Source organism: Vicia villosa, unplaced genomic scaffold (genome assembly GCF_029867415.1).
Source record: "Vicia villosa cultivar HV-30 ecotype Madison, WI unplaced genomic scaffold, Vvil1.0 ctg.000253F_1_1, whole genome shotgun sequence".
Lineage (NCBI taxonomy): Eukaryota > Viridiplantae > Streptophyta > Magnoliopsida > Fabales > Fabaceae > Vicia > Vicia villosa.
In genome coordinates, this window is record NW_026705106.1 from 1,022,497 (window position 1) to 1,094,585 (window position 72,089).

The window sequence follows — 72,089 nt, forward strand, 5'->3', positions numbered from 1 at the left end:
GCTCCTCCTCAGGCACACATCGTCGTATCAACCCATCTACTCCTCTCTTGTATAGGTATGGGTCGTCGCATAGATAGAACCTGCAATCATGAACAAACTTTTTCTTACGGTTAGAATCAAAATCGTCAGGTATTATACCGCCAACAAGGTAGTTTGCGTAATCAGCAAACCAAGGCACTCCAATAACAGCTAGGATGTGTTCATCAGCAAACTCATCCTTTATTGGACGCCGCTCTTCTGTCTCCTCAATGGGTGACATCCGCGAAAGATGATCTGCAACAGTGTTCTCACACCCTTTCTTGTCGCGAATCTCTACATCGAACTCTTGGAGAAGTAAAATCCATCTCAGGAGTCTGGGTTTCGAATCCTGCTTGGCAAAGAGATATTTTAAAGCAGCATGGTCAGTGTAAACAATCACTTTCGAACCCAATAGATATTGCCTGAATTTATCAAAGGCATACACAACAGCTAGCAACTCCTTCTCGGTAGTCGCATAATTGATTTGTGCAGGGTTCAAAACGTGACTGGCATAATAAATGACATGAAGCAATTTTTCTCTCCGCTGTCCAAGTACAGCCCCCACTGCAATGTCGCTAGCATCGCACATGATCTCAAAGGGTAGAGACCAATCAGGGGCAATCACAATGGGTGCCGACACTAGTTTATTTTTCAGTGTCTCAAATGCATCGGCACACTCTTTATCAAATACAAAAGTCTTATCTTTAACCAACAAAGTGGTCAGAGGTTTGGCTATCTTTGAAAAATCCCTTATGAACCTACGGTAGAATCCCGCATGGCCTAGGAAACTCCGAATACCTTTCTCATTCACAGGTGGTGGTAATTTTGAGATAACCTCCACCTTAGCTTGATCAACTTCGATTCCCCTGTGGGAAATCTTGTGACCAAGAACAATGCCTTCTCGTACCATAAAATGGCACTTCTCCCAGTTTAGGATCAGATTACTTTCTTGACATCGCTGTAAAACAAGTGAAAGGTTAGCCAAACAGTTATCAAATGATGAACCAAAAACAGAGAAGTCATCCATGAAGACTTCCATATGCTTCTCAAGCATATCAGCAAAAATGGAAGTCATGCATCTTTGAAATGTCGCTGGGGCATTACACAACCCGAACGGCATCCTTCTATAAGCGAAGATACCGTATGGGCAAGTAAAGGCCGTCTTCTCTTGATCCTCTGGTGCAACCGCAATTTGGTTGTATCCAGAGTACCCATCCAAAAAACAATAATAGTCATGCCCGCCCAATCTTTCTAACATCTGGTCAATAAATGGCAACGGAAAGTGGTCTTTCCTTGTGGCCAAATTTAGTCTTCTGTAGTCTATACACACCCGCCACCCAGTGACCGTTCTGGTAGGAATCAACTCATTCTTTTCATTAGCTATCACCGTTGTTCCTCCTTTTTTAGGTACCACATGAACAGGGCTCACCCATGAACTGTCTGATATCGGGTAGATGAGTCCTGCATCTAACAGCTTCACGACTTCCTTTCTCACTACCTCCTTCATAACTGGGTTCAATCTCCTTTGAGGCTGCACCACCGGTTTGTGATCTTCTTCCATGAGAATTTTGTGCATGCACATCGTAGGACTTATTCCTTTGAGGTCTTCAATTTTCCAACCAATAGCTCCCTTGAACTTTTTCAGAACTTCAATTAACTTGTCCTCTTGTATATTTTTCAAACTAGAGCTAATGATGGCGGGACATTTCTCTTCAGAATCAAGGAAAACATATTTAAGATTCTCCGGAAGCTGTTTCAATTCTGAACTTTTTGGCTTGTCTTCATTACAACCCAATGCTATTGGTTGCCTTAGATCTTCCCACCTATGTGTTCGAGAACCTTTAAAGATAGGTTGAGTTTCAGACATTGATACCACCTCTAAGTCATTATCATTGGCTTCTTCATTTTCCCCAAAAATTGACATGCTCAAAACTCTTTCGAGAGGTAATTGCGATACACTCTCCACATGATCACTTTCTACCACTTGTTCGAGCACTTGTATATTGCTACTAGTGCCAATATCCTCTTTATGCTTCATGGTACTATGAACATTGATTTTTAACTCTTCATCATAAACCTTCAAAGTAAGAGTACCCCCATCCATATCTATCATGACTCTCCCCGTTTCCAAGAATGGTCGTCCCAGAATTATCGGCATCTCTTCATCTTCTGGCATTTCAAGAATTACAAAATCTACCGGAAACACAAACTTATCCACTTTCACAAGGACGTCTTGGACTACTCCGTAAGGTCGCTTGACCGAATGATCCGCAAATTGGAGAGTCATCCGAGTGTCTTGGACTGCACCAATTCCCAACTTTTTGTAGATGGATAAAGGCATGAGACTGATACTTGCCCCCAGATCAATTAGAGCTCTCTTGAAAGATCTATCTCCAATAGTGCAAGGGATGGTTACTGCTCCTCTATCCTTCTTTTTCACTGGAATCTTCAGACCCTGCAAAATAGCACTACAGGTTTTTGTTAGAATAATGGGATGGTCGGCAATGGTTCGCTTTTTAGAGATGATATCCTTCATGAATTTGGCATAGGTGGGCATTTGCTCAAGTGCCTCCAACAACGGAATATTCAGCTCCAGCTTTTTGAATAATTCCAGGAACTTCTCAAAATTCTTTTCTTGCTGCCCCTTTTTCTTGTTTCTTTGAGGGTAAGGCAGCTTGATTTCTGGTGTTGGTGTTAACACTTTTTCTTTCGTAACTGGTGTTGGTGTTACCACTTCTTCTTCCACTTCCTCATTCTCTCTTATGTCCAGCTCCACTTCAAGCAATTGATCCTCACTCTCCGAATTCTTTTCCACTACTTCACATGGTTTCCCTCTTCGTGTAGTGACGACATTGATTTTTTGATTGTCTTTAGGATTAGTCACAGTTGCGCTTGGGAGGGCTCCCGGTGCTTGCGGAATTGCAAGGTGTTGAGCAATTTGACTCATTTGCACTTCAAGGTTCTTGATTGAGGCTTCGGTGTTCCTTAAATTGCTTCGTGTCTCTTCTTGGAATTGGGAGCTTTGAGCGGCCATCTTTTCAATGGCGATTTCCCAATCCGCCTTTCTTGGTCCCTGTGGTTGGTATTGTTGTTGAGGTTGCTGGTATGGTTGTTGTTACGGACGATATTGTTGCCCTTGTGGTTGATATTGTTGAGTCTGAGGTTGATATGGTTGTTGGCCTTGAACCGGCTTCTGGACGTTTCCTTGCTGGTCTTTCCATGAGAAGTTCGGATGATTTTTCCACCCCGGATTATATGTGTTGGCATAAGGATTATTCTGCCTCAACATATGAATCTGCTCAACCTGTTCTTGAGTTGCCACACAATGCATAGCAAAGTGCGGTCCACCACATATTTCACAAAGAACCGCTTTAACTGGTTCCACCTGTGCCACTGTCTGATTTCCAATATTCATCTTTTTTAACCTTCTCTCTACCTCTGCAGCAATCTGATCCTCCATCTTAACAACCTGCTCTAGAAACTTCAAATCAATTTTGCCCTCCGGTTGGCTCATGGTTCGATCATACAATTCAAGATGCTCATTAGCAGCAATTGCCTCTATGATCCTTTTCATAACAGTGGCTGTAGCAAAATTGGTTGAACCACCAGCAGCGGTATCAATAAGCTGCTTTGTCTTAAGTCGCAAACCATTCACGAAATTCTGCATCTGCTCGGTAGCGTCCATGTTATGAGTAGGACATGCAGTCAAAAACCTTTTGAACCTCTTGTATGCATCCCCCAATGATTCCCCCTCTTTTTGTTTGAAATTTACGATATCATATCTTTTTCGGATGAACACCGAAGCAGGAAAATATTCATTGAGGAATGCTGTTTCCATCTCTTGCCATGTCGTGATACTTGCAGCCGGAAGTGAGTAAAACCACTCTTCTGCGTCATCAGTAAGTGTAAACGGGAACATAACAAGTCTCTTGGCCTCCTCTGAATGACCTTCGATCTTCAACGAAGTTGTCGTAGTGAGAAATCTCTGAAGATGCTTATTTGCATCCTCGTTTATTCTTCCGGAGAACGGCTTGCTCTCTAACTGGCGAATGGTGGATGGATGCAATTGAAAATGTGCCACATTCACGGGTTGATTAACAATAGTCATCCGGTTGGGATGAGCATTTGCCCCTCCATAGTCCCCTAACAATCTCTCCGCAGGAGGTTGATTTCCAGCCATGTTAACTGGTTCCTGATCTACCTCCCTGTCAAAGTCAGAGTCGCTGTGCTCCGAATGCACAGACACTTCGTCGTCGCTTTCCTGATGTGGAACACTAAGACTTGCACTTGGTACTGCCAGTCTTTCAATTCTCGCCTTGCAGCGTCTCTCGTGCAGAGCTCTTTCTGGTTCTGTGTCAAAGGAAAATTTAGCTGAGGTCTGACCTCGCATAAACAGTTAGACAACAGTTAGAACAGATACAAAACTGCAATGAAATTAAAATAACAGATAAAAATAAAATTTTGGTCGCAGAGCAACAAAATTTCAATTGACTTAAAGTTCGGCTTATAGTTTGGCAGTCCCCGGCAACGGCGCCAAAAACTTGATCGGAAAATAGCAAGTGTACTATTTTTTTACCGATGTAGTTATTAAAGTGGAGGTTTATCCAAGTATCGATCACAAGGACTGCGGATAAAATATAAGCCAGGACTAAATTTCAATTGAACAAAAAGCTATGGTTGGTTTTTTGATTGGTTTGATAAAACTGAATAACTGTTTATAATTAAAAACGATAAGTAAATGATGATTTGGTACACAAATGAGAAGACATGCTAGGTTGATGTATAAATCTTACGTAACTCCTTGAGAACACCGTTGTTCACGAAAAGATGTGACTACAATTGGGTATCAATTCTATAAAATGGTTTTCCCTAATTCCTTAGTGGAGAACTTCTTAATACTTAAAAGTCAATTTCAATTCCTCAATAATTGAATTTAGTAATAAGACATTATGCATCGTAATCTAGAATGAATGATCACTATAGAGAAATCCTTATTCCTAAGCGATTTACCGGTAATGTTTTGATTCAAAATGCATTAGGGTGGTGTGTCACGCCTAACCCTAATCATAGATCAACAAAATATTTTCCAATATTATGAAGCATGAAAAACTTTGAATCATAAACTCAATTTATAAAAACATCAAATTCATCACAACGGTTTTAACAAGTCATTACATGAAAAGATTTAGGGACATCACCCTAGCATAGTATAGTTTAGCTACTCATAGTGTTTAAGAAAATAACAAGAGTAAATGTAGTCATTACAAGAAATTATCGGTCGATATGATCTCCAATCGCGAGTGCTCTTGAAGATCTCTTCCAAATCCCTTGATTGCTCTTTCTCTGTAATTCTCTATCCTCAATGATCCAAGATGCCCCCTTCCTTCTTCCTGTTAGGTTTTAGTAGTGTTGGCTCTCATCCCCCGTATCCAAAAGGTCCAAAATACCCTTAATGAGTTCAAGGCTTTCAAAATATCAAAATTTGGAGATCTGCCGGCGCCTGCCAACACGGACCGTGTGCAGGAACACGGGTGCCCGTGTTGGTCAAATGCTCCTTTGTCAAAAATTCACTTTCTGCTCATCTTTTCACACGGACCGTGTGCAGGAACACGGGTGCCCGTGTGAAACCTCTGCCTAGCCTTCAAGATGGCTTTTCCATCCACTTTTTGACACGGGCCGTGTGCATGCACACGGGTGCCCGTGTTGACCTCAACTTTGGCTCTTTTGGCTTCTTTCTCCGCTCGTGCTCGCCATAAGTTTCTACCTCTCCCGTGCATCAACCTGGCCACACACAAACTAACAACCAACGCATAAAACGGCACTTGAATAATATTCAAAACACACTAACATGCAACAATCATCACACAATCGAAAAACAAGAAACTTACTTGAAAAACATATGACAATGCCACTTAGTATTACCAAGATTGCGAATTTCGGTCGGAAAAAGATGAGGAAACTTACTAGAAATGGTGACCGATCACAACCCCACACTTATCTCATTGCTTGTCCTCAAGTGATGTATCGAGGCAAAACAGAGGTCACCAACGAGATTCTTTTCTCCACAACACAACCAGGTGTTTCGCAAGATTCCTTCACCTAGCAATCGAGTTTCTGGTTTTCTTCTTCAAACTATCAACTGCATTCTCACTTTCGAGCACGCTTTCACCTGCAAGCTTTTCACACTTTCACCAAATCTCTCCGGGTTAAAGTGTCTACACTCACAGTATCAAGGCATGCATATTACTTTCAACTTTGCATGAATTCTCAAATCACTACACACACAGATTACACACACTTCATGAGGTCTTAGGGCTGTAACGAGGCTTGGGTTTGGTGGGTAAACAAGAAACGGGATAACAAACGGTTTGGTGCTCGGCATTTATATTGGATTAACTTCTCTACTCATACTGATTTGAATCGTAGAAATGGGGTTTGAACCTTATTTGGTCTTTCTCAAAAGTGGGCACAGGTTAAAAATTTTTTTTTTCTTCTAGCTTTGAAAATTTTTTATAAGACCTCTCTCTTTTTTTTTATTTTTCACAAGATTCATATTCATCTTTTCTCTTTTTTTTCTTTTGAGAGATCAAAATTTTCTTTCTTTGCCCCTTTTCTCTTTTTTTTTTCAATGGTTTACAACCCCACACTTAGATTCTTGAGTGACCTTCACGTGATTACTATAAATGCCGAGCGAAAAATGAACTATGGGAATGCGGGTGGAAAGAAAAAAAATAACTAACAACAATGAACAAAACACACATTACGGCTCAAAATGGGAACAAATGATATAATGCATACGGGATGGCTAGAAAGGCTCGGGGTTTACAAAAAAAACTTGCCTCAGTGTGCGCTTCCGTAGTGTGCTTGTGTTATGAGAACGTACGCAAAATCAAAGTGAATAGTGCTATACCTGACTGGACTCTCATGTGGAGTTATGAATTTGGCTCTGACATCTCACCGGGTCGGTTAAGCTTGCATGCTTCAATGTGCTCTTGGTGTCCTGCAATTTCCTTTCATCTAAAGTATACCATACTCCTCTCTTGGTTCAGTGTCGACTTCTTGCGTCCTACCTTCTTCTCTTTGATTGTGTCAACTTCCGTGGTGCCTGCGGAGATCAAGTGTGGAATGTGTTGTTCAACCACTAACTGTTAGTTCGCTTCCTTCCGACTTGTATCCTTCATCTGGTAACACTATGCTGGCACTGCACCCATAAACTTAGAAGAAACACACTTAAAGATAAAAGAAATAGAAATAAAACATAAACACACTAAACAAACTATTCTATGAATTCAAAAACGGAAAGCAAAACAATAAAATAAAATAGAACCTCCCCCACACTTGAACGAAACATTGTCCTCAATGTTTTAATTCTAGTGTGACGGAGATTACCAAGCTCACTGATAAGGCGGTGGAGGAGGAGGATCCTGAGGAAACTGCAACATGAGGCGTCGCATCATTTCTTGGACATCATCCACCACAGCTCCTTGTCTGAACAACTCAACACCCTGTCGTGTTTGCTCGGTGCGGAGAGCGCCAATCTCCGTTTGTACCCACCCCCATTGATCCTGAGTCATGGAAGATGATCCAACAGTGTGCTGGAAAAACTGCTGAGGAGGCGGGATAGGTCGATCTTGGGCGGGGAGGTCATCCTCCATGTCGTCACCTGCAAAATTATGGTCATGTGGAGGGCTTTCACCCATAAACTCACCTGTCGCTACATACAACCAGTTAGCACGATTTGCAATAGAAACAGAATCAGGTGCAGGTAGTGCCATAACATGCTGTCCATGGACAGTTAGTGAGAAGTACCCAGGCTTTACTACAATCATCCTCTGATTTACAAGAGTTTACAAATCAATTTTCTTACCCGGTAATGAAGGTTCATCATTCAACAAGTGCCATAATCCAAGTGCTCAGCCAATTGAGAGATCATTCCCCCAACTGAAATCTCTCCGCAAGAAGCATAACCAACTTGCTTCAGGTGGTTAGCGGCAAAGGCAGCGACATTCACCCGACTCACCTCAATCATGTTATGCAACAAAAATAGCTCTCTTTTCGCACAGACCCCTGTACTATCTCCCCTCCCAAACAAGGTGAAAGCCAAACCTTTCTGAGCATAACGGAAACAAGGGTTATGAATCCCCGAGGCCTTAGCCTTGCTTGGATTGTACCCAGCTGCACCTGTGATGGCTTCCCAGAATTCACAAGCAGGAAAAGTTTCAGGGGGGCGCCCGGTCCAGAGGACGGTAATTTCAGTGCCTCCCCTACCTCTTCCACAGACAACAAGTGCTTATGTCCAAACATATAAAACTCCAGATCACCAAAATACTCCATTTCGGAGCCATTCCATTTGTGTCTCAATTTGAATTCTACAGTGCTCAGGAATTCCAGAGTTAGGCCCTCATAAGTCGGTGCCTCAAACAACATAAAAGGCAACATTCCGATGTTGTGAAACATCCGGTAGACTTCATCTTTGAGGCCTAACTTGGTAAGAGTGTAATCACAGATATATCTAGTCGGGAGCAATTTACGCTGCACTAAAATATCATACCTTGCTTTGTGTTCAGGAAGTGCAAACGTAATGCCATGGGCATTCTCTTCTTGGTTCCCGCTACGACCGGTTGCGCGACTAGGGGCGCGACGGACCCGCTGCCTCGGTTGGGAGGGTTCGGCAAAATCATCCCGAACATTGCGGCGTTGGTTTTCTTTCGGGGAGGCATTATAATAGCTCTGCAAGAAAAATTAACAAGAAAACACAAATAACACAAGGAAAAATTCGGAAAAATAAAATTGCATAAAATCAAAAACTAAACCGATAGAAGTGAAGAGAATGGAGAGTAGAACAACTTTTGTGAAGGCACTATAGTGTTTAGATGGGTGGTTGATGGTGGTAGAGTGAGTTTAGTGAAGGTGGATGCTAGGGTTTAATGGAGGAGGAGCAAGAAAAGTTAGAGAATGAGTGGAAAGAAGAAGAAGAATGATATAATGTAGATGGGGCCCACATGGGTGGTTTAAAAAAATTTGAAAAATCTGTTCCGCATAGCCCACACGGTCCGTGTGGCTGCACACGGGTGGCCGTGTGAAAAGGCTGCCTGTTTTCATTGGGGCGTGCTGAGGGGCAACACGGGCCGTGTTGCTGCACACGGGAACCCGTGTTGCTGGTACTGAAGCTCCTTTTCAATCATTCTTTTTTTTCCTGCATTCTGTCTTCAACACGGGCCGTGTTGCTGCACACGGGTGCCCGTGTTGATGGTCTTCTATGGAACAAAAAATGGACGCTCTCCGTGCCTTGTTACTTGAGTTGCGTCTACCGGTCCAAACTCTACCACCTACAATATAAACGAAATAAAACAAAGAAAACGAAAGTTAAAGGAAACAAGCGTGGGTTGCCTCCCACGGAGCGCTTCGTTTAACGTCGCATGGCTCGACGGTCTATCGTCCTACTAAGCAAGACGAATGACATCAACCTGTCCAACTGGTTGACCTTGGAAATATGGCTTTAGTCTCTGCCCATTAACTTTGAAGATGTCTCCATTAGCTTGATTCTTAATTTCAACTGCACCGTAAGGGAACACCTTATGAACCACAAATGGTCCCGACCATTTGGACCTCAATTTTCCCGGGAATAGCTTCAAGCGGGAATTGTACAGAAGGACCAGCTGTCCTTCCCAAAATTCTTTTTTCTGGATCCTCCTATCGTGCCACTTCTTGGTCTGTTCCTTGTAAACTTTGGCATTTTCGTACGCACGATTCCGAAACTCTTCTAATTCATGCAACTGCAGAATTCTAGAATTTCCTGCTACAGATAAGTCCATATTCAAGAATTTAGTTGCCCAAAATGCCTTGTGTTCCAGCTCTAAAGGCAGGTGACATGCTTTTCCATAGACAAGCTGGTATGGTGACATCCCAATGGGCGTTTTGAACGCCGTTCGGTAAGCCCATAACGCATCATCTAGCTTTGTTGCCCAATCCTTTCGCAACGAACTCACTGTCTTCTCGAGAATTTGTTTGAGCTGTCTATTAGACACCTCTACCTGACCACTCGTTTGAGGGTGGTACGGAGTGGCTATCCGATGCTTCACATTGTACTTCTGAAGAAGCTTCTCCATAAGGTGATTGAGGAAGTGAGTTCCTTCATCACTTATCAGCGCTCTCGGTACTCCAAACCTTGAAAATATGTTTTCTCTCAAGAACTTGACTACTACCTTCGCATCATTAGTTGGTAAAGCTACCGCCTCCACCCATTTTGATACATAGTCCACTGCAACTAAGATGTAATTCTTCCCGAATGATGGTGGAAACAGACCCATGAAGTCAATTCCCCAAACATCGAATAGCTCCACCTCTAACATGAAATTCTGGGGCATTTGATTTCTTTTTGATATGTTCCCAGTACGCTGACACTTATCACATTCTTTGACCATCTCTTGGGAGTCCTTGAACAATGATGGCCAGTATAATCCTGACTGCAAGACTTTGGAGGCAGTACGATCCCCACTGAAATGCCCTCCATATTCAGAGTCATGACATGCTCTCAACACATCATTTTGCTCCTCCTCAGGCACACATCGTCGTATCAACCCATCTACTCCTCTCTTGTATAGGTATGGGTCGTCCCATAGATAGAACCTGCAATCATGAACAAACTTTTTCTTACGGTTAGAATCAAAATCGTCAGGTATTATACCGCCAACAAGGTAGTTTGCGTAATCAGCAAACCAAGGCACTCCAATAATAGCTAGGATGTGTTCATCAGCAAACTCATCCTTTATTGGACGCCGCTCTTCTGTCTCCTCAATGGGTGACATCCGCGAAAGATGATCTGCAACAGTGTTCTCACACCCTTTCTTGTCGCGAATCTCTACATCGAACTCTTGGAGAAGTAAAATCCATCTCAGGAGTCTGGGTTTCGAATCCTGCTTGGCAAAGAGATATTTTAAAGCAGCATGGTCAGTGTAAACAATCACTTTCGAACCCAATAGATATTGCCTGAATTTATCAAAGGCATACACAACAGCTAGCAACTCCTTCTCGGTAGTCGCATAATTGATCTGTGCAGGGTTCAAAACGTGACTGGCATAATAAATGACATGAAGCAATTTTTCTCTCCGCTGTCCAAGTACAGCCCCCACTGCAATGTCGCTAGCATCGCACATGATCTCAAAGGGTAGAGACCAATCAGGGGCAATCACAATGGGTTCCGACACTAGTTTATTTTTCAGTGTCTCAAATGCATCGGCACACTCTTTATCAAATACAAAAGTCTTATCTTTAACCAACAAAGTGGTCAGAGGTTTGGCTATCTTTGAAAAATCCCTTATGAACCTACGGTAGAATCCCGCATGGCCTAGGAAACTCCGAATACCTTTCTCATTCACAGGTGGTGGTAATTTTGAGATAACCTCCACCTTAGCTTGATCAACTTCGATTCCCCTGTGGGAAATCTTGTGACCAAGAACAATGCCTTCTCGTACCATAAAATGGCACTTCTCCCAGTTTAGGATCAGATTACTTTCTTGACATCGCTGCAAAACAAGTGAAAGGTTAGCCAAACAGTTATCAAATGATGAACCAAAAACAGAGAAGTCATCCATGAAGACTTCCATATGCTTCTCAAGCATATCAGCAAAAATGGAAGTCATGCATCTTTGAAATGTCGCTGGGGCATTACACAACCCGAACGGCATCCTTCTATAAGCGAAGATACCGTATGGGCAAGTAAAGGCCGTCTTCTCTTAATCCTCTGGTGCAGCCGCAATTTGGTTGTATCCAGAGTACCCATCCAAAAAACAATAATAGTCATGCCCGGCCAATCTTTCTAACATCTGGTCAATAAATGGCAACGGAAAGTGGTCTTTCCTTGTGGCCAAATTTAGTCTTCTGTAGTCTATACACACCCGCCACCCAGTGACCGTTCTAGTAGGAATCAACTCATTCTTTTCATTAGCTATCACCGTTGTTCCTCCTTTTTTAGGTACCACATGAACAGGGCTCACCCATGAACTGTCTGATATCGGGTAGATGAGTCCTGCATCTAACAGCTTCACGACTTCCTTTCTCACTACCTCCTTCATAACTGGGTTCAATCTCCTTTGAGGCTGCACCACCGGTTTGTGATCTTCTTCCATGAGAATTTTGTGCATGCACATCGTAGGACTTATTCCTTTGAGGTCTTCAATTTTCCAACCAATAGCTCCCTTGAACTTTTTCAGAACTTCAATTAACTTGTCCTCTTGTATATTTTTCAAACTAGAGCTAATGATGGCGGGACATTTCTCTTCAGAATCAAGGAAAACATATTTAAGATTCTCCGGAAGCTGTTTCAATTCTGAACTTTTTGGCTTGTCTTCATTACAACCCAATGCTATTGGTTGCCTTAGATCTTCCCACCTATGTGTTCGAGAACCTTTAAAGATAGGTTGAGTTTCAGACATTGATACCACCTCTAAGTCATTATCATTGGCTTCTTCATTTTCCCCAAAAATTGACATGCTCAAAACTCTTTCGAGAGGTAATTGCGATACACTCTCCACATGATCACTTTCTACCACTTGTTCGAGCACTTGTATATTGCTACTAGTGCCAATATCCTCTTTATGCTTCATGGTACTATGAACATTGATTTTTAACTCTTCATCATAAACCTTCAAAGTAAGAGTACCCCCATCCATATCTATCATGACTCTCCCCGTTTCCAAGAATGGTCGTCCCAGAATTATCGGCATCTCTTCATCTTCTGGCATTTCAAGAATTACAAAATCTACCGGAAACACAAACTTATCCACTTTCACAAGGACGTCTTGGACTACTCCGTAAGGTCGCTTGACCGAATGATCCGCAAATTGGAGAGTCATCCGAGTGTCTTGGATTGCACCAATTCCCAACTTTTTGTAGATGGATAAAGGCATGAGACTGATACTTGCCCCCAGATCAATTAGAGCTCTCTTGAAAGATCTATCTCCAATAGTGCAAGGGATGGTTACTGCTCCTCTATCCTTCTTTTTCACTGGAATCTTCAGACCCTGCAAAATAGCACTACAGGTTTTTGTTAGAATAATGGGATGGTCGGCAATGGTTCGCTTTTTAGAGATGATATCCTTCATGAATTTGGCATAGGTGGGCATTTGCTCAAGTGCCTCCAACAACGGAATATTCAGCTCCAGCTTTTTGAATAATTCCAGGAACTTCTCAAAATTCTTTTCTTGCTGCCCCTTTTTCTTGTTTCTTTGAGGGTAAGGCAGCTTGATTTCTGGTGTTGGTGTTAACACTTTTTCTTTCGTAACTGGTGTTGGTGTTACCACTTCTTCTTCCACTTCCTCATTCTCTCTTATGTCCAGCTCCACTTCAAGCAATTGATCCTCACTCTCCGAATTCTTTTCCACTACTTCACATGGTTTCCCTCTCCGTGTAGTGACGGCATTGATTTTTTGATTGTCTTTAGGATTAGTCACAGTTGCGCTTGGGAGGGCTCCCGGTGCTTGCGGAATTGCAAGGTGTTGAGCAATTTGACTCATTTGCACTTCAAGGTTCTTGATTGAGGCTCCGGTGTTCCTTAAATTGCTTCGTGTCTCTTCTTGGAATTGGGAGCTTTGAGCGGCCATCTTTTCAATGGCGATTTCCCAATCCGCCTTTCTTGGTCCCTGTGGTTGGTATTGTTGTTGAGGTTGCTGGTATGGTTGTTGTTGCGGACGATATTGTTGCCCCTGTGGTTGATATTGTTGAGTCTGAGGTTGATATGGTTGTTGTCCTTGAACCGGCTTCTGGACGTTTCCTTGCTGGTCTTTCCATGAGAAGTTCGGATGATTTTTCCACCCCGGATTATATGTGTTGGCATAAGGATTATTCTGCCTCAACATATGAATCTGCTCAACCTGTTCTTGAGTTGCCACACAATGCATAGCAAAGTGCGGTCCACCACATATTTCACAAAGAACCGCTTTAACTGGTTCCACCTGTGCCACTGTCTGATTTCCAATATTCATCTTTTTTAACCTTCTTTCTACCTCTGCAGCAATCTGATCCTCCATCTTAGCAACCTGCTCTGGAAACTTCAAATCAATTTTGCCCTCCGGTTGGCTCATGGTTCGATCATACAACTCAAGATGCTCATTAGCAGCAATTGCCTCTATGATCCTTTTCATAACAGTGGCTGTAGCAAAATTGGTTGAACCACCAGCAACGGTATCAATAAGCTGCTTTGTCTTAAGTCTCAAACCATTCACGAAATTCTGCATCTGCTCGGTAGCGTCCATGTTATGAGTAGGACATGCAGTCAAACACCTTTTGAACCTCTTGTATGCATCCCCCAATGATTCCCCCTCTTTTTGTTTGAAATTTACGATATCATATCTTTTTCGGATGAACACCGAAGCAGGAAAATATTCATTGAGGAATGCTGTTTCCATCTCTTGCCATGTCGTGATACTTGCAGCCGGAAGTGAGTAAAACCACTCTTCTGCGTCATCAGTAAGTGTAAACGGGAACATAACAAGTCTCTTGGCCTCCTCTGAATGACCTTCGATCTTCAACGAAGTTGTCGTAGTGAGAAATCTCTGAAGATGCTTATTTGCATCCTCGTTTATTCTTCCGGAGAACGGCTTGCTCTCTAACTGGCGAATGGTGGATGGATGCAATTGAAAATGTGCCACATTCACGGGTTGATTAACAATAGTCATCCGGTTGGGATGAGCATTTGCCCCTCCATAGTCCCCTAACAATCTCTCCGCAGGAGGTTGATTTCCAGCCATGTTAACTGGTTCCTGATCTACCTCCCTGTCAAAGTCAGAGTCGCTGTGCTTCGAATGCACAGACACTTCGTCGTCGCTTTCTTGATGTGGAACACTAAGACTTGCACTTGGTACTGCCAGTCTTTCAATTCTCGCCTTGCGGCGTCTCTCGTGCAGAGCTCTTTCTGGTTCTGTGTCAAAGGAAAATTTAGCTGAGGTCTGACCTTGCATAAACAGTTAGACAACAGTTAGAACAGATACAAAACTGCAATGAAATTAAAATAACAGATAAAAATAAAATTTTGGTCGCAGAGCAACAAAATTTCAATTGACTTAAAGTTCGGCTTATAGTTTGGCAGTCCCCGGCAACGGCGCCAAAAACTAGATCGGAAAATAGCAAGTGTACTATTTTTTTATCGATGTAGTTATTAAAGTGGAGGTTTATCCAAGTATCGATCACAAGGACTGCGGATAAAATATAAGCCAGGACTAAATTTCAATTGAACAAAAAGCTATGGTTGGTTTTTTGATTGGTTTGATAAAACTGAATAACTGTTTATAATTAAAAACAATAAGTAAATGATGATTTGGTACACAAATGAGAAGACATGCTAGGTTGATGTATAAATCTTATGTAACTCCTTGAGAACACCGTTGTTCACGAAAAGATGTGACTACAATTGGGTATCAATTCTATAAAATGGTTTTCCCTAATTCCTTAGTGGAGAACTTCTTAATACTTAAAAGTCAATTTCAATTCCTCAATAATTGAATTTAGTAATAAGACATTATGCATCGTAATCTAGAATGAATGATCACTATAGAGAAATCCTTATTCCTAAGCGATTTACCGGTAATGTTTTGATTCAAAATGCATTAGGGTGGTGTGTCACGCCTAACCCTAATCATAGATCAACAAAATATTTTCCAATATTATGAAGCATGAAAAACTTTGAATCATAAACTCAATTTATAAAAACATCAAATTCATCACAACGGTTTTAACAAGTCATTACATGAAAAGATTTAGGGACATCACCCTAGCATAGTATAGTTTAGCTACTCATAGTGTTTAAGAAAATAACAAGAGTAAATGTAGTCATTACAAGAAATTATCGGTCGATATGATCTCCAATCGCGAGTGCTCTTGAAGATCTCTTCCAAATCCCTTGATTGCTCTTTCTATGTAATTCTCTATCCTCAATGATCCAAGATGCCCCCTTCCTTCTTCCTGTTAGGTTTTAGTAGTGTTGGCTCTCATCCCCCGTATCCAAAAGGTCCAAAATACCCTTAATGAGTTCAAGGCTTTCAAAATATCAAAATTTGGAGATCTGCCCGCGCCTGCCAACACGGATCGTGTGCAGGAACACGGGTGCCCGTGTTGGTCAACTGCTCCTTTGTCAAAAATTCACTTTCTGCTCATCTTTTCACACGGACCGTGTGCAGGAACACGGGTGCCCGTGTGAAACCTCTGCCTAGCCTTCAAGATGGCTTTTCCATCCACTTTTTGACACGGGCCGTGTGCATGCACACGGGTGCCCGTGTTGACCTCAACTTTGGCTCTTTTGGCTTCTTTCTCCGCTCGTGCTCGCCATAAGTTTCTACCTCTCCCGTGCATCAACCTGGCCACACACAAACTAACAACCAACGCATAAAACGACACTTGAATAATATTCAAAACACACTAACATGCAACAATCATCACACAATCAAAAAACAAGAAACTTACTTGAAAAACATATGACAATGCCACTTAGTATTACCAAGATTGCGAATTTCGGTCGGAAAAAGATGAGGAAACTTACTAGAAATGGTGACCGATCAGAAGAATTAGGGGACTTTTTGGCCAAGGAGAATACACGATTGGAGATTGGAGAAAACAAGGGTTTGGGAGAGAAGAAGGTTTTCATGAACGGAAGCGATTGAAGATCATCTTTCATCTAAATTCTTGTAATGTCTCTATTTTATATTTTGTTTTCTTTGAACAATATGAGTAACTAAACCCTAATGCTAGGGGGTGTCCCTGATTTGATTCTGTAATGAATTTGAATTCCTGAGTTCATCAATAGATTTGTTTTCTTATTTAATTTAATTGTACAAGGTTTTTATGCTTTCTTTGTCGGACCAACAAGATTGATTTACGGTTAACAACCAGCTGGACAACGGTTGTTAAGGTTTTTGTACGATTAGACTATAGTAGATATCACCTAGGACTAGGGATACCCTATAGTTACCAGTTAAATCTTGATAACATAAAGGCTTGATTTCATCATAATTCTCTAAGGACTTAGGATTTAGGATGAATGTTCAAAGGTTTTCCCACTAAGGACTTAGGGGAAAATAATCTAAAGGGCGGTAATTAAAGGTTATGAACTTGTTAAAGAAATCAAAATTCATGGTTATTACATGGCAAGTCATACACTTTACCTTAGCATGCTCTCATATTTGTTAAAACCACTTGGTCAATTTTATGTTATTTTTATTTATTGTTAATTTAGAATTGCAAATCAAAACCCCAATGTATGTTTTTGTTTGATTGAATTAAGATTTAGAACTCTATACTGATACACAGTCCTTGAGATCGACATTCGGGGAATCTCCCCTTTATTACTACAGAGGCAAAATAGTACACTTGCTATTTTACCGATCAAGTTTTTTAGGATTTAACTCTTGCATTTTTTTTTATGTTTTTGTTATGATGTGTAAAACCATACATTGAGTTCTTCCCAAATTTGACCGAAATTTTTATTTTTCATAAGAGTTTCTGATCTAAACAGCAATCGGGAATAGTATATAGAGATGAAGGGATGGTTGGTTAAGTGCAGGAAGTTTGGAATAATGTGACAGAAAGGGGGTTTGTTGGAACACCCTTGGTTTCCTAAAAAGAGATACGAGTCTAACGTGTAGATTTGTACTATAGTGCTTGAATCCTGAGAAGTACTCCTTGAGTAGTTTATTTTGACAGTCTGGCATAATCTAGATTCACATGCATGTATGAGTAGTTGAGAATTAAATAATGTTGGCACCAAATGATGAAAAGGCGGTAAAAGGTAGCCGACCCGCTAAGTTGGGTAACCCTCACACGGTTATTTAGCCCAAAGGAGGTTGATCCCCAGCGTCGTCCAAATAAGTACAATACACAAACTGAAAAGTTTTGAAAATTTCATCGTTAATTGTTACTTATTTTGTGCCTGAAAAAAATCAGAAAGCCTTGATTAGTCTCATGCATGTGATGATCATCATAAATTTGCATTGCCTTAATTTGATTGTCCGAATGAAAGAGGAGGAAAATCGGAAAAAGACTTAAGTACAAAGCATAGTTAGAGAGGTGTCCGAAAGGGGAGCTCAGGATTTAAATGTTTTTACAGAAACTCTTCGCGTCATGTGAATGTCGGACTAACAGTCTCTTAATCAAAAGGAACAGAAATTTCACGTATGAGTACCGGTATGTTGTGATGTTCATTTTCTCTTATAATTGTCGCTTGAGGACAAGCAAAAGTTTAAGTTTGGGGGAATTTGATAAATGGTTTTTACACGTATATTTACCGTTTATTTTAGTTATCTTTGATTAATATTATTAAGAGTTATATAGCATTCTTCTTTATTTTATGCGTTGGTTGTGTATTTTAATATTTTCAGACTCAGAGGAATAAAATAGGACAAATCAGGACGAAAAAAAATGCAAAATTTGAAGTTTTGGAAAAGTTTTCAGCATGCTTCAGCAGGTGCAACACGGCCACCCGTGTCAGGCAACACTGGCCGTGTCAGCCAATACGCTGATTGATCAGTTTTCACTTAATAGTTCATAACTTGAGCTACGGGAATCGGATCGACGCGTTCTAATATTCGTTGGAAAGCTGAGAGAAAGAGCTACATTTCTATGATGAATTCAAAAGCTGATAAAGAATTCAGAAGCCTCGAAAAATTCATGAGAGTTGTGTTCTTTTTCCAAATAGCTAACCTGTAAGGGTGTTTTAGGTATTTCTGACCGACTTAAGTGACTGTTTGCTATTTAACCAAGTTTTGAAGAAGAATTAGGGGACTTTTTGGCCAAGGAGAATACACGATTGAAGATTGGAGAAAACAAGGGTTTGGGAGAGAATAAGGTTTTCAGGAACGGAAGTGATTGAAGATCATGTTTCATCTAAATTCTTGTAATGTCACTATTTTATATTTTGTTTTCTTTGAACAATATGAGTAACTAAACCCTAATGCTAGGGGGTGTCCCTGATTTGATTCTGTAATGAATTTGAATCCCTGAGTTCATCAATAGATTTGTTTTCTTATTTAATTTAATTGTACAAGATTTTTATGCTTTCTTTGTCGGACCAACAAGATTGATTTACGGTTAACAACCAGCTGGACAGCGGTTGTTAAGGTTTTTGTACGATTAGACTATAGTAGATATCACCTAGGACTAGGGATAACCTATAGTTACCGGTTAACTCTTGATAACATAAAGGCTTGATTTCATCATAATTCTCTAAGGACTTAGGATTTAAGATGAATGTTCAAAGGTTTTCCCACTAAGGACTTAGGGGAAAATAATCTAAAGGGCGGTAATTAAAGGTTATGAACTTGTTGAAGAAATCTAAATTCAAGGTTATTATAGGATAAGTCATACACTTTACCTTAGCATGCTCTCATATTTGTTAAAACCACTTAGTCAATTTTCTGTTATTTTTATTTATTGTTAATTTAGAATTGCAAATCAAAACCCCAATGTAAGTTTTTGTTTGATTGAATTAAGATTTAGAACTCTATACTGATACGCAGTCCTTGAGATTGACATTCGGGGAATTTCCCCTTTATTACTACAGAGGCAAAATAGTACACTTGCTATTTTACCGATCAAGTTTTTGGCGCCGTTGCCGGGGACTGCCAAAATATAGAGTTTTAATTTTAGTTCAATTGAAATTTTGTTGCTCGTCAACTAAAATTTTGTTTTCAGTTTTTGTTTATTTGAATTTGATTTTAGTATAAAAAAGGAAAAAAAGTCAGATTATTTTTGCTTCATGAATTCTTCTATACTTTGCTACTGACAAATTATCTGAGTTTTGTAGCTATGTATTGTTTTGATTCATTGCCACCTGTATCTCTTGCATGTTGGTCGCCTGATTCAGGAGTCACCCTGGAAGAGGCGACTAAAATTTTTAAAGCATATAAGAGAGAGGTAAGAATCCTTATGAATGAATGTAAGGAAGCTAACTTTTATCCAGATAGGTTTATTTGGAGAAAGTTAGAGTTGGAAGAAGAATATGTGGAACCAGAAGAAAAATGCATAATATCAGATGAAGAGGATGCAGTAAGAATAGAAGAATTTGAGGTAAAAAAGAAATATGGGGAAGAAGAAATAAGGAAACTTGAAGATGATCGAGTTTTGGATAAAACCACAAATTTAACAATTTGTGAAGATGTGGACATCCCACAAGAAAATCTTCAACAAAAGAGTATCCCCAAAAACTATTTTTATAACAAGGCAGATGAAAGACAAGAAATTGACAAAGTATTGGATGACATTTATGCCTTGTTCAATAAAATCAAACTAAAAAGGGGTTGGCAGCAACATCATCAGTACTTTAATTTCATGGGATTTCTACCAAACAAAAGAAAGAAAAAAGATGATGTGTTCTTTGTGTCATATATGCCACCCTAACAAGGGGAATGGACCGTCGAGCCATGCGACGTTAAACAAAGCTTTGTGGGAGGCAACCCATGCTTTTAATAACTTAGTTTTATTTTTGTGTTTGCTTGTTTTGTTTTTCAGGAAATAAAAAGGGGACCTTTCTGGTGAATGCTAGAAAGCTGCAGTTAGAGTTGCACTACCCTCTATGAGTCACCCCTCTCGGGCTTGTTCTGAAACATTGGGGCCATTGTTTAGTTCAAGTTTGGGGGAGGATTTAACTCTTGCATTTTTCTTTTTATGTTTTGTTATGATGTGTAAAACCATACATTGAGTTCTTCCCAAATTTGACCGAAATTTTTATTTTTCATAAGAGTTTCTGATCTAAAAAACAATCAGGAATAGTATATAGAGATGAAGGGATGGTTGGTTAAGTGCAGGAAGTTTGGAATAATGTGACAGAAAGGGGGTTTGTTGGAACACCCTTGGTTTCCTAAAAAGAGATACGAGTCTAACGTGTAGATTTGTACTATAGTGCTTGAATCCTGAGAAGTACTCCTTGAGTAGTTTATTTTGACAGTCTGGCATAATCTAGATTCACATGCATGTATGAGTAGTTGAGAATTAAATAATGTTGGCACCAAATGATGAAAAGGCGGTAAAAGGCAGCCGGCCCGCTAAGTTGGGTAACCCTCACACGGTTATTTAGCCCAAAGGAGGTTGATCCCCAGCGTCGTCCAAATAAGTACAATACACAAACTGAAAAGTTTTGAAAATTTCATCGTTAATTGTTACTTATTTTGTGCCTGAAAAAAATCAGAAAGCCTTGATTAGTCTCATGCATGTGATGATCATCATAAATTTGCATTGCCTTAATTTGATTGTCCGAATGAAAGAGGAGGAAAATCGGAAAAAGACTTAAGTACAAAGCATAGTTAGAGAGGTGTCTGAAAGGGGAGCTCAGGATTTAAATGTTCTTACAGAAACTCTTCGCGTCATGTGAATGTCGGACTAACAGTCTCTTGATCAAAAGGAACAGAAATCTCACGTATGAGTACCAGTATGCTGTGATGTTCATTTTCTCTTATAATTGTCGCTTGAGGACAAGCAAAAGTTTAAGTTTGAGGGAATTTGATAAGTGGTTTTTACACATATATTTATCGTTTATTTTAGTTATCTTTGATTAATATTATTAAGAGTTTTATAGCATTCTTCTTTATTTTATGCGTTGGTTGTGTGTTTTAATATTTTCAGACTCAGAGGAATAAAATAGGAAAAATCAGGACGAAAAAAAATGCAAAATTCGAAGTTTCGGAAAAGTTTTCAGCATGCTTCAGCAGGTGCAACACGGCAACCCGTGTCAGGCAACACTGGTCGTGTCAGCCAATACGCTAATTGATCAGTTTTCACTAAATAGTTCATAACTTGAGCTACGGGAATCGGATCGACGCGTTCTAATATTCGTTGGAAAGCTGAGAGAAAGAGCTACATTTCTATGATGAATTCAAAAGCTGATAAAGAAGTTAGAAGCCTCGAAAAATTCATGAGAGTTGTGTTATTTTGACAAATAGCTGACTTGTAAGGGTGTTTTAGGTATTTCCGATCGACTTAAGTGACTGTCTGCTATTTAACCAAGTTTTGAAGAAGAATTAGGGGACTTTTTGGCCAAGGATAATACACGATTGAAGATTGGAGAAAACAAGGGTTTGGGAGAGAAGAAGGTTTTCATGAACGGAAGCGATTGAAGATCATCTTTCATCTAAATTCTTGTAATGTCTCTATTTTATATTTTGTTTTCTTTGAACAATATGAGTAACTAAACCCTAATGCTAGGGGGTGTTCCTGATTTGATTCTGTAATGAATTTGAATTCCTGAGTTCATCAATAGATTTGTTTTCTTATTTAATTTAATTGTACAAGGTTTTTATGCTTTCTTTGTCGGACCAACAAGATTGATTTACGGTTAACAACCAGCTGGACAGCGGTTGTGTCATACCCAAAAATTTGCCCATCACATTTCAAGATATCTTGGCTCAAGCAGTCTCCTCAGGCTCATATGATATCCAATTGCAAGCATGTTCACTCTCCTCCTAAGCAATAAGGACCAAAACTAGGGTTTTGTTTCTTTCCAAGAAAAAACCAACTTCTGATACCTCAAGTGGACTTCATGGTCTCTCATATGATTCAAAGTATCCTCATGACAAGTATCAATCCCCAATTCAAAAGATTGCTCACTCAATGGCCCAAACGATCAATAATCGACTAGTTGACCTAAAAGCCAAACTATGGTCAAATCACAGTCAAAACTCCTGATTTTTTTGTCAACAACCTTATTTGGAAGTATCATTCATCATTTTATCAAGGATTGATCATGATTCATCAAGAAAAGATCAGAAATCAACAAAACCTAAAGTTTCTAAATTAGGGTTTTCATAGGAGAAAGTCAACTAAACTTTGACCAGCCATAACTCCTACATGGAACATCAGAAATTTCCCATCCAAAGCTCATTTTAAAGGAAATTGAATTCTCTACAAATTTGTCTCTCACATGCCAAATCTAAAAATGCTTCATTTGAGATATATGGATCAAAAGATTATACGTCCTTTTTGAAAGTCAACCGAAAGCAGTTTTTTGTCAAAGCCCATATCATCAAGATAAAATCCTCAAATGGGAAAATGTTTCCAAAGTGGATTATGAAGGGTATCTTGAGGTTTCCTAAAAGTCCTAGAACTCTCCCATATCTTAAAAATCGAAGGAGATATGCCTTGTCAAAGTTGGACAATTTTGAGGAAAAAATAGGAAGTAAAAGTGGTTCAAAATGAATTTCTTTGCAAGGAAACCCAATTTTTTTGGTCCAAGCTTGATCCCCAAGATATCCAAGGCCCCAAATCTGATCTTCACGAATTTTGCAACATTTATTTGATTTTATTTGAATTTTTAATCATTTAAAAGTGATTTTAATTCATATAAATCAAATAAAAATTGAATATTTGGTTAGAGATATGATATTAATCAATTTAAATCATCAATAAAACTTCATGATCAATATAATTTCAGACAAAATATGATTGATTGAAAAATATTGAAATTTGGCAAAATTGGAAAGATTTAAAACCAAATTTCAACCAAAGTTCAAAAGATTGATTCAAAAGGATCTTGGCTAGTTTTATTGACTTGATTTGTTCCAATATACAAGTGCAAGTATCTCAGACCTCAAGGAGAGAGAAAAAATAAGGATTGCATGCAAGAGAGAATCGTGAAACTTCACCGAAATTCAAGAGAAATCCAAAATCAGTTTGAGAGATTGGAGGAGATTCAAAGACTGTTGGAGGTTTAAACACATTCCTGGAGTGCTCCTGATCTATTCCCAATCACTATCGGAGTCTAAAGCATCCAATATCGAAGCCTATATAGCACGGTTTGCCTTTGTTTTTCTTGACTTTCGATTCTAGCATTTTATGTATCATAAACGAAATTTGACTGCACAATATTGGTCATATAATGTTCTCGTTCTGTTAATATAGTTTAATAGAAGTTTGGGTGTGTATATGATGAACCCCCATTGTTAGGGTTTCCAAAGCTTCAAATTGGGAACCATAGATGCAAGTGAAATTGGACAATATTAATGGTACCATTGAACTCAAAAGAGAATTTCGAGTCGGACCACGGTCTTATTATTTATTTATCATGTCCATTGGTCAAATTACATTTTTGCAGGAATTGGCTATGAATGATTTTGTAGCAAAACTGGGCCTGTTTCGTAGCAAAAAAAATCACAGTCTCCATGGAGAAGACGAGGCCTGGGCGCAAAAGGCTTTATGCGTTTGAATTTAGCTGGTCTTTTTTTTATATAATATATGCGTGGCATATTATTAACAAGCGAGTAATGCAGCACGAATGGCTTTGGACTGGCGCTGGCAACGAACAGAACGTGTGTTCGATCGACCAGTGCGATAGATTATTTTTATCACTAGCTTGTTTTCAGATCCAATGCAGGAGCCTCACGTGTGACTATGGTAGACCCACAACACTTCACCATTAGATCTCCCCAGCGTATGATCCGACGTTGCTGAGCACGCCTATCTACCATAGACATCCAGAGCATCACAACACCTAATCAAAGCTGAGTATTTCTTAATTTTTTTTCTTTTTTTCTTTTACTTATTTATTATATAATTGTTTATTTGTTTTCTTCTTTCTTTATTTACTTTTTTCTTTTTATTGTTAATTTATCTTTAATCAAATAATAATATTTTAACAAATATTTTTTATTTTATCGAAGACTCGTTTTTTACAATTCTATCGGTAATTGTTTTCTTATTATTTTCAATTCTTTTTACAAAAAAAAAAAACTTAATCAATTCAATAATCATGATTTTTATCCAATAGTTATTTGATTGATATGGGTTAAATCGAATTCTCGATTCTTTGAGAACCTTTAATGATTATTAGAAATAATAAGGTTATTTTATATTTCGTTCAATTAGGGTTTGTGTATTTTCAGTCAATGCACTAACGTTTCTCTTCTTCGTGTCAAATTTTTAGGGTTAATCAAAAATCCTTCAGCCACGTGCCATCAGATCAAAGAGCTAAGTTTTCTAATTTCTTTGTTTAACATCATTTTATTTTTATTTCACCTCTTGATTAAAATAGAGTTTACGTTAATAGTCAATGAATCTGTAACGCGCTAACCCTTATTTATTTTCTTTTTAATTTTCAGTGTTCGAGGAAGATCAAGGCATTCAAGATATTTAAATTAATTATTTATCCCTCTTATTTTCTGCTTTTATTTCCCTTTCCCCGCAGGTGTTTATTGTAATAGCGTAGGACTTTATATTTTTTCTGCCTTTAATTTCAGCAATTTTAAACTGCGTGGTTAGTAACCCTAGGGAGTGATAAACCATGAATTGAACATAGATCACTAATTTACAAGATAAATATCATCGAAGTTAACCATGTGATTGTTGCACCCACACACCTTTAGGGTAACCCTTCTTGTTGCCTTATATTGTTGCCTGTTTCCTGTTGCCTCTAATTGTACTAAATAATAGTCAAGTCCCTCGATTCCGAGGATACCTAAAGCAAGGTTGCCTAAAGAGATTGAAAATCATCTAGTCCCTCGAAGTTGCCTCGGTAAAAGATGATTGTCCCAATTGCTAAGGCATCCTCGCATGATGCCTTAAAAGATTACTATATCCTTCCCTTAGACTACCTTCCCTCTTTATGGTAGGGACAGTCTTGTGGCGAACAATTATTTTCGATGACCCTTAAACATCCAATTGAAAGACTTTCTGCCCTCTCATGGTATGGATAGACCCTTTCGCCTGAAAGACTTAAAGAACAAGAAAGACGAACTTAGGGTAGGTAGTTCTTAATTGCTTGCTCCATTCAAATCAAAATCAAATGCTTTTCACACCTCCTTTTCAAATCAATTCAAAAAGGCTACGCTTATTTACAAGCTAAAGTCCTTATTCAAAATCTTTTCAAACAATTCAAACAAACAAGTGAGCTAAGCAATTAAGAGCCCATGGATAACCATGGATGCAAAGGGTGCCTTACACCTTCCCTTTGTATAACTTACCCCCCAAACTCAAAATCTTTCAAAGGTCTTTCATGTTCTTTTAGCCTTTCCAATTGGATAAAATAAAAGTCGGTGGCGACTCTTGCTTACCGGAATATTTCAAATAAAGTCAGTTCACCGTATTACAGAACTGGCAACTCTGCTGGGGATTCTTTCGATTAAAAAGAGGGGTTACCTTAAAGTTTAGGATTCACTTTAAATGTTTGTATTGTTTGCTTTATATTTGTGGGCCTGTTTGGGTTTACTTGTGTGAAAGATCCTAACCCAGATCTGAGTACCTTAAGTAAATGGCATGAGACCAAGGAGACTGCACAACGTATACTGATGTGGTTGATATGGTGGCCATCGTTAGTGTGACACATTGGTTTGTCCTGGTGTTCCTTGGAATCCGACTTGAGGAAACACTTGGCTGCTGCGTGGTGTCATTAAGCACTAATCTGCCCTTAGAACCCTAGTTGAACTTGACTTTGGCCTATTAGAAAGTAGCGAGATGGCTATCTTTGGTTCCGACTGAAGTTGGTTGATACTCGAAGCTACACTCATATGGACTGGACTTTCAGGAAATTTTCGGTCAGTGATTTGATTGCCGAACTGAGATAAGAGCCTTCGAGAAAGGTCAATGATATGAGCTCCCTAGAACCCGATCTTTATATAGGACAGCTTGAACCAACTTAAATTCAGTGGGGAGGGTACTTACCTACAAACTTCACGCAAGGCTTTAAACCTAAGGACACTTGTGTGACTTGTCTGTGCTTGCTACTAACCCTTTGGTTTTCTTGCAGGTTTTTCTTGTGGGACTCACTCGTCCTTACTATCTTACGCTTTGCCTGATGCATTGCATAACATCATGACATCATGACATTATAAGCATAATATGATTTAACTAACCCTTTCAAGGATCTTAGGAATTTAGGGCGCACAATTTCAGGTGCTCTTATCAAGGACTGGACTCTTATCTAGGGGCAAAAGGATTTATTTTCCTCTGGCCACACACCTTCCAATTCAAATACTCGGTACCTATCAAGAGGAAAGAGGATTTATTTTCCTCTAGCCATGTACCTTCAAATTCAGAAGTATCCCGAATCAAAGGCGATGACCCACTCAATATGGTGAGCTTGATTCCCATAGAAGAGCATCCAAGAATCAGAGTTCTTCAAACGAAGATGCGACCAAATCATTTTCTGACGTTGCTAACTAAATTTCTTAAATATCCTTGAAAACATTGCATTTGCATTCATAACATTGCATAACAGGTTTCCTATGATGGGTCTCTCATCCTTCTCTCGCTGTTTATTTCAGCACAAATGGATCTCGAGCAATCTGTCAAGAATCTCCAAGCTCAGAATGCTGAATTCCAAGCTTTGATCCTTAACTTGGCCAAGGGGCAAGAAGAATTGAAGGCACTTCTGATCGAGAAGGAGAAGAATCAACATAAGCATCAATATGGTCAATATAATCAGAGATCCAATCCTAAACGTTCATTTACTCCATTACATATACCACTGTCTCAAGTTCTCCAACAACTGCTCAATCAGAACTTGATAACTCTATTACCTCCATATTCATTTCCTACCAATCCCACTCCTGGGTATAAGTACCATGCGAGATGTGCTTATCATCCGAATAGTCCTGGTCATGATACAAAGGATTGTTGGCAATTGAAGCACAAGATTCAAGACCTCATTGATGACAAGATCATTGACTTCAATTCACCTGAGGGACCTCACGTGGCTAATGCTGTGTACAATCGGAAAGGTCATAATAAAAATAACCAATCTGTGGGGACAATTCTGATCTCTACACCAGTTCCACAACAAGGACGCAAGTCAGATGCACCTAAGCGTTAGTTCACAAAGATTAATATGTCATTGGCTCAGACATTACAATACTTGCTGAAGTCAGAGTTGATTACTTTAAAGGATCCCCCTAAGAATCCCAGTACTTCCGCTCGCGGCTATAATCCCAATGTGAGATGTGCATACCACTCCGGTAGCCCTGGTCACGATACAAATAGTTGTTGGACACTGAGGAACAAGATTCAAGACATGATCGATGTTGTTGTAATCGAATTCAACCATCCCAAGACTCCTGTGGTGATCACCGCTCCTATGTCTAGTTACGACAAGACTGATTAATGTCTAGAAGGATGAACTTTTTAATCATTAGATTTACTTTCATTTGCAATTTCTTTCCTGTTTGTTTGAACATTCGACTTATGATAGACATTATCTGTTTCAATAATCATCATTAGTGCATTGCATATGTTTGGCTTGAATAAATTATTTCGCTATCACTCATTTTAAATTGTGTCTTTACGTTGCATATGTTTTGTGATACTCGACTCCTGCTAAAGTTGTATGCCTTTTGAGGGAGGATGACGAAAATGATACCGCAACCACATACAATAATGCTTTTGAACAGACTATGCTGACGATGTACATGCATTGTTTCAATTCCCAAACACTGGAGATATAAGGATGTTAATCCCTTGTTAACCCCTTTGAGCCTAAGAAGTAGAAGTTTTCTTTCTCATACAAATTAAACCCTTAATCACAACCTGGGGCAGGGTAGTTACTCAATCAACTCAATTGTACTAGTTGTTGTTTATACAAATAATGATGGGTTCCCGCAACCAGTAAGTCATGTAGTCAATATCCACCAAAAAGAAAAAGCTGTTAAGTCAAAACCTATGAAGGAGACTTATCGAAAAGTCGAAACATCCCGCTGACTGTAATCACAAAATAAGCAGTTCAGGCAAAAGTTAGGGATAACAAAAATCAAAGTAAAAAAAAAGAGGTCACTACAAATCCTCGACCAAAGCAAAAAGAATTACAAAGAAGGACGACTGACGGTCCAAATTAAACATCTGATACTTTAACCATCATCAAACATCAATGTTACAACTTCAAGCTTTGCTAAAGGCTTAAACAAAGAATTAACTGAGCATAGGATCGAAGAACATCACGAAGATTGGGATGGGTACAAATAAATATTGCTCTTTGAAACCAAAAGTTTAGAAATGTAGAAGAAGAAGAAATAAGGACTTTAGCTCGTAAATGAGCATAGCCTTGAGAGTGTTTTAGAAAAAGATGTAAGAAAAAGATTTAAGCCAGAGCAAGGCAATTAGGGGCAAATTACTTGGTTAGATGAAAAATGTTCTTTTAGCCTTTCAGGGATATCCATACCATAGGAGGGTAAGGAAGCCCTTTGATTTGGAGGTTGAAGGGTCGTCGAATTATCGTTCGCCACAAGACTGTCCTTCTCCATAGAGGGGCAGGTAGTCTAAGGAAAGGATCAGAATAGCCTTTCGTTTAGGCAACCAGAGGATACCTCAGCACTTCGTAGGCAACTTCGAGGGACGAGATCATATTAGCGAATCGAAGGCAGCATCATTAGGGACTTATGATCTTTGAATGAACCGAGGGTAACATTGCTGAGGTATCCTCGTATTCAAGGGACTTGGCTATTCTGCATTAAAACATAAGGCAACAGGCAACAGGCAACAAGAGGGGTACCATAAAAGGTGTGTGGGTGCAACAATCACGTGATCGAATTCAATTATATTATCTTGTAATTAGGTGATTCTAATTCAGTTCAGGGTTATCACTCCCTAGGATTACTAACCACAGAATAATATAATATGACAGGTTTAAGTGCCTTCAAGGCCACACAATACAACCTAGAAGCAGATACAAAAATATTATGGGGATGGGGGAGGAAAAGCAATAAATTTAAACCCCAATAGGGTTTGGCATAAGTAATAATTAAAAGGAAAATAAATTAGGTTAGGTTTTAGGGTTACCGACTAATCGAGCTTTGACGGTTGGCTAACCCTGAAAATTGGGGAAAAGAAAAATAAACACAAAAGGGGTGAGTGTATGGCCAGTTCATTGATATTGAATACAAAACCCTAATTTTAAATTAGAAGGGCAAAAAGAAGTAATTAAAATAAAAGGCTAAAATAAATATTTAAATTAAAAGGCAAAAAATAAATATTTAAATTAAAATAATAGAATCAGGGACTTAGCTTTGATCTGATGTGGCTCGTAGTCGGAAGAAATCCTGGTGCTAACCCTGAAAAATTACCCAAGGAAAACATTTTCAGTGCAGGCATAATCTTCGTGAACCCTGATTAGGGTACGAATTAAATATGATTAACAGAACAGATAACCAATTTAATTAATTATTTGTTTTTCAACCTAATTAATTAAATCGGTGAAAAAATAGGTTTCGATTAAATATCTAACATTAATATATTTTTTATCAATTAATAATTTTTTTTTATGATTTATTAAGTTATTTAAAATCATTTTAGATTAATTTAAAATAAACAAAACTATCAATTAAAATAAAAGATTTTAATTTTATTATATATATATATATATATATATATATATATATATATATATTTTATGGAAAAAGGAAATAATTAAGAAACAAATTTTTTTCATAAATAAAACAATATTTATAAATAATATACATAATAATAAATAAAAAAACAAGTGCTATATAATTAAAAAGAAAAAAATTTGAGGAACTTAGCGTTTGATCAGGTGTGGCTCATCTATGATGGTCCATGGTGCGCCAACAACCTCTGTGCGTTGGATCTGGAGAAAGAGCTATCTGATGGTTGGGATAATGAGGGAGCATGGCACCTGGTACGGAAGCATCACACTGAATCCAGAGGGAAACAAACTAAAACGCGCGCCTTCTTTATGTTTGAACTCGCCAATGGTGTTTCGCCACCGCATCATCTTCTTCATGGAAAATATGAAACATGGCTTTTTACAGCGCATATTACCAGTGCGCTGTAAAAAAACCCAAAGCTATTACACCTGCGAATAACGAACACACGCCAATGGCCATAGAAATTTGGCGCGATGCCATGGATGAATTCGTCTCAACCACGCGAATCCAATGGTACCTGCCTTAAGGTCTAATTTTACATGGTTTAAAAAACCCCAATCTCAAGGGCATGAACCCTAACATGGTATCTCGCTCATACCGGCATAAAAACATAATTACATTTCCAGAATCGTTCTAAACAACAAAGCAAACATGAATATGCAATCGAATCCCATTAAAGATGCTTATATCATGCTAATCGAACAAAAAAAAGAATGACAAACCGTAGCGCAATATGCACGTATTCTTGATGTCTGGATACTTGGCAATGATCCTATCCACTTCATAAATCTTTAGGGAACGTTCTTGGACCTTTCAAATGCTTCGAATTGATCTGAAACTTCAAATTGATTTTGAAATTTCTTCGGTATTTGGAGGCACGAGTTAGGGGTTCTTGAGGCAAAAATTTTGTCCCCTTTGCATCTGGAAATCTTCAGTATATATAATAGTTCCAATTAGGTTAACAATTATGGACTGAATCCTTTTGAATCATTGATTGTCACTTAAGAAAAAATTTGATTGAAATTGGTTCATGAATATTTCTAATTATGGCCAAATTGACTCAATCTCCTTCCAATAATCATGTGCACGAAATTTGATTGGATTTTGTGGCATTTTGATGATTAATGATGATTGGAATTGAAGAGGAATCAAATCTTTTCAATTTTTACTTCAAATATGGATTAAATATATGATTTGAATGAATAATAAAAAATTCAAATAAAAGTCAAATATTTATCATATTTTCGTGGCCTCTAGATTGAAGCTTCTAGATGACTTGTGTGGCAAGATTGGATCAAAAGAGCTTGGGCCTATTTGCAAAGAAATCCATTTTAAAGCCTTTTTCTTCACATTTTTCTTCAAAAATTATCCAACTTTGACAAGGCATATCTCTCTCAATTTTTAAGATATGGAGGAGTTCTATGACTTTTTGGAAACCATGAAGAGTCCTCTACAAGCCACTTTGGAAATTTTTTCCATTTGAGGATTTTATCTTGATGATATTGGCTTTGACAAAAAACTGCTTTTGGTTGACTTTCAAAAAGGACCTATAATCTTTTGCTCCATATCTCTCAAATGAAGCATTTTTAGACTTGGCATGTGAGAGACAAAGTTGTAGAGAATTCAATTTCCTTCAAAATGAGCTTTGGATGGAAAATTTCTTATGTTCCATGCGGGAGTTATGGCTGGTCAAATTTCAGTTGACTTTCTCCTATGAAAACCCTAATTTAGAAATTTTTGAATTTGTTGATTTCTGATCTTTCCTTGATGAACCATGATCAATTCTTGATCAAATGGTGAATGATACTTAAAAATGAGGTTGTTGACAAAAAATCAAGAGTTTTGACTGTTCTTTGACCACAGTTGACTTTTAGGTCAAATTAGTCGATTGTTGACTTTCTGAGCAATTGAGTGATCAATCTTTTGAATCGAGACCTGAATCTTGTCATGGAGGTAACTTGGAATATCCTAGACCATATGGGATGCCTTGGAGATTTTGATTCTTTGCTTTTTCCTCAGAACAACAACAACCCTCGTTTCTTGAGCCTTTGTTTAGGAGAGATGTCTTTGAGCTTTGAGCTTGTTTTAAGAGAAATAAGATGGACAAATTTTAGGGTATGACAGCTTCCCCTGTTCAATTTTCTTAAACCTGAAGATGTAGAGTGTCTTGTGTGCCAGTCGGTATCTGAAGGTGGAAGAGGATTGAACACTAGAATACCCAGAAATTTGTACCATCGGGGGATGGGCTTAGAGATGCCATCCAGATGAGTATTTAAGACTATGTCTGAACTGTTTGAGAAGTAGTTTGTTTGAATGTTGATCGTGTCATTACTGTTCGTAGTAGATGAATTAGATCTTTGAGAGTTGGTCGTGTCAGCACCGTTCGTAATAACTGAATTAGACTCAGGAAATAATTGACCGTGTCCACACCGTTCGTGATGATGGAATCATATCCTTGAAAGTTGATTGTGTCAGTACCGTTTGTAATACCTGAATTAGATCTTGGAAAGATTATCGTGTCCACACCGTTCATGATGATGGAATCATATCCTTGAAAGTTGATCGTGTCAGTACCGTTCGTAATACCTGAATTAGATCTTGGAAAGATGATCGTGTCTACACCGTTCGTGATGATAGAATTAGATCTCTTGTCGTGTCAGCACCGTTCGTAGTAACTGAATTAGACTTAGGAAATAGTTGATCGTGTCCACACCGTTCGTGATGATAGAATTAGATCCTTAAAGGTTGGTCGTGTCAGTACCATTCGTAGCAACTGAATTAGATCTTGGAAAGATGATCGTGTCTACACCGTTCGTGATGATAGAATTAGATCTCTGAGAGTTGACCGTGTCAGTACCATTCGTAATACCTGAATTAGATCTTGGAAAGATGATCGTGTCTACACCGTTCGTGATGATAGAATTAGATCTCTTGTCGTGTCAGCACCGTTCGTAGTAACTGAATTAGACTTAGGAAATAGTTGATCGTGTCCACACCGTTCGTGATGATAGAATTAGATCCTTAAAGGTTGATCGTGTCAGTACCGTTTATAGCAACTGAATTAGATCTTGAAATTGATCGTGTCACCACCGTTCGTGGTAAATGAATTAGATCTTCGAGTGTTGACCGTGTCAGTACCGTTCATAGTAGCTGAATTAGATCTTGGAAAGTTGGAGATTTCATTCATTTGTCTGTACCTGTATTCTGCAATAGCAATTTTTATGCAATGTCATGATGCATGTATTATGTAATGAGTCCCTCAAAATAAATGAGAAACTTTGTATGTTATGCATGAGTTTATCATGAGACACTATGTGCAAATGTATGGATATGTATGCGATGTATGATCTTGATTCATATCATGTGAAATATCCTGATCGGGACCCTGATGTCTTTATTTTGTTTTGAAGATATACAATTGGGGATTTATGACTTCTGCTTGGGGATGAACAGTAACTTGATGTACCCTGACTGGGGATAAGAGATATTAATAAACCATGTTGGAGGAGAGCCAAGTGTTGGAGATCCGGTCGTGTTGAAGTTGTGAATTTGAGGAGTTAAGTCTTTTGTTGAGAGTATTTGGAGATCTTCTTAATGATTACTCTGTGGGGATATGATCCTGTGGAACCGGCCTTGTGGGAAGGCATGGATGTCTTGGAACGGGCCCCTAGTATTGTAGCAACTACCATTCCTGGGTTTGTTTTGATTGGAACACACTAATGAGTATTGATCGAAGTGTTCAACATGGACTTGCATAGATTTGCCCCTACTAGTAGGGACTTTGGAAAGATTCGCGTCGCGAGGACTTTATGAGATGTGCACTATGGGCGTCATGCCCCTAGTAATCATAGACCTAGGACAATGCCCCATGTTGATTAGAAAATAGCTTCAGATCTACTTGGATGCATACCCCTGATTGTTTTTGGCATCCTTGAGAGATTTCTCAGAATATCGACTTGATTGCCCCAGATTGATCGGGAAATAGTTTGAAACCTACTTGGGATGTATGCCTTTGATCATTCGGTATTTTGAGAGATTCTTGGAATCTTTACTTGATTGCCCCAGATTGATTGGACAAAACACGTTGTGCCCCTTGTATACATTGCTTCTGGAATGATCTTGTCTGTCGGGATAACTGTTAGTCATTAGTCGTACCCTGTGCAGGTTCTTCATGTTGCTAACATTCGAAAGTATGTAGCAGGATATGTTTAATAATGTATTCATGAGATGCAATGCATATGTCTGTCTTGAGTTTCTGAAAAACATTAAAACTGGAGATGTAAAAGCGTGATGTTTATAAAAACGTGATGTTTGTAAAAGACAAAATATCCACTCAGCATTTGTGGTAAATCTTTAGGAGTCAGGATACCTTTTTTATGACAGTATGCTTTCGAACTAACCATACTTCAGTTAGGACTTTCAAGGGTTGTAGCGTGGCTTGGTTCACGGTTTAAGAACAAAGGCTCAAAGTTCATTTGTACCCATCCCAATCTTCATGATGTTCTTCGATCTTATGCTTAGTTAACTTTGCATTTAAGTTCTAGCAGGTCTTTCGTAAGATTGACATTTGATGATGGTTAAAGCACCGACATTTTATTTGGACAGACAATCATCCTTTTTTGTGATTTTTTTCTTTGGTCGAGGATTTGTAGTGACCTCTTTTTTGACTTTATTATCCCTAACTTTTTCCTGAATTGTTTATTTTGAGATTACAGTCAGCGGGATGTTTCGATTTTTAATAAGTCTCCTTCATAGGTTTTGACTTAACAGCTTTTCCTTCTTTTTTTGGTGGATATTGACTGTCTGACTTAATGATTACGGGAAACCATCATTATTTGTGTAAAAGCGTACTGGCACGACTGAGTTAACTGAGTAACTACCCTGCCCCAGGTTATGATCAAAGGTTTTAAATTGTTCAAGAAAGAAAACTCCTACTCCTTAGGCTCAAAGAGATTGACGAGGGATTAACATTCTTATATCTCCACTGTTTAGGAATTGAAACAATGCCTGTACATCGTCAGCATAGTCTGTTCGAAAGCATACTGTATGAAGTTGCGGTATCGTTTTTGTCATCCTCCCTCAAAAGGTATACAACTTTAGCAGGAGTCGAATATCACAAAACATATGCAAATTAAATACACAATTTAAAATGAGTGATAGCGAAATAATATATTCAAGACAAACATATGCAATGCACTAATGATGATTATTAAAACAGATAATGTCTATCATAAGTCAAATGTTCAAACAAACAGGAAATAAATTGCAAATGAAAGTAAATCTAATGATCTAAAAAGTTCATCCTTCTAGACATTTAATCGGTCTTGTCGTGATTAGGCATGGGAGCAGTGATCACTACAGGAGTCTTGGGATGATTGATTTCAATTTCACCAGCATCGATCATGTCTTGAATCTTGTTCCTCAATCTCCAACAATTGTCGGTGTCATGTCCAGGACTATTAGAGTGATATGCACACCTTGCATTAGGATTATACTGATGAGACAAAGTGTTAGGATTCCGAGGAGGATCCCTCAAAGTAATTAGCCATTTCTTCAGCATCTGTTGCAACACTTCAGCCAAAGTCATGTTGATCTTTGTGAATTGTATTTTAGGCGCGTTATGTTTACGTTGTGGTTGTGATGCTAGTGTGGAGATTAGAACTCCCCCAACCTACTGGTTGTGTTTATCTCGACCTTTCTGGTTGTACACAGTATTAGCCACGTAGGACTTCTCAGGTGAGTTGAAGTCAATGATCTTGTCGTCAATTAAATCTTGGATCTTATGCTTCAACGGTCCACAATCCTCTGTATCATGACCGGGACTATTCGAATGATAGGCACATCTCGCGTGATACTTGTACCTAGGAGCAGGATTTGTAGGAATTGAATACGGAGGTAACAGGGTTATCAAGTTCTGATTGAGCAGTTGTAGCAGAACTTGAGACAGTGGCATGTGCAACGGAGCGAATGATCGCTTGGGTTTGGATTTCCATTTATCTTGACCATCTTGCTGCCTGTGTTGATCCCTTTCCTTCTTGATCAGAAGTGTCTTCAATTCTTCTTGCCCCTTGGCCAAGTTAAGGATCAAAACCTGGAATTCGGCATTCTGAGCTTGGAGATTCTTGACAAATTGTTCGAGATCCATTTTCTCACTGAAATAAACAGCGAAAAGATGAGACACCTGTTTTATGAAGACCTTTAATGCAATGTTTATGAATGGTATGTTTATGCATATGCAGTGTTTTCGAGGACCTTGGAATTCAAATTTGTTTAAAACCAAACAAAAGAAACTTTTTTAATAATGCTTAAGGAAAAAAATTGTAAATTGTTTTATTATTCTCCTTTACAATAATGAAAGCATAAAACTAGAAATAAAATAAAATCATAAAACCAGGAATAAAATAATAAAGATAAAAACAAAAGTCTTCAAGTCTCCCATGGACACTTCCTTTTTGAACCAATGAAGTTGTTGATGCCTTGCTCCGCATGAAGTAGTTTTGTGAGCTCTAATACTTTCTCTTCTTTAGCGCGAAATTGAGCTTCAAAAGTATCTCTTTCTTCTTTTAGCTGAATCCAAGACCTCTTTAACTCTTTGATGTTCGTTGGCATGTCTGGATGAGAAATAACTTGAGGAACTTTTTCCTCGCAATCAGGTTCCACTATCACAGGTAGGACATATGGATAAGGCATGATGAGGCGTTGAGCACGAGTGCACATCCATCTGAGGTAAGGTCCTAAAGGAATGGAGTTCCTTTGCCCCAAGCTCTTGCTATCAATTTTGTTCACCATATCCCATGCTCGTATAAATTTCCGGCGGTGATTCTGAGCATCATCTTCATAATCAAACACAATCCCTTGTATGAGCATCTGATGAGGACCATCTCTTCGAGCGTAACCAAACTGACGTAGTGCCAAGCAAGGATTATAAGTAATACCTCCTCGTATGCCAAGTAAAGGCACATTGGGATATTGTCCACAACGGTCGATGATAGTAACATTCTCCTTGGATAAGGAAAGCCAACGGATATCAGAATGAGAAAGTGACATTATCCTTTTATGCCATTTCAACCTTTGATCGTTCCTCATTGCTGAGCGAGGAAAGTGCGAAATAAACCACTTAGATAGCAAAGGTATGCAACACATAAGAGTCCCTCGTTTCTTCATGGTACGAGTGTGAAGAGAGTGCAGGATGTCTCCAAGCAAAGTAGGCACCAGGTTGTGTGTCAGAAATATCTTTATGGCATGTACATCTATAAACAGATCAGGATTAGGAAATAGCACTAAACCATAAATGAGTAAAGCTAATATGTCTTCGAAGGCTTGATAACTTATGGACTTCAAAAACATGCGAGCTTTTCCGAATAAGAACTTAGCGAGGAATCCTTTGACTCCACTTCTGGTTTCCCAATGACCTTCAATATCAGACTTCTTAAGATGTAAAGCAGAAGCGATAACTTCCAATTTTGAGATTTCTTCCAAACCAGTGAACGGGATCTGATCTCGGATAGAGAGTCCAAGTATGTCAGAAAACTCCTCCATAGTAGGTACCAACTGATAATCTGGAAAAGTAAAACAATAATGCACGGAATCGAAGAATTGAAACAGTACACTCATCATCCCTTCATCAAAACCTGAGGTAACCAAACTGGGCAAGAGACCACGTCTTTCAGTGAATCGGGAACCTCCAGGAATCTCTAATACCAACTCTTTCAGCTCGAAAGGTATCTTCACAAAGTTAACTCGAATGGTGTTTCTAGTCTCCATGACCTGCAAAATAGAGCAAAGATGAATTCTTTGGTCCTCGAACGGTTAGTCATGATGTTATGATGCTTATGATGTCATGATGTCAAGTAGATAACAAACACAAACAAGTCACACAATTTTGCCTTAAGGTTAGGCTTGCATGTAGTCCAGAGGTGCATACCCTCCCCCTGAAGTTTAGTTGGTTCAAACCTGTCCTATATAAAGATCAGTTTCTAAGGAGCTCATATCATTGACCTTTCTCGAAGGCGCTTATCTCAGTTCGGCAATCGAATCGTCAACCGAAAAGGTCCTGAAAGTCCAGTCCATATGAGTGTAGCTTCGAGTATCAACCAACTTCAGTCGAAACCAAAGCCAACCATCTCGCTACTTTCTAATAGGCCAAAGTCAAGTTCAACTAAGGTTCTAAGGGCAAATCAGTGCTTAATGACACCACGCGGCAGCCAAGCATTTCCTCAGGTCGGATCCCAAGGAACACCAAGACAAACCAATGTGTCACACTAATGATGGCCATCAGATCAACCACATCAGTATACGCTGTGCAGTCTCCTTGATCTCATGCCATTTACCTAAGGTACTCAGATCCGGGTTAGGATCTTTCACACAGCAAAATAACCAAAACAGTCCTGAAAAAAATAAAGCAAACAAAGCAAACAATAGAAAACATTTAAGTGAATCCTAAACTTTTTAGGTAACCCCTCTTTTATTAGAAAATTTATTCCCAGCAGAGTCGCCAGTTTTGTAATACGGTGAACTGACTTTTATTGAAATGTTGCGGATAGCAAGAGTCGCCAGCGGCTTTTATTTTATCCAAATTAATAGAAAGGCTAAAAGAACAGGAAAAACCTTTTAAATAAAAACTGAGTTCGGGGGGTAATTTGTGCAAAGGGAAGGTGTAAGGCACCCTTTGCATCCATGGTTGTCCACGGGCTCTTAATTGCTTTGCTCTTTGAAACCAAAAGTTTAGAAATGTAGAAGAAGAAACAAGGACTTTAGCTCGTAAATGAGCGTAGCCTTGAGAGTGTTTTAGAAAAAGATGTAAGAAAAAGATTTAAGCCAGAGCAAGGCAATTAGGGGCAAATTACCTGGTTAGATGAAAAATGTTCTTTTAGCCTTTCAGGGATATCCATACCATAGGAGGGTAAGGAAGCCCTTTGATTTGGAGGTTGAAGGGTCGTCGAATTATCGTTCGCCACAAGACTGTCCTTCTCCATAGAGGGGCAGGTAGTCTAAGGAAAGGATCAGAATAGCCTTTCGTTTAGGCAACCAGAGGATACCTCAGCACTTCGTAGGCAACTTCGAGGGACGAGATCATATTAGCGAATCGAAGGCAGCATCATTAGGGACTTATGATCTTTGAATGAACCGAGGGTAACATTGCTGAGGTATCCTCGTATTCAAGGGACTTGGCTATTCTGCATTAAAACATAAGGCAACAGGCAACAGGCAACAAGAGGGGTACCATAAAAGGTGTGTGGGTGCAACAATCACGTGATCGAATTCAATTATATTATCTTGTAATTAGGTGATTCTAATTCAGTTCAGGGTTATCACTCCCTAGGATTACTAACCACACAATAATATAATATGACAGGTTTAAGTGCCTTCAAGGCCACACAATACAACCTCGAAGCAGATACAAAAATATTATGGGGATGGGGGAGGAAAAACAATAAATTTAAACCCCAATAGGGTTTGGCATAAGTAATAATTAAAAGGAAAATAAATTAGGTTAGATTTTAGGGTTACCGACTAATCGAGCTTTGACGATTGGCTAACCCTGAAAATTGGGGAAAAGAAAAATATACACAAAAGGGGTGAGTGTATGGCCAGTTCATTGATATTGAATACAAAACCCTAATTTTAAATTATAAGGGCAAAAAGAAGTAATTAAAATAAAAGGCTAAAATAAATATTTAAATTAAAAGGCAAAAAATAAATATTTAAAATAAAAGAATAGAATTAAGGACTTAGCTTTGATCTGATGTGGCTCGTAGTCGGAAGAAATCCTGGTGCTAACCCTGAAAAATTACCCAAGGAAAACATTTTCAGTGCAGGCATAATCTTCGTGAACCCTGATTAGGGTACGAATTAAATATGATTAACAGAACGGATAACCAATTTAATTAATTATTGGTTTTTCAACCTAATTAATTAAATCGGTAAAAAAACACGTTTCAATTAAATATCTAACATTAATATATTTTTTATCAATTAATAATTTTTTTTATGATTTATTAAGTTATTTAAAATCATTTTAGATTAATTTAAAATAAACAAAACTATCAATTAAAATAAAAGATTTTAATTTTATTTTATATATATATATATATATATTATGGAAAAAGGAAATAATTAAGAAACAAACTTTTCTACTTTTAATATAATAAAGTACAATACATATGAAATCCTCTCATTAACCCTCTAATCACCAATTTGAGGGTGATAATCGGGGACACAACGGTAATTGCATAAACATTAATTAATTTAATTAGAAATATGTATCCCATAATCATTGCATTACTTTTCAGTTGTCCAATTTCTTTTCCATAATTAATATTACTGTCATGCTTTTGTAGATAGTTGTGCAAAGCTGCATGGAATACAGCAAAACCATTTGCACGCTTTTTCTCTTTGGTTGCTCAAGAAAATTTCACTTCTTCTATCATCCTTCTATATATATTATGGCTTTTGATTTCAAGCCCCAAACCCTACATTTTTCTTATCTTCCTCTCCTGTTTCCGCCCATCAATATTAGGTTTTTCTTTTTCACGTAGATTTTATGCTACATCTTCCATGCCACACTGTTAGTTGTTTTTCTAAACGACTATTGTTTTAATCTATCTATTTTTCCATTTCTGCAGAATATGAGTCGTAAATTTGACTGCATAAAAGACATCAGCGACAAGAAGGAAACATGGAGATTGGCTGTTCGAATTATTGATCTATGGAGCATTGTTAACAGTAAGGGTGCTGAACATCTGGAGATGGTTATCATGGATGCTGCGGTATAAGTATTTCATTTTCGTTTAATGTTGCATTTTTTCATTATTAGCAAGCGATTTCTAGGATTAACCATATTTTTACATTTGTTGTTAGGGTGATCGAATTCAAGTTTTGATTCGGGCTGATCATACAGATAAGTGGAAATCAAGAATTCAAGAGAATATGACTTGCATAATCAACAACGATACTGTATTTGATAACGATTTTCAGTGGAAGCTGTGTGACCATTCAAAGAAATTCGTGTTCCTTGGTGGTACGACCATGAAACACATGGATGTACAAAATATTCCTCCTCTGAAGTATTATTTCAAAGAGTTTTGCGAAATTAATGCAGGCAAATGTCATCTTAACAGACTTGAAGGTAGAAACAAACATTAAGCACGCTTTACTTCTTATAAGGATCCATTTACTTATAACATCTGCCATATTTGATCTCTTTTGCAGATATTATAGGTGTTGTACATGAGATAAACAATATGCAATCAAACACTCCAGGAAAGAAGACATTTGTGGCCCTCAGTCTCAAAGATTTGAGGTATATTTGTTACCCTTAATCCTCTTTCAGTATTTATTTTTCGATTATTATGATTCAATGTAAATTTTTCTTAACCCAATTTTTATTTTAACATCTCAGCGGTGACATCATTAACTGCACATTATGGGAGAGCTATGGTACTAAGTTTTTGGAATATTATAATGACCCAACTAACACGGGTGCTATTGTCATCATACTAACCCATGCAATGATCAAGGATTCTCAGGGTTTGCTTTTATTTTTTTTTCTGCTGTTGCCTTATCACATTTTTTCAACAATGATGTAAACTTTTTTTTTCTTCAATCAGTATCCAATGCATGGAGTGGTTCAAAGCTGCTAATCAACGAAGACATCCAGGAGATTTCTGAGTTTTTGTCAAAGTATTAACATTAGGCAGTCTTTTATTTCAATTAGTTTTGCATGTTGATTCCAAATTATAGCATGGATTTATTATAATATTCCCAGGTTGCCTGCAAATGAGCAATCCCAAAAGCCTTCGCAATCTGCCAAATCCATGTCTCTTTGGTCTGGTGGATCTCAGTTTACAACACTTGAAAAATTTGTTCATAAGGCAAAGTGCATTCCTTTGAGTCAATTCTGCAAAATCAAACAAGTATAACTCAGAAATTCGTAATTGTATATTCAAGTTGTTAACAATTATCTATATGTATTTGTAATGCTTTTATTTTTATTTTTAGGACATGTTATGTGTTACTGTTGGAACTACCACGAAATTTTATGTATCCAAGCATGGTTGGTTTTACTATGGTTGCACAAAGTGCTCTGTGAAGGCTACTGATTTGAACAATCCATACCAGTGTGTGTGTGGCGAAAATGTACACAAACCCATACCAAGGTTGTTTGTTGTAATTATTTCTATTTATGACCTTTTAACCCTTTTTGTCTAAGATCACTCAATTATACCTGTATGTATTTATGTAATAGGTACAAAGTTGATATATATGTTTGTGACGGTGAATCAAAATTCCGATTTGTATTTTGGGATGCCGACTGTGAGCAGATTATAGGACAATCTGCTGATAGCATGCATAAATCAATGTTAGAGGTATGTTAATAATTTAGTTTCTTTGTAAAATAGTATAATATATGGTTTCTAACATTCTTTTGCAACTTTAGAATGGTGAAGATGATCCCATGGTTTATCCTGACGAGCTTGACATGTTGTTGGAAAAGAAAATGGCTTTGAGAGCTAAAGTACAGCCAACCTTTGGGCAAGCATCTGTTTGGAAGTTTTCTTATGATGAAGAATTTGTCAGTCAAATTGAAAAGGATTATATTGCTGATGAGGTTTTTCAGTTTATAGTAATCCGGTTGAATATCTTAAATTAACTGCAATCCAACTGTATTAATAATATCCTATTGTATAATACAGGCTCATAGTCTTCCTCCCATTCAAAATGCTGTTGCTGATCATGTTGATACTTCCATGGTATGTTATTTGATAATTGCAATGTTTTCATGCAAAACATGTATTTTATTCCATATTTTACTAAATCTGTTTACTACATTCGAAGGAGTCCTTATCTGCATTTGGAGAAAATGATCCTGACAAGAGTTTGGCCAATACCCCATCAAAGAGTGTTTCTCATGGTGTTGATGCTGAAGAATCGGATTGTCAGCTTTTAGGACTTACACAATATTCAGGAACCAAACCACCCAAAAAAGTGAAGATTGAACCAAATGCTTGAAGACTTCATCAACTTTTTTATATTATGCATCCTATATCTAATTTGTTGGAACTTATAATCCTATGGTTTATGTTTTTTGGTTGTTAAATTTATGGGATGTATTGTTTTATTTACTTTGTGGTACTGCATTTTCTACCAACAAAGCTTTCACTCTTGGACAACATGTAGTTTTTGTATTCAAGCATTTTATTTAATTTCAATTTCGAGATTGCCATGGAATTATTTTGTTCAATTTTAATCAATGTCTTATTCTGAATTTAATGTTATGACAGAATTTTTGGGTTGTATTGATTCAAAATTATATCTTCTTTTGTTTATCACTATTGGACAAGATAGATGTGAGATATTTTTACATTTATGCCCAATCCAATTCTACTTTTACTTAATCATATTAGTTTACATAATATGATTCTAATATATGCTGCAGGTGAGATTTTGTTATTTAAATTTCTTATATAACAATTTAACCATCTTACAATCAACCTATATATTTTATTTACAAAATCATAATAACTAAATTATACAAGTTTAATTTGAACCATTTTTTTTCTTGCATATTTAGGGTTCTTTTTAAATATTGTATGAATTACTAAATCATGATCCTATTAATATTTTCAAAAACAGATATTCTCATCAACCAATATAACTTTTGCTATTCCATTATTTTTGAAACTAAACTTATAATAGTTTTTATTTAATCATGAAATATTTTCAAGAATCTCCCTTTTTTTACTCAAGCCACTTACTCACTCATTTCATTTATTACATGCTTTGGAAACTAGACAAGTTAAGTTTGTTTCACACTTTAAACAATCATCATTGCTTTTCTATCATGCTTTGGATGTTTAATGACACTTAACGTGTAATGCCAAGAATGATAATCATTACAATATCAAAACAAAATTGTGTATGAAAGAGATTAATTTATGACTATGCTAAGCGTGCAGATGAAAGTAAAGGACCAAACAAAGGCATCATTGCTAATATCATCTCCTACTATAATTATTACATATCCACATAACTTAAACATACATATATTATGGCTTTATATTCCTACCAAGTCTTTGTCCGAAAATCTGTCTAAACAAATCAAAAAAGCAGAAATATGGATGGTCTGAATCAAAAGGCTCTTGAAGATAAATGGTTTAGCAGTGTGTTAAGCAAAAAAAGATCAGCAGAAGCAAGACTTCATCGTAAACGTCAACTTCAATCCAAGAGAGCAAAGAAATTGAATGGACTGCAGAAGGAGAATGTAGGAAAGACTACCCCAATTAGTAGTCATGATAATGCTCATGCAAGAATTCCATTTTCTACCATCTCTCAAAACATTCCAAGTTCCAGCAATTCGGTTATAACAACTTTGCAGAAAACTCATGCTTCCTCAGTGATCAGCAGTCTTGCAAATTCGTTGAATAAAAAACGTCCAAGAGTGGTTACATGCAGAAACATCAATATGAGAGGGACGAATTTAAAGAATAGCTTTGATAACGTTGTTGGTGAATATGGTTCTACATCTTCAAAAAACTCTCCATTACATACTACTGAAATCAATGAACTTTTTGAAGATGACAACGAAGAGGATAATATGCATGATGATTCGTCAGAGAGTATGGTTTATTTATGGTAATGTACATTCTCAATTAATTTAAACACTAAACAAATTTCTAATTAACTTTGCATGTATCAATTTCCATAGGTTGGAGTTCAGACGACAGCATGGTTATGGACGAAGATGAAGAAGATATGGACAATCAAGCTGTAATGGTCAATGCAGTACCTTCAGGTTTTGTAACAATAATGTAATCATTGTCAGTAAATTTATATTGTTAAACATCCTCTCATCTGTTAACTTAGCTGTGCATTCATTTAGGAGATTTTTACGACATAGGTGATCTAGTGTTTGAATGTCCAAAATGTGGTGCAAACATGTGGTATTTAGAAAGGAAGACCAAGTGTCGGCAAACATTAAGTCCTAAGTTCACAATGTGTTGCGGGGATGGTAAAGTTCAAATTCCTCTGTAGAGAGAACCTCCACCGGTGTTACAGAAACTGCTGTTTGACCAAAGAAACCCTGAATCAAAACTATTTCAACAACAAATACGTCTTTTCAACATGATGTTTGCATTTACGTCTCCGGGTGCTAAAATGGACAACCGTTTTAACAATGGTAGAGGTCCTCCAAATTACCGAATTCAAGGACAATCATGTCATCGTATAGGTAGCATGTTACCATTGCCAGGACAAAATCCCCGATTTGCACAACTCTCTATATATATGATACTGAACATGAAATACAGCATAGAGTAAACGGATTCAAGTATGTTTATTAATTACTTCGTGTATAATAATATGCTCTGTTTTATGCGATATGGACCATATACCATTTTTTTGTTTTCATTCTTTGCAGGACAAAAGACGAAATAGTTCTTGACATAGTGAAAAAACTCTCTTCTATGTTATATCAACACAATGTTCATGCCCAGAGTTTTAAGATGGCAAGGGATATACTTTCCGAAGGCAATGTTTCTGACCTAAAGCTCCGTCTTATTTCCGAGCGACGCACCGATGGAAGAATTTATAATCAACCAACTGTTTCTGAAGTTGCTGCTCTAATTGTTGGTGATGTTGACACTGCTGAGAAGAGGGACATAATAATGCACAAACAGACTGGACAACTTCAAAGAATAGATGAATATCATACATCATATTTGGGATTTCAATATCCATTGCTTTTCCCTTATGGCGAAGATGGTTACAGGCCGAACATTAGACATCGTAATCAAGATTCCAACAATAGACGTAACTCAGAATCAATCACTGGAGTAGCCGACAACGAGGATGTTCCGTGGGAGCAAGCAAATAAAAGAAATAGACTCACAATTAGAGAGTGGTTTGCATTTCGTATTCAAGCCAGAAAGAATGAGGCCCAAACGGTTATCAGATCAAGAAGGTTATTTCAACAGTTTTTGGTTGATGGTTATACAATGATGGAATCTGAGAGACTTCGATGGTTAAGAAAAAATCAATCTAAACTTCGGGTTGGAAAGTATAACTATCTAACAGATATCAGAACCAATGGACATACCGATGGTGCAAACACAGGGAAAAGAGTTGTCCTTCCATCGTCCTATGTTGGTAGTCGCAGATACATGGATCAACTTTACTTTGATGGAATGGCAATATGTAGTTATGTTGGATTTCCCGATCTATTCATAACGTTTACGTGTAATCCAAACTGGCCGGAATTGAAACGTGTACTTGCTTCTAATAATTTGACACCAGCAGATCGGCCGGACCTCATCACGAGAATATTTAAGATGAAATTCGATGAGTTACTGTCAGATTTGACTAAAAAAAGTTGTATGGGCAAAGTTCTTGCGTGTAAGTATTGATTCATTTCAAAACTGGTCATACATTATTTTGATTCTTAAACATCATTATTCATACTTTTTTTTCTGTTGTAGATATGTACACAATTGAGTTTCAAAAAAGAGGCCTTCCCCACGCTCATATTTTGATATTTCTACATCCATCCAGCAAATATCCAACACCTGCTGATATTGACTGTATTATATCTGCCGAAATTCCGAACAAGGACACCGACGGAGACTTATATAACTTGGTAAAAAGTCACATGATTCACGGACCATGCGGAAACGCAAACCGGTCTTTGCAATGCATGAAGGATGGTAAATGTTCCAAATACTTTCCTAAAGACTTTCGGGCTGAGACAGTCGTCGATCAAGATGGTTATCCAGTTTACAGAAGAAGGGACAACGGTCACACTGTCATTAGGAATGGTATAGAGGTTGATAATAGATTTGTTGTTCCTTACAATGCAAAATTGTTGTTGAAGTTCAGAACTCATATTAATATGGAATGGTGCAATCAAAGCACATCCATAAAATATTTGTTTAAATACATCAACAAAGGCTATGATCGAATAACTGCTGCAATTGTCATGAATGAAAATGGATGTCCTATTAAGCGTCAAGATGTTGATGAAATCAAGCAGTATATTGACTGTAGGTATGTTTCTCCAAGTGAAGCATCTTGGAGGATTTATGGTTTCCCCATTCATGGAAGGAAACCAGCTGTGGAAAGATTACACTTCCATTGCGAAGGTCAACATTCAGTCTACTATACTGACATCAGCAATGTTTCCAATGTCCTTGAGAAACCAAGTGTAACTGAATCGATGTTTACGGCATGGTTTGAAGCTAATCAGAAATACACCGAAGCTCAACAGTTAACTTATAGCAATTTTGTTTCAAAGTTTGTATATGTCAAAAAGAAGAGAGAGTGGAAACCCAGGCAGAAGGGTTACACAATTGGCAGGTTAATTTGGGTTCCTCCAACTACAGGAGAATTGTACTTTCTCAGAATGATGCTTACACATGTGAAGGGCCCTCGAAATTATTCAGATCTGAAAATAGTTAACAACGTCAAGTACGATACTTTCCGTGATGCATGTTTTGCAATGGGTTTTATTGGGGATGATCGCAAATTTATAGCTGCTATTTCAGAGGCATTTCAGTGGGGTTCTGGCCACTATTTAAGATTGCTTTTTGTCCACATGTTGTTGTCAAGTAGCATTAACAGACCAAGGCATGTATGGAGCAAAACAAGGCATCTTCTATTTGATGGAATTCTTTACTCTCAGCAGACTATTGCCAACAACAGAGGTAACATGTAATTGAAGCAAAAATTAGATATCAACTTCATTAACTTCATTTTTTAAATAATTCTATTGCAAACTTCTGTTAAAATAGGTTTGAGGTTATCAGAACAAGAAATATACAATCTGACATTGATTGAGATAGAAAAGCTACTACAACGCAACCGTAAGAGCCAAAGCGACTTTCCTGGGATGCCAAAACCACAAGGATATGTTCCCGAAGAATTTGGCAACAAGCTTATTTACGAAGAGCGGAACTACAATCACGATGAACAACTTCAAGAATTTAACATGCTGTATCAGAATCTCACAGGTTTCTTCACTGTCCATTTGAAATTTGTTATTAATGTAAAACCAAATTAATAATAGCATAGCATAGTATCTTATTATTGTTTAAGAATAATCTTCTAATTACCAACAGATGAACAAAGGGATGTATTTAAGCAAATCATGATGGCCGTGAATAACCAGAATGGAGGCGTGTTCTTTCTTTATGGTTACGGCGGTACAGGCAAAATCTATATGTGGAGAACACTAGCTTCTTATATAAGATCAAAGAAACAAATATGTCTGACAGTTGCTTCTTCTGGAATTGCCTCACTATTACTTCCAGGTGGCCGGACGGCGCATTCTAAATTCAAAATTCCGATTCCCACGCTTGAATCTTCCATATGTGACATAAACAAAGGGAGCGATAGAGGTGATCTACTAAAACTATCAAAGTTGATAATCTGGGACGAGGCTCCAATGTGTCACAAATTTTGTTTTGAGGCATTGGATAAAACTCTGAAGGATATCATGGGTGGATCCAAAGCATCAAATAAAATATTTGGAGGTAAGGTAATAGTCTTCGGCGGTGATTTCAGGCAAATTCTTCCAGTTATTCCAAGAGGCAGCCGCTCAGATATAGTTCATGCTACAATAAATTCATCATACATATGGGATCACTGCAAGGTTTTGAAACTCACAAAGAACATGCGACTACAGCAGTCGGCAAAATCCACCAGTTCTGCAGAGTTAAGACATTTCTCAGATTGGATTTTAACTGTTGGAGATGGGAAGATGTCAGAACCAAACGATGGTTACGCAGAGATCGACGTTCCTAAAGATCTGTTGATCTCTGATTTTGATGATCCCCTTGAGGCAATATTTGAAAACAACTATCCAAATTTTGATGTTAATTACAATAATATGGATTTTCTACAGTCAAGGGCAATATTAGCTGGAACCATAGAGACTGTTGATCAAATCAATCAGTATATTTTAGAATTTGTTCCCGGGAATCAACATTTTTTTATAAGCTTTCGTTGTGTATTTTATTTTTTCATGCCCAATATTATGTACGACAACAAATAACATTGTCAACCCGCAGGTCAAGAGAAAGAGTATTTAAGCTCGGATTCAGTTGATACAACAGACGGTGACGGCAATGATTCTTTTGATGTTTTAACTCCAGAATTTTTGAATGCCTTGCAAACTTCCTGTGTCCCCAATCATAAAATCAAATTGAAGATTGGTACTCCAATAATGCTTCTCAGGAATATTGACCAAGCAGAAGGCCTTTGCAATGGAACACGTCTCATTGTTACCAAATTGGCCGATCATGTTATAGAAGCAAAAATTATTTCTGGAAAGAACATTGGTGGTGTCGTATACATTGCACGAATGGACATAACTCCGACTCAATCACCATGGCCCTTCTGAATGACCAGAAGACAGTTTCCTATAATGGTATGCTACGCTATGACAATTAACAAATCTCAAGGTCAATCTTTAGATTTTGTCGGTATATATTTGCCAAGAAGCGTGTTCAGTCATGGTCAATTTTATGTGGCAGTATCAAGAGTAAAGAGCAAAAAGGGTCTAAAGATTTTAATTCACGACAAAGACAAACAACCATTGTCGGTCACGACGAATGTCGTTTTCAAAGAAGTCTTTGAAAATTTATAGTTGGACAATTAAATGTTCCATTCAATTAGTATTTTGAAGTTTTAAACGCCATGCACGTTAATCATTTCAAGTTCGGGAGTTTCTAATGAAAATCTTGAAGGATACTATGATTTTTTTGTAGATGCACAAATTTTTTTTTTGTAATTGCAATATATGGTATATGCAACTCATGTATATCTATTTTTTTGCAATTCACACATTCTTCAATTATATATCATTAATCTAAAGCCATAGAGAAACAGAAACATGCTCTAAAAGAATTACATCATAAAAAGATCCACTTTTTAATAAAACACATATACCAAACAATATAACATTTGCATATTCTTAAGACTAAATCACTTTGTTACCAAACAATATAACATTTGCAACATCATTCATAGAAATTAACAGAGGTAAAACTAAATCACAGTCAACATAAATTCCATATTCTTAAACAAATACCATTCACAACACAAAGTCTAAAAATTAAAAACATCCAACCCAACACAAACTATAAAGATAAAAAACAACCAACCCAACACAGTACCTTCGTATTAAAACATACCAGCAACATCAATTCTTGTTCACTAACTGAACAAATATCAGATCTGAAAATGGAATCATTGAGAATTCCAGCACGTCTCCTGATTTAAGTTTTTTCTCTCTTGCAAAAGAGTACCATCCAAGCCCAATATGTATTTCATACTCATTCCTTCCGGCCCTAAGAATTACGCAGTGATATCCTTTTCCATCAACAAGATCTACCATCCTTATTGCATTCTGCGTCTTTCCAAAGCACGTCTTTGATATTTCCATAGGAATATTCTACAGAATTTATAACATGCATGATATGTAAATGAGTTGTACAAATATATACATAAATACATTAAATTTTTCAAGATATTTACCAGTGCATTTTGTCCATGCATGTTTGATTCTGTGACATGCTTCCTCCACTTTACTTCACCACTATAATCAGCCATGCATTCCTCTTCAGTAAGAAATCCATCGTTTATGAGAGTTTTTAACATTTTATCTTGCTCTTCGTCGAACTCTTTAATGATTTGACGTGCCCACTCAAGGGAGTCTCTTTCCGGATCACTTAAACATTATATACAACAGTATAATTATTCTACAAATTATAACAAAATTTTTTCGAATACAACTATTCATTATTTTTTTTGTTGTTAAGAACAGCAGTCATCTTAGTACAGATCTAACAAAAATCTTTAATAAATACTTAGTTATCAACTATACATCCCTAATTGAGATCAAGTTTTTCAGTGCATGCAAAAGTAGAGAAATCTGAATTATTTTTATGTCAGAAGAAATTTTCTATTAAGCATGCATTGTCTACTTACCTCCTGGAGGGAGAAGGAACAAATGGTACACCCCACTTCACCATCTCCAAAGTTTTAATGATAATAGAGCAAGATATTTTCATTTCTCAAAAACATCCTATATATGCTCTTAGGTATACACTTACAGCTTGGGCCGTGGAACTTGATGGGCCTTTATTTTATAGGACATAAAAACCAAAACAAATTAAAATAATATTCATCATTATACTTTGTAACATGTATACATATATTGTAAACCATACATTATTACTTTTTTTAATTTTGTTATATATGTTTCAATATAAATCTTATTTTACTCGCAATACAACATAAATTAAATCATATATTTTTTTTAATTATAAAAAACATCTATTTAAATATCCAATAGAGTATGGACTTATGTATTTTTGAAATATTTTTCACTTTCTTAACAAATACAGTAAAAAAAGAATTCATATTCTAAATGACAGCATTGTAAGAAAATAATAGTTTTCATATTCCAAACATATGATTCACATTAAAGTTAGGTGCCAAAATAGTTATCCATAACATACAAATAAACTTATAGATACCATAACAACAGAATTATAAAAAAGATGTAACCATTAGAATTTAAACAAAAAAGATAGTTGAGTTTTGATAGAGTTAAGGAGCATTGCAGGAAAAGTTCAACACAAAATGCCATCCAACAACAAGATTTAAATTCCCCCATACATAAAGGAAAAAGAGTTTATACTAAAAACACTTAAACAACATAATGATTAGCAAGTTTCTTCCACAAATTTCCAAGACCCATCATTTCTTCTTCATCGTAACATAAATGAAAGTACCATGTCGGGCCAATTGACATGTAAGTTTGTCACCTCTCTTGAACCCTTTGGCCTTCACATATGCGTACCAGCCTTTAGTCATGTATTTCTCAGATGGACTTGGAACCCCGTTACGATATGCCGTCTTCACAGTACACTTGAATTGTTGAAGCAAATCACAATCTCTAATGGTTACCTCCTTCACAGTACTTGCCAAGCAGTCTATTGCTATCTGCTTAGGGAAATGCTGCAACAACACAGAGATTCCATTGATCAAACACTTGACATCAGCAAAGTATTAAAATACAAGGTAAATTTCGAGCATGCTTACCTGGACATTATCCTTCTTTACTCTTGAATTCTTTATAACAATATCCCAGCAGTAAGTTGGCTTTCCCCCCCACATTCTTATCCTAACATTTGAAACATTTTTGCCCTTTTTTGCAAGTTTCACAGTTCTTTTTGGTTTCCCGTCTGTAACAGCTCTTTTGTTGGCAGTCCTGCACTCAGCCTGCATATTTGTTCTCTTACCAAGGACACTTGCTTTGTTTGCAACTGTTTTCTCAACAACAGTGTTGGAGTTCTCAGTGGTTTTGCTATTTGGTTGATTATCGTTCCCAGAGACAAGGGGGACATCATGTTGTTCAACCTTAACATTCCTTATAGGAACAGCTGTATTGACGACATTGGAAACAACTACAGGGGCATTCTTTGAAGTTTCTGCAAATGTAACAGATTTCTTCGATTTTGTCCTATCTTTTCTAACAGACCTGGCACAAGATTGTTTTTCAGAACCATCTGCAACCTCATTCACGAGTTTCTCTATCTCAATCAATGTTGTCTCCTCACTGGAAGAACAGTTGTAACTCCGTTAGGACGTTTTGAAGGAGAAATAAACAATAATAACCCTAAGTCTTACTTAAATAAGCTTAAAATTTCAAGATTAACAACTTGAAAATAGATATAAGATGACAATCTGGACCGAAAATGAAAACTATTAGGAAATAATGAGTAACACTAACAGCCAAACAAAGATAAGTCAAACTTTCACAATATCCCGAAACGTGAATTTCAGAAATAGTAAGGGTTCTACTCCATTTACATCATTTTCTAAAACTCACACAAAACCATTTTATCATGCAGAATAAATCAAAAAACCCTAAAACCTAAATAGATCGGGGCTGGAAAAAATCCCAACAACTGATATAGAGGAGGAAATAATGTTTCTGACTTCATGACACCTTCATCATCGTCTGATATCCACCCATGCGTTGGCTTTCGTCCACCCCTCAGTGTCTTCATTTCTTAGTATCTCTTGAAGAAATGTCTGTTTTTTTTCTAAACAAGAGGAATGAAATCAGTAAAAGTGATGTAATGTGAATAGTCCAAAATATATCGTGACTATACCTTGCACGCTTCAGTTTCCCCAGATTTCTTCAATAAATGACACCTATTTAATCAATCATAACTGTTCCCTATTATCCACGGTGTAACCAAAGCAATTACTAAACATTTGGAACAACGCTTTGTATTGTAACTAAAAAAATGCATTTATGTTATCAGCATCTGTTAACTTAAAAAATACATGCATACACTACTTTTTTTAGCTTTACCAATACCATGCAGTGTTTTTATATTTTTGTTCTCCTTTGTTTTGTTTTTTATTACCTCCTCTTTACCATATTTCCCGGAATTCTAAACAGCAAAAAAGTAAATAAGTATTTTTTTTATACCTATATAGTAGAATCCAATTTTTAGGGGCAATTATTAGATGTTATCAACTATTTTTAAATAAACTATTAGTTTATTTCATCAAATTTAATAGCAAAATAAAACTTATCACAACCAGAAATTAAGTCACATATTAGTTTATAAATACTTAATATATAATTTTTTAAAATTATAATGTATATGTTAGAGCAAATATTTCAAACAAAAATTGTCAAGTTATTTTTTTCGACTCACGTAATAATTAGGAATCAATAAATAATTTTTAAAAAAATACCATACCTATTTTTAAACACTTAATATTCTATTAAAAAAAAGTATAAATAATCTTAAACACTTAATCTTTTTAAAAAAATACCATACATAATATGTGCTTTCAGATGCTTCTTTCTCTACAATTTTATTATTACCAATTATATTGAACTGCAAATGTTGTTACAATATTACTTTCATGTAATGGTATCCTTATGTTTACTTTTCATACTATATATCATTAACACTTGGATCCTATTAACTTACACATCTTACACAAATTAAATAAATCTGAAAGCATAGCCACATTACAATAACAACACCAATTAAACTAAAGTAAACCATGATAATAATCATTTAAATGTTCAAGCATCGGTCCAAATCATAAAACTATGATATTGGAATTACAAAAAAGGTTATCAAACCATTGTCTGTTACAATTCAAATACAAACTATCAATATAACATAAAAAAAGTTCCAAACATTACATTAAACTTCATTGATTTAAAACAAAATAACCCAGCAACATCATTCAAAACAAACTGCTGCTCTTCCAAAACTGCAAAACCACTTCATCCAGTCTAGCCATCAACACCTAAACCTGCATTACACAACAATCACAATTTCACAAAATGACCAGTAGCATACGGATCAACAAACAAATCATTTAATGTAGATATTACAATAGATTTTGTGTCTACAGAGATATTCCTAACCATTGTTTTAAGCTTCTTTACCAACTCTGCCCATATCATCCAGTCACTGTCATACAGAAGACAAACACAGAGTTAATGCGTGGAATGGAATTAAACTCATCTAACCTAATATCATCTTCTTTCAATACAGTCGTTGAATAAAAATGTTATACCTTTCACTTTCAAAGGCGATCCTACCAAGATACATTGAAGTGGACATCTCAACCATTCTGGGATTTATCTGCAGTCCCACACTTCCCATAACATCAGCCACAAATTGAACGTCTTCCAATAAAGCAAAACCCAAACCAGCCCTAATTTCCTGATGCTTCCCCGACCATTTGATTCCAAGCATCTCATTCTGCCACACCATTGATATGTTCTTAATCTAACTCCCCCTTTCCCAGCCGCATGCAACATTGTTGATTGCATGTAAAGCCCACTCACTGCACAACCTGGTAATCCGCTGTTTCTTCGTTCTCAACCTCATTCGGAGTTGCTTGGATCTTTGATTCATCCTTCGTTTTATCGCGAATCGTTTCACAGGGTCCTCAACGACAAGAAACTTCAATGACCTACATAAGAAACAAGCATCGAACAGACTCAGAATCCACAGAAAACAAACGAAATAAAAAGATTGGATTAAAAGAAGAAGATCAACCACCTGCAAGCTTTGGCTACTTGGGAGAAACTACCCATTTTTCTTCCAACTTTCTGCTTTACGGTTCGCCCTTTCTTACTTGAAGTGTGGGAGTTAACAAGTTTCTATCACCATATATACACAAAGGCCTATTACCTATTAGACTTCTCTTTAGTAGGTAAACGTGCAAGAGATTTTGGAAACTGGAGAAATCCACTTTTTCTGTGCATGCAGAACTAAATACAATCAACTCTTTTTAAGAGTATTAATTAATTCCACGTTATTTATATATGAGTCAATTTTTTAATTGTGTGGAAAAAGTAATATATTGATGTTTGTTTATTTTATAATGTAATCCAAAACTTAAAGTATTTCTTTTCATACAATATCACACGTTAAGATTCATTAACTTAAAAACTATAAAATAAAGAGTTCTATTTATTTTTTTCTCTTTCATAATTAATAATAATTGTTCATATTTATTTATTCATTTATTTTTTAAAGCTTAAGAAAAAAAAACAAAATTTTGGTATTGTATAAAGTATTAATTCTTATAAATAAAAAATTATAATAGTCATACTAACTATATCATTAATTTATATAAATTGATTTAATAAATCACAATATAAAAAGAAAACAATATTAACATAAAAACTATAAAATAAAGAGTTCTAATGTTTTTTTTTTCTCTTTCATAATTAATAATAATTGTTATTGTGTTCTAATTATTTATTTTATTTTTTTCATACATATTTCAGATTTAATTCGTAATATTTACGATTTAATTATTTTTATTTATATACATATTTCATTTTGTTTAATATAATTATTTAACCATAACAATATTATATTTATTTAATATTTATAATGTAGTCCACAAATTTTAATAATTTTTTTTGATACATTATCAAACATATAAGATTACTTAATATAAAAAAATATTACATCTATGTTCAAATGTTCTTTTCCTCTCTATCGTAACTATTATTAATAATTTTTTTATTCTAATTATTTACTTATTTATTATTTTTTTTCTATCAAAATATTTCATTTTTATTTATCAATCATTATGATATGTTGATTATTGTTTATATACATATGTCGTTTTTTTTAAATTTATTATTTAACCATAAAAATATTATATCTATTTGATTTTTATACCGACTTTACGTGACCCGTGCGGGCGCACGGGTCCTTTACTAGTTTCATAAATAAAACAATATTTATAAATAATATACATAATAATAAATAAAAAAACAAGTGCTATATAATTAAAAAGAAAAAAATTTGAGGAACTTAGCGTTTGATCAGGTGTGGCTCATCTATGGTGGTCCATGGTGCGCCAACAACCTCTGTGCGTTGGATCTGGAGAAAGAGCTATCTGATGGTTGGGATAATGAGGGAGCATGGCACCTGGTACGGAATCATCACACTGAATCCAGAGGGAAACAAACTAAAACGCGCGCCTTCTTTATGTTTGAACTGGCCAATGGTGTTTCGCCACCGCATCATCTTCTTCATGGAAAATATGAAACATGGCTTTTTACAGCGCATATTACTAGCGCGCTATAAAAAAACCCAAAGCTATTACACCTGCGAATAACGAACACACGCCAATGGCCATAGAAATTTGGCGCGATGCCATGGATGAATTCGTCTCAACCACGCGAATCCAATGATACCTGCCTTAAGGTCTAATTTTACATGGTTTAAAAAACCCCAATCTCAAGGGCATGAACCCTAACATGGTATCTCGCTCATACCAGCATAAAAACATAATTACATTTCCAGAATCGTTCTAAACAACAAAGCAAACATGAATATGCAATCGAATCCCATTAAAGATGCTTATATCATGCTAATCGAACAAAAAAAGAATGACAAACCGTAGCGCAATATGCACGTATTCTTGATGTCTGGATACTTGGCAATGATCCTATCCACTTCATAAATCTTCAGGGAACGTTCTTGGACCTTTCAAATGCTTCGAATTGATCTGAAACTTCAAATTGATTTTGAAATTTCTTCGGTTTTTGGAGGCACGAGTTAGGGGTTCTTGAGGCAAAAATTCTGTCCCCTTTGCATCTGATTCAATCTCCTTCCAATAATCATGTGCACAAAATTTGATTGGATTTTGTGGCATTTTGATGATTAATGATGATTGGAATTGAAGAGGAATCAAATCTTTTCAATTTTTACTTCAAATATTGATTAAATATATGATTTAAATGAATAATAAAAAAATTCAAATAAAAGTCAAATATTTATCATATTTTCGTGGCCTCTAGATTGAAGCTTCTAGATGACTTGTGTGGCAAGATTGGATCAAAAGAGCTTGGGCCTATTTGCAAAGAAATCCATTTTAAAGCCTTTTTCTTCACATTTTTCTTCAAAAATTATCCAACTTTGACAAGGCATATCTCTCTCAATTTTTAAGATATGCATGAGTTCTAGGACTTTTTGGAAACCATGAAGAGTCCTCTACGAGCCACTTTGGAAACTTTTTTCCATTTGAGGATTTTATCTTGATGATATTGGCTTTGACAAAAAACTGCTTTTGGTTGACTTTCAAAAAGGACCTATAATCTTTTGCTCCATATCTCTCAAATGAAGCATTTTTAGACTTGGCATGTGAGAGACAAAGTTGTAGAGAATTCAATTTCCTTCAAAATGAGCTTTGGATGGAAAATTTCTGATGTTCCATATGGGAGTTATAGCTGGTCAAAGTTCAGTTGACTTTCTCCTATGAAAACCCTAATTTAGAAATTTTTGAATTTGTTGATTTTTGATCTTTCCTTGATGAACCATGATCAATTCTTGATAAAATGGTGAATGATACTTAAAAATGAGGTTGTTGACAAAAAATTAGGAGTTTTGACTGTTCTTTGACCATAGTTGACTTTTAGGTCAAATCAGTCGTCTGTTGACTTTCTGAGCAATTGAGTGATCAATCTTTTGAATCGAGACCTGAAACTTGTCATGGAGGTAACTTGGAATATCCTAGACCATATGGGATGCCTTGGAGCTTTTGATTCTTTGCTTTTTCCTCATAACAACAACAACCCTCGTTTCTTGAGCCTTTGTTTAGGAGAGATGTCTTTGAGCTTTGAGCCTATTTTAAGAGAAATAAGATGGGCAAATTTTGGGGTATGACACATACTGTCACCAAAAAAGGTATCCTGACTCCTTAAGGTTTACCAAAAATGCTGAGTTGATATTTCCTTTTTACAAACATCACGTTTTTACAAATATCACGCTTTTACATCTCATGTTTTAATGTTTTCCAAAAAAACAAGACAGACATATGCATTGCATCTCATGAATTCATTATTAAACATATTTTGCTACATAATTTCAAATGTTAGCATCAGGAAGAATTTTCACGGGATACAACTAATGACTGAAAGTTATCCCGATAGGCGAAACCACTTCAGTAACAATAACTCTCTAACCTGACTCAATTAGAAGGCAATGAATACAAGGGGCATGATGTGCTTTATCCAATCAATTTGGGGCAATCGAGTCAAGATTCCAAGAATCTCTTGAGAATTCCAAACAGCCAGGGGCATCATCCTCAGCTATGATTACTAGGGGCATGTCGCCCATAGTGCACATCTCATAAAGTCCTCGCGAGGCGAATCTTTCCAAAAGTCCCTACTAGCAGGGGAAAATCTATGCAAGTCCAGTTTGACATCTTGATCGATACTCAGTGGTGTGTCCTAATCAATATAAGTCTAGGAATGGCAAGAGCTATAAATCACTGGGGGCAATATTCAAAGCATTCATGCCTTCCCATAAAGCCGGTTACACAGGATCATATCCTCACAGAGTAATCATTAAGAAGATACCTTCAAATGTTCTCATCCCAACAAAGACTTAGTTCCTCAACGGAGTTTACATCTTCGACATTGTCGGTTCCCCGACACTTTTTTCTCTTCTCCAAATAGGGTTATTCATCTCTCTTATCCCCAGTCAGGGCACATCAAGATCAATCATTCAAATGGCTCTCATCCCCAAGCAGAAGTCAAAAATCCCCAACTGAGCATCCTCGAGTATGAAGTGGGGGTTCCTTCCAAAACGGAAGACTAGTGCTCTGTATTCTCCACAACAGTCAGGGATTTATTTTTCCCCTCCAGACGTTGCTACAATCTACTATCATCATTAACAATGTTTTGCATTCATACATCATACGCCGCATGGCATACACATAACATACATACGCCTCATAGCATATGCATAACACTCTCATTCATTTCAAAAAATTAACATTACAATACATGCATCACGATATTGCATAAAACTAATATTTTCTTTTTCAGTCTACTCCTACAAACCAAATGAATAGTATCTTCTATATATAGTGCAGAGATAATCAAGTCAACAATTTAATTTCGACGCTCATTCAAGACAAAGATTTAGATCTGACACTTAATTTTGGATATCTTCCAAAGATAGTTCAGAGATAATCAAGACCAAGATTTAATTCTGACACTTAATTTTGGATATCTTCCAAAGATAGTTCAGAGATAATCAAGACCAAGATTTAATTCTGATACTTAGTTCCGGGTATTCTCCAGAGATAGTTCAGAGATAATCAAGACCAAGATTTAATTCTGATACTTAGTTCCGGGTATTCTCCAGAGATAGTTCAGAGATAATCAAGACCAAGATTTAATTCTGATACTTAGTTCCGGGTATTCTCCAGAGATAGTTCAGAGATAATCAAGACCAAGATTTAATTCTGATACTTAGTTCCGGGTATTCTCCAGAGATAGTTCAGAAATGATCAAGACCGAGATTTAATTCTGATACTTAGTTCCGGGTATTCTCCAGAGATAGTTCAGAGATAATCAAGACAAAGATTTAATTTTGATATTTATTTCCGGGTATTCTCCGAAGATAGTTCACAGATAATCAAGACAATGATTTAGTTCTGATACTTAGTTTCGGGCATTCTCCATGAATAGTTCAAAGATAATCGAGACTTAGATCTAATTCTGTCACTACGAACAGTGCTGGTATGATCGACCTCCAACAAATACTTCTCAATACAAAGGATTCAGTCTAACGTACGACTCATCCTAGGACGCAACCTGACGTACGGTGCATTCTAACAACTATCAACACAAGGATCCGGTCTAACGCACGACCCATCCTTCAACCTAACGCACGGCTTCTCCAGACATCTATCGATGCAATTGGATCCGGTCTAACGCACGACCCATCCTTCAGCCTAACGCACGGCTTTCCAGACATTTATCAAATGCAAATTGGATCCGGTCTAACGCACGACCCATACTTCAGTCTAGCGTACGACTCATCCTAAGTATATCCTTCAGATACGATCTAACGTACAACGTATTCTGACTCTCAAGTCTATCGAGTCAAGTGGCATCTTTAAGCCCACTTCATACTCCCAAGATCCAGATGGCATCTTTTAAACCCATCTCAATCAATTCTCTCAATAACTGGGTGGCATCTCTAAGCCCATCACTGATATTGCAAATTTTTGGGTATTCTAGTGTTTAATCCTCTTCTACCTTCAGATTCCGACAGGCACACATGCCAATCTACATCCTCAGGTATAAGAGATTGAACAGGGGCAGCTGTCATACCCCAAAATTTGCCCATCACATTTCAAGATATCTTGGCTCAAGCAGTCTCCTCAGGCTCATATGATATCCAATTGCAAGCATGTTCACTCTCCTCCTAAGCAATAAGGACCAAAACTAGGGTTTTGTTTCTTTCCAAGAAAAAAACAAATTCTGATACCTCAAGTGGACTTCATGGTCTCTCATATGATTCAAAGTATCCTCATGACAGTATCAAGCCCGAATTCAAAAGATTGCTCACTCAATGGCCCAAACGATCAATAATCGACTAGTTGACCTAAAAGCCAAACTATGGTCAAATCACAGTCAAAACTCCTGATTTTTTGTCAACAACCTTATTTTGAAGTATCATTCATCATTTGATCAAGGATTGATCATGATTCATCAAGAAAAGATCAGAAATCAACAAAACCTAAAGTTTCTAAATTAGGGTTTTCATAGGAGAAAGTCACCTGAACTTTGACCAGCCATAACTCCTACAGGGAACATCATAAATTTCCCATCCAAAGCTCATTTTAAAGGAAATTGAATTCTCTACAAATTTGTCTCTCACATGCCAAATCTAAAAATGCTTCATTTGAGAGATATGGATCAAAAGATTATAGGTCCTTTTTGAAAGTCAACCGAAAGCAGTTTTTTGTCAAAGCCCATATCATCAAGATAAAATCCTCAAATGGGAAAAAGCTACCAAAGAGGATCATAGAGGGCATCTTGAGGTTTCCAAAAAGTCCTAGAACTGTCCCATATCTTAAAAATCGAAGGAGATATGCCTTGTCAAAGTTGGACAATTTTGAGGAAAAAATAGGAAGTAAAAGTGGTTCAAAATGAATTTCTTTGCAAGGAAACCCAATTTTTTTGGCCCAAGCTTGATCCCCAAGATATCCAAGGCCCCAAATCTGATCTTCACGAATTTTGCAACATTTATTTGATTTTATTTGAATTTTTAATCATTTAAAAGTGATTTTAATTCATATAAATCAAATAAAAATGAATATTTGGTTAGAGATATGATATTAATCAATCTAAATCATCAATAAAACTTCATGATCAATATAATTTCGGACAAAATATGATTGATTGAAAAATATTGAAATTTGGCAAAATTGGAAAGATTTAAAACCAAATTTCAATCAAAGTTCAAAAGATTGATTCAAAAGGATCTTGGCTAGTTTTATTGACCTGATTTGTTCCAATATATAAGTGCAAGTATCTCAGACCTCAAGGAGAGAGAAAAAATAAGGATTGCAGGCAAGAGAGAATCGTGAAACTTCACCAAAATTCAAGAGAAATCCAAAATCAGTTTGAGAGATTGGAGGAGATTCAAAGACTGTTGGAGGTTCAAACACATTCCTGGAGTGCTCCTGATCTATTCCCAATCACTATCGGAGTCTAAAGCATCCAATATCGAAGCCTATATAGCACGGTTTGCCTTTGTTTTTCTTGACTTTCGATTCTAGCATTTTATGCATCATAAACGAAATTTGACTGCACAATATTGGTTATTATGATGTTCTCGTTCTGTTAATATAGTTTAATTGAAGTTTGGGTGTGTATATGATGAACCCCCATTGTTAGGGTTTCCAAAGCTTCAAATTGGGAACCATAGATGCAAGTGAAATTCGACAATATTAATTGTACCATTGAACTCAGAAGAGAATTTCGAGTCGGACCACGGTCTTATTATTTATTTATCATGTCCATTGGTCAAATTAGATTTTTGCAGGAATTGGCTATGAATGATTTTGTAGCAAAACTGGGCCTGTTTCGTAGCAAAAAAAATCACAATCTCCATGGAGAAGACGAGGCCTGGGCGCGAAAGGCTTTCTGCGTTTGAATTTAGCTGGTCTTTTTTTTATATAATATATGTGTGGCATATTACTAACTAGCGAGTAATATAGCACGAATGGCTTTTGACTGGCGCTGGCAACGAACAGAACGTGTGTTCGATCCCCAAGTGCGACAGATTATTTTTATTACTAGCTTGTTTTCAGATCCAATGCAGGAGCCTCACGTGTGACTATGGTAGACCCACAGCACTTCACCATTAGATCTCCCCGGCGTATGATCCGACGTTGCTGAGCACGCCTATCTACCATAGACATCCAGAGCATCACAACACCTAATCAAAGCTGAGTATTTCTTAAATTTTTTTCTTATTTTATTTTACTTATTTATTATATAATTGTTTATTTGTTTTCTTCTTTCTTTATTTACCTTTTTCTTTTTATTGTTAATTTATCTTTATTCAAATAATAATATTTTAACAAATATTTTTTATTTTATCGAAGACTCGTTTTTACAATTCTATCGGTAATTGTTTTCTTATTATTTTCAATTCTTTTTACAAAAAAAAAACTTAATCAATTCAATAATCATGATTTTTATCCAATAGTTATTTGATTGATATGGGTTAAATCGAATTCTCGATTCTTTGAGAACCTTTAATGATTATTAGAAATAATAAGGTTATTTTATATTTCGTTCAATTAGGGTTTGTGTATTTTCAGTCAATGCACTAACGTTTCTCTTCTTCGTGTCAAATTTTTAGGGTTAATCAAAAATCCTTCAGCCACGTGCCATTAGATCAAAGAGCTAAGTTTTCTAATTTCTTTGTTTAACATCATTTTATTTTTATTTCACCTCTTGATTAAAATAGAGTTTACGTTAATAGTCAATGAATCTGTAACGCGCTAACCCTTATTTATTTTCTTTTTAATTTTCAGAGTTCGAGGAAGATCAAGGCATTCAAGATATTTAAATTAATTATTTATCCCTCTTATTTTATGCTTTTATTTCCCTTTACCCGCAGGTGTTTATTGTTATAGCGTAGGACTTTATATTTTTTCTGCCTTTAATTTCTGCAATTTTAAACTGCGTGGTTAGTAACCCTAGGGAGTGATAAACCATGAATTGAACATAGATCACTAATTTACAAGATAAATATCATCGAAGTTAACCACGTGATTGTTGCACCCACATACCTTTAGGGTAACCCTTCTTGTTGCCTTATATTGTTGCCTTATTGTTGCCTGTTGCCCGTTGCCTCTAATTGTACTAAATAATAGTCAAGTCCCTCGATTCCGAGGATACCTAAAGCAAGGTTGCCTAAAGAGATTGAAAATCATCTAGTCCCTCGAAGTTGCCTCGGTAAAAGATGATTGTCCCAATTGCTAAGGTATCCTCGCATGATGCCTTAAAAGACTATTATATCCTTCCCTTAGACTACCTTCCCTCTTTATGGTAGGGACAGTCTTGTGGCGAACGATTATTTTCAATGACCCTTAAACATCCAATTGAAAGACTTCCTGCCCTCTCATGGTATGGATAGACCCTTTCGCCCGAAAGACTTAAAGAACAAGAAAGACGAACTTAGGGTAGGTAGTTCTTAATTGCTTGCTCCATTCAAATCAAAATCAAATGCTTTTCACACCTCCTTTTCAAATCAATTCAAAAAGGGTACGCCTATTTACAAGCTAAAGTCCTTATTCAAAATCTTTTCAAACAATTCAAACAAACAAGTGAGCTAAGCAATTAAGAGCCCATGGATAACCATGGATGCAAAGGGTGCCTTACACCTTCCCTTTGTATAACTTACCCCCCGAACTCAAAATCTTTCAAAGGTCTTTCCTGTTCTTTTAGCCTTTCCAATTGGATAAAATAAAAGTCGGTGGCGACTCTTACTTACCGCAACATTTCAAATAAAGTCAGTTCACCGTATTACAGGTTGTTAAGGTTTTTGTACGATTAGACTATAGTAGATATCACCTAGGACTAGGGATACCCTATAGTTACCGGTTAACTCTTGATAACATAAAGGCTTGATTTCATCATAATTCTCTAAGGACTTAGGATTTAGGATGAATGTTCAAAGATTTTCCCACTAAGGACTTAGGGGAAAATAATCTAAAGGGCGGTAATTAAAGGTTATGAACTTGTTGAAGAAATCAAAATTCATGGTTATTACAGGGCAAGTCATACACTTTACCTTAGCATGCTCTCATATTTGTTAAAACCACTTGGTCAATTTTATGTTATTTTTATTTATTGTTAATTTAGAATTGCAAATCAAAACCCCAATGTAAGTTTTTGTTTGATTGAATTAAGATTTAGAACTCTATACTGATACGCAGTCCTTGAGATCGACATTCGGGGAATTTCCCCTTTATTACTACAGAGGAAAAATAGTACACTTGCTATTTTATCGATCAAAGCATCCGAATGACAAAGGAGATTGCTTTAGAATTGATGTTACTGAAGAAGCTATCATGAATGTTGAAAGGCAAGTTCATTTATTTACACCTCTTGAGAAGACGTTGACCGACCCTCGTGAAGTTCTTAATGAAGATGAATAAATTGAAGAGTATTTACGAGAACTTGAAGCATCGGAAGAAATAAAGGATTGCATGGTCCAATCTATGAAGCTCTTGTAAACGATTTTTGGAGACAAGCTGAGTGTGATGAGGATCACATTGTATCTCATATCCTAGGCTCCAGGATTGTCATAACTGAAAAATCTATTTCAGATCTTTTGGGGATTAACTATGTAGAAGGGAGAAAGGTCTATAACATGAATGAAAATTCAAAATTTCTAAGAAGAACCATCCATAGTACTATCTTCAAGAACTTTTCTCTGGATCAAAAGGAATACAAAGCAGTTGATCTACTGGATAATCTGAGGATTTGGCATAAAATTAATCTAGGATGCATACACCCTATACCTTACTCAAACACCTCAAACTACCTCAGTACAGATCAAAAGTACACGGTGTACTATTTAATAGCTCATAAGAAGACGGATCTTCCCTTCATTCTATTCCATTATCTAAGGGACACTATCTTCAACACCAAAACCACAAATAATGAAAACAAGAAGATTCAACCGTATATTCCATTTGGAAGACTTTTGTCTGATATCTTTATGGAAAGGGGTCTAATCAAGTTTCTGACTGAAGAAGTAAGATTCACAGAAGATTTGGTCCCAACAATTGGAGAACACTTTAATGCTTACAATCTACATCACATGTCCTTGCTAAAGAAAATAAGTATCCCTCCCCTGGTGGTTCCCTCCAACACTATTTTCAGGAGAAAAATCCTTGTCAATAGATTTCCCTCATTCACTCAGAATCAATACGAAATTCTAAATCCTAGGGATCACTCCAAAGGAAAAAGGAAACTAGCTTCATAAGAATATGAATGTGAGTTGAAGAAGCATGACCAAGTCCAATCCTTGAAGAACTCTTCAATAACGTTTTATCCAGAATCATCAATTGATGGTTTCATAGATGGTGCCTCTTCAAGCATGTTCTCTGCATCAGTGAAGTCTGAGCCGGTTGATGGGATCTTTGATAAAATATCTTTATCTAAATTTGAATCTATTCCCACCTTATCCTCTATTTCCATTGCATCATCATCAATACTAACTCCATGTTCTGAAGCATTTTCATTCACTGCTGACCAAATTGTGTCTGAAACTGGGTTCATATCTCAAACTTGGACAGGTAGTAAGGCACCATTCATTTCAACAGAAAGTGTTCTTGATGGAGTCTATCCTTAACTTCCTCATACATACATCTCTGAACCATCCTCTGATGTACTTTTTGAAACCCCATTGGTTGTACCTTCATCAAATCTCTCAATTATTGTCTATGAGAAGCCCTCTCCTAAAACCTTGAGTGAATGCATCAATCTGTTCAGAAGCAAAGATTTAAAGATGATCTCTAAGCTTAAATCAGAAGTTGTTACCAGTACTCAGTCTCAAGATTTGGATAATTCTTGGGTACTATTTCAGAAGTGGCTATCATCTTGAGATAATAATAGACTTCTCTCAAATATCCAGAACTTCAAATGTTCAGAAGAAGATTGAAGAAGAAGCATAAAAAGAAAGAATTAGAATCTTCAATCTACTTGCTGCTAAGCAAAAGGAAGCTGAAGCTAAGGCGCTTCGAGAAGCTGGAGAGAAGAAACTCCGCAAGGCTGAAGAGGATGCTAACAAGGCCAAGGAGAAAGAAGATGAAGCTAAAGCTAAGGGAGCTAAAGAAAAGGAAGATGAAGCTACTGTTATTGTTTCATCTACTGATTCTGTTATTCTCCGTCTGGAGCAAGCCATCAATGAGATCAGAGAAGAACAAATGGGATACAAGAGAGAGCACAAATTTTTTAAAGAAAACTCAAGGAACAGAAAGAAGTTAATGTGAATGTTCAGAATATGCTTAAAGAAATTCTGGCATCTCTGAAAACATCCTCCTCTGGACCTTCCAAACCATAGATTCTAGGATTGCTTTACCTTTAGCTATCATAACACTAGGAATCTTATGTGTTTTGCCTTGTATGCCATGTTTATCTTTCAGCTATTTGCATACGCATAATATTTAAATCTATCAATTATTTTGCTTTTTATATTTACTCGCTTCTTATGTCTTATGTCTTATGTTTTTCACACATAATATTTTTTTGACTATGACAAAAAGAGGGAGAAATATGAAGTCATATTATGATGATTAATAATCAATTCCTGAAATAAAACTGCTTACATTTACTAACCCCATATAAAAATGTTGTTTTGTGTTGGAAATGTTTTCTTTTTTCAGGTAAATCATACAACTTTGCTTGACATCAAAATGATTGGCGACAAACTCTAAAGGCCTTGAATATCAACTATTAAAAATCAGATAATGGCAATCAGACTCTAAAGAGTTCGTTGGTAATATGTCTTCGAGAATGTGATTCTAGAATCAGGATATACAACAAGACTCTGAGAATCTACAAACCAGGCTCTGAGCTTATCAAGACTATATCTAAGCATCCAAGCCTTGGAGATTAAAGATGAGGTTCTGGAAAACCTCAATCAGAATCAACATAATCAGGCTCTGAAAGATTTCATTTAGGCACTGGATTTTCCGGAATGGAAATCAGGCTCTGAAATGAATCTATCAGTCAGGCTCTAATAATGAGAGTTCTCATGAATCAAGACCTAAATATACTATCTAGTCTATTGGAACCAGGGGGAGTTACCCAGATAAGTTCATAATTAGGATATCTAATCTTTACCAAGTCTTTGACTCAAGGGGAGTATCTCTGCAAAGGATAAGTATTCCTTGTCTTTTCAATTATGATATTTGTATGCTTATATGCAAAATTGTGTCATCAAAATACATAGTTTTGTCATCATAAAAAAGGGGGAGATTGTTAGAACAAGATTTGATTCTGCAATACGTCTTTGAGTTTTGATGATAACTATATGTATGAACAATTTTGTTGTTGTTATGCTAACATTTGTTATTGTTGAGTACTTAACAAACATGTTTGATTTTAATGAGAAGGCATGGCCAAAACATTAGAAACCATCAGGTTATGTTTCTGCGCTATAAAATTCTGATGAACAATATCAACAACTTCAGAAGCAGAAGCATTTGAAATCATCACTCTGATAGACGTTCTGAAGAAACCAATTCTGAAGATCAAGTGCTGAAAGACTCTGAAGACGTGGTTCTGAAGACTCTGAAGACTTGAAATGCTAAAGACTCTGAAGACTTGAAGCTCTGAAGACTCAAGTTTTCGAAGACAAAGGGATTCTGAATACCAAGTGCTGAAGACTCTGAAGATGCGGTTCTGAAGACTCTAAATACTTGAAGTTCTGAAGAATTCAATGATCATTCTTTTTCTTCCAACTCATGCTGAGAGCCTCTAAAGTTCAAGAAGAAAAAGTTAACGTTACACTGTAGTACGAAAGTACAAGGTACAGACGAATGTTTCGCTCCACTCCAAGAAAAAGGGAGGACGTTGCATACTATCTTGTCTACCACTACAGACAAGCCGCCAACGTTCTGCAAGGTTCAGAATTTTCCCTCCAACGGTTATATTTCTATATTGGCTATAAAAAGGCTTGAAGACTCAAAGAAGAAGCTAAGGAACTTCAACGAAAATACTCACTCTGTATATAATGTTAATAGCTTCATTTTTCTTTTAGTCTTAGATTTTAAAAAGAGAGTTTACATCTTGCTTGTGTAGAAGCACTTATATTGTAAACAAACATGTGATCAAAGGTTGTTTGATCGTTCCTTGAGAGACCGAGTAAAGGTCAGCTGTCTCAAGAAGTCTAGGGCTAGAGAGTCTTAGAGGTTGTTTGTCACAAGGGGCACATGTGAAGGTGTTAGTCACAGGAGTTGCTTGTGCATGTTGTTAGTCACAAGGTTGTCTGTGCAACGTTAGTCACCGACAATTAGCCCGTGCGATTGTAATCGGTTCAGTTATAGTGGATTAAGTCCTCGCTTGAGAGAGGCAAAATCACCTCGGAAGGGTGGACTGGATTAGCTTGAAAGTTCTCAAGTGAACCAGTATAAAAGTACCGAGTTCTTTCCTTCTTGCATCTTTTTGTTATTATCCATAGTAAAGAACTTGTAGTTTCAAGAAAGGGCAATGTTTTTAGAAATAGCTTTGTGTTTTAAAAACTCTATTCAAACCCCCCTTTTCTAGTGTTTTTCACACCTTTCAGTTATTTCTTTTAATTACTATAATATATAATTATGCTTTGAGATATTAAAATAACAATTTGTTGATGTTTTTTGCTGCAAAAAAATGAAGTTAGACATGATGATGTTTGTTACCGTTATTATTAATAATTTTTAAAAAGTTGTATGTGTTACATGTCATATAATATGAGCAAGTTTTTGTTGATGAAAGTAGCATCCTAATTGTATGAAAGTTTTAAATTAATCTGGTTGTTAATTATAAATACACGGGGGAAAATTAGGGTGTTACACCTATAACAAAAAAAAACTTCCAGCTTCATGCCCTAAATATGGTGGAAGACATGAACGAAGCTTGCTCAACCACTTCCTACGACAACCAACGATTAAGAATGCTCAAGTTCCATTTTCCATGCTCATTAACAAAATCACACACTTTTGCTCCCATAAGCCCATCAAGAATGATGACATTCAAACTATCCAGACATATATCCTTCCCCAGCCAACTATTGATCCAAGCAGTGATAGTTTTACCACCTCCTACTACCCAGATACAAACTCCAACAACTCTAGAATTCTCTTAAAAATTCCCTTCTACAAACTCGAGTTTGTACCTCTATACATCATAGGCGTCGTACTTCCATGGGTTTCGTATTTATCTTGCATGATATTGAGCCAAAGATTTTCGGCTTTATGTCTAATAACTTTATAACATAACTTCATGAGACATATAGTGTTTAAAACCTCCATATTTCTTAAACCAATTCCTCTATTTGCTTTTGGTTTCGTTATCAACAAGTTGGTCAATGTTCGGGAGTAGATATGAATAAACGATTGAGTTTGATTTAATCGACGCACAATCTCCATTTTCCAGAGGCCTTTTTAACTAGAACCAAATTAGATAGCCATTTGATATACTTTGCTTCTGAAATAAATTTAGGGTCTAACAAACCCCTCACTATCCTGATTTAATCGACGCACAATCTCCATTTTTAGGAGATTGTTTTCTTTGTTGTTGAGACACGTACCTAGACCTGAAGTCTAGGTTCAACTGATGATAATCCACTTGTGCATATCAGATGCTACTATTCAACAGAAGATTCTACATAAAAATCGGTCTTCAGTCAAATCTTCCTAAATTATCTCCATCATTAGAAAGTGAATATTCTTCTTGATTCTGACTTGAATCTTCAAGACCTTTAAAATCATCGCCAAATCACCGCCACACAGGATTTCATAATAATTCAAAATATTTTGCATCTGTTAAATCTTGAACCGATCCAACAACCCAGCCAAAACATCCACGATGTCGAATGACTCCTGCATATGACATCTTTCTCGACATGTTTCTCCATATGTGTTTGAAAATAAATCAAACACATATAATTCTCAACCCATAAGAGAACAAGCATACACCAGAGATTACACACAAATCAGAGACATTAGTAGAAATGTTAGTTAGTGGAATCTGCAAGCAAATAGGTCTTCGATCTAGAGTTTCCTAAAATGTCTCAACGTTCCTAAATGTCTCAACATTTAGAAAATGGAATAAACCAACAAAGTCTCTAATTCATTAGTTGGATGCCACATAGGATCTATTAATATTCATAGAATATTCAATAATCTGTAAATAACCAACTGCATCCAAACTATAAACTTTGACAGACCAGATGTCATATGCTTCTGGTTAGGACATCTCTGAAACAGACCAGATGTCATATACTTCCGGTTAGGACATCTGTGACATACCAGATGTCTTATGCTTGTAGTTAGGAAATCACATTTGACATGTTGAGTCTGCAAGTTGATAACATCTTTTTCAACATGTTGCTGCCAAGTTAGTTTTACCAAAATTCATGCCAATCATAATTTCAGAGAAATAAAAGTTTTGGATTTTCTTATCGTAATTTCTAGTACTTTTATTTTATTATTGCCTTCATCTTTCTTTTAGTTTGTTATTGATTATTTAAAAAAAAAAAATTATTTACTTGCAATTCTCTTTAATTTGTTTATCATTGTTGTCCATATTATCATGAGTGAGTAGTTTCTTATGGACATGGGGTTATGAGAGTTTAACTCATGACTAACCCCTATTAGTTTATTCATTTGCAATTGCAAGAAATCTGAGGTTGCTTTAATTTATAACTTGAAATCTAGTCCACGATAATGACAGTTGCGAAAGCAAAGTCAAAAAATATGTCGATTATGTATCGAAAGATAATGATTCAACGTTTGAAAGCAAGTTACTAAACAATTGAGTTCGTGGCGCCACTGACAAGGTGACTTGATCTCAATTGAGATACAATCAAGATGCAGCATCATGTGACAAGACGTAACGCTCTTAATTGAATATCATAGTTGTGCTTGAAACATGTTCAGATACGCATACCACCAAAGTGGGTAACGCGCAAATTTATCTAATTTTCTATAAAAATGGCTTAGAACTTCTCGCAATGCAAACATGAATAATAGTATAGGTAAGTATAATTGAACGATCATAATCCCTAGTCCTGCCTTTTTATTAGCGGTTAAAATCTATTTTTTAATATGCATCAAACAAAGCTTTTTACG

The 72,089-nt window shown here is 36.7% G+C and overlaps 1 protein-coding gene across 1 annotated transcript; it reads left to right on the plus strand.

The window, feature by feature from the left end:
* The first annotated feature begins 13,690 nt into the window (after positions 1–13,690).
* On the plus strand, positions 13,691–43,367 carry LOC131626014 (replication protein A 70 kDa DNA-binding subunit C-like). Its single transcript, XM_058896840.1, has 12 exons — positions 13,691–13,756; positions 40,982–41,125; positions 41,217–41,484; positions 41,568–41,658; positions 41,758–41,885; positions 41,966–42,038; positions 42,124–42,271; positions 42,357–42,514; positions 42,604–42,724; positions 42,796–42,966; positions 43,052–43,108; positions 43,194–43,367. The coding sequence occupies exons 1-12, from the start codon at positions 13,691–13,693 to the stop codon at positions 43,365–43,367; spliced, it is 1,599 nt and encodes a 532-aa protein (XP_058752823.1).
* Positions 43,368–72,089: the final 28,722 nt, after the last annotated feature.

What these genes read in the sequence shown, in the direction of transcription:
- LOC131626014 (XM_058896840.1), top strand. Translation starts at nt 13,691, where the DNA reads ATGGTTGTTGTTGCGGACGATATTGTTGCCCCTGTGGTTGATATTGTT. An exon ending in AATGATCAAGGATTCTCAGG is followed by an intron (nt 41,886 to 41,965) that starts GTTTGCTTTTAT and finishes TTCTTCAATCAG; the next exon opens with TATCCAATGCATGGAGTGGT. An exon ending in GTACACAAACCCATACCAAG is followed by an intron (nt 42,515 to 42,603) that starts GTTGTTTGTTGT and finishes TTTATGTAATAG; the next exon opens with GTACAAAGTTGATATATATG.